The sequence below is a fragment of the Hordeum vulgare genome, chromosome 6H (genome assembly GCF_904849725.1).
Source record: "Hordeum vulgare subsp. vulgare chromosome 6H, MorexV3_pseudomolecules_assembly, whole genome shotgun sequence".
NCBI classification, from domain to species: domain Eukaryota; kingdom Viridiplantae; phylum Streptophyta; class Magnoliopsida; order Poales; family Poaceae; genus Hordeum; species Hordeum vulgare.
This window is the reverse complement of record NC_058523.1, coordinates 351,580,568-351,652,656: the sequence shown is the minus strand read 5'-3', so window position 1 is coordinate 351,652,656 and position 72,089 is coordinate 351,580,568.

Here is a 72,089-nt window from a genome sequence, read left to right as displayed (position 1 = left end):
CCCTATGCTAATCATATCAATTATATGATTCATGATCGAACTTTCGGTCTCATGTGTTCCAAGGCCATGTCTGCACATGCTAGGCTCGTCAAGCTTAACCCGAGTGTTTCGCGTGTGCAACTGTTTTGCACCCGTTGTATGTGAACGTTGAGTCTATCACACCCGATTATCACGTGGTGTCTCGAAATGACGAACCGTAGCAACGGTGCAGAGTCGGGGAGAACACAATTTCTTCTTGAAATTTTAGTGAGAGATCACCTCGTAATGCTACCGTCGTTCTAAGCAAAATAAGGTGCATAAAAGGATTAACATCACACACAATTCATAAGTGACATGATATGGCCATCATCACGTGCTTCTTGATTTCCATCACCAAAGCACCGGCACGATCTTCTTATCACTGGCGCCACACCATGATCTCCATCAACGTGTCGCCATCAGGGTTGTCGTGCTACTCATGCTATTACTACTAAAGCTACATCCTAGAAATATAGTAAACGCATCTGCAAGCACAAACATTAGTTTAAAGACATCCCTATGGCTCCTGCCGGTTGCCGTACCATCGACGTGCAAGTCGATATTAACTATTACAACATGATCATCTCATACATCCACTATATCACATCACATCGTCGGCCATATCACATCACAAGCATACCCTACAAAAACAAGTTAGACGTCCTCTAATTGTTGTTGCATGTTTTACGTGGTGACCATGGGTATCTAGTAGGATGGCATCTTTTTTACGCAAACACCACAACGGAGATATATGAATTGCTATTTAACCTCATCCAAGGACCTCCTCGGTCAAATCCGATTCAACTAAAGTTGGAGAAACCGACACTCGCCAGTCATCTTTGAGCAACGGAGTTGCTCGTAGCGATGAAACCAGTCTCTCGTAAGCGTACGAGTAATGTCGGTCCGAGCCGCTTCGATCCAACAATACCGGGGAATCAAGAAAAGACTAAGGAGGACAGCAAATCGCACATCACCGCACACAAAAACTTTTGTGTTCTACTCGAGATGACATCTACGCATGAACCTAGCTCATGATGCCACTTTTGGGGAATGTCGCATGGGAAACAAAAAATTTCCTACGCGCACAAAGACCTATCATGGTGATGTCCATCTACGAGAGGGGATTACCGATCTACGTACCCTTGTAGATCACATAGCAGAAGCGTTAATAAACGCGGTTGATGTAGTGGAACGTCCTCACGTCCCTCGATCCGCCGCGCGAACCGTCCCACGAACCGTCCCACGATCCGTCCCACGATCCGTCCCACGATCCGCTCCGATCTAGTGCCGAACAGACGGCACCTCCGCGTTCAGCACACGTACAACTCAACGATGATCTCGGGCTTCTTGATCCAGCAAGAGATACGAAGAGGTAGATGAGTTCTCTGGCAGCGTGACTGCGCTACGGAGGTTGGTGGTGATCTAATCTCAGCAGGGCTCCGCCCGAGCTCCGCAGAAACACGATCTAGAGGAAAAACCGTGGAGGTATGTGGTCGGGCTGCCGTGGCAAAGTTGTCTCAAATCAGCCCTAATACCTCCATATATATAGGAGGGAGGGGATGGGCCTTGCCTTGAGGCTCAAGGAGCCCCAAGGGGGTCGGCCGAAGGGGGGAGGAGGAATCCTCCTCCAATCCTAGTCCAACTAGGATTGGAAGGTGGAGTCCTTCTCTTCCTTCCCACTTCCCCTTTTTTTTTCTTTTCTCTTTGATATTTTCTTATCCTACGCAAGGGCCTTCTTGGGTTTGCCCACCAGCCCAATAGGGCTGGTGCAGCACCCCTAAGGCCTATGGGCTTCCCCGGGGTGGGCTGCCCCCCCCCCCCCCCCCGGTGAACATCCGGAACCCATTCGTCACTCCCCGTACATTCCCGGTAATTCCAAAAACTTTCCGATAATCAAATGAGGTCATCCTATATATCAATCTCCATCTCCGGACCATTCCGGAAACCCTCATGACGTCCGTGATCTCATCCAGGACTTCGAACAACATTCGGTAACCAACCAAATAACTCAAATACGCATAAAACAATGCCGAACCTTAAGTGTGCAGACCTTGCGAGTTCGAGAACTATGTAGACATGACACGAGGGGCTCCTCGATCAATATCCAATAGCGGGACCTGGATGCCCATATTGGATGCTACATATTCTACGAAGATCTTATCGTTTGAACCTCAGTGCCAAGGATTCATATAATCCCGTTTGTCATTCCCTTTGTCCTTTGGTATGTTACTGCTACTGCAACAAAAGACCTTCCAACGATGCTAGAAACAAGTGCTGACGGGAGACTATTCTTGTGTTGATACTCCTCAGCAACGGCACCAGGAATCCTTCTGCTACGGCTACCCCTTTAGGTACTTCCTAGGCAAATATGCAAAGGATTTCCCCCATGGCCTTGGAGCCTTGCGTTGGTGTTCCCTCGAAGAGGAAAGGGTAATGTAGCAAAGTGGTGGTAAGTATTTCCCTCGGTTTTGAAAACCAAGGTATCGATCGAGTGAAGGAGTATCACAAGTACCTGCACAAACACAAAAAGCTTGCTCCCAACGCTATGAAGGGGTTGTCAATCCCTTATAGATTGTTTGCCAAGTGAGAACTGAAAGCAACAAAGTAACAAAGCAAAGTAAAAGCGAAAGTGGAAACAATAGGTGTGAATAGACCCGGGGGCCGTAGTGTTCACTAGAGGCTTCTCTCATGAAAGCAAGTAGACGATGGGTGAACAAATTACTGTCGAGCAATTCATAGAACCGCGCAAAGTCGTGACGTCATCTATGGCCATGATTATATCTATAGGCATCACGTCCAAAACAAGTCGACCGATACTTTCTGCATCTACTACTATTAATCCACACGTCGACCGCTATCCAGCATGCATCTAGTGTATTAAGTCCAAAAGAACAGAGTAACGCCTTAAGCAAGATGACATGATGTAGATGGATAATCCCATATCTACGACAAAGCCCATCTTGTTACCCTTGATGGCAACTACACGATGTGTGCCTTGCTGCCCCTACTATCACTGGGAATGGTCACTGCATGTAAGAACCCAAAACCAAGCACTTCTCCCATTGCAAGAATCATAGATCTAGTTGGCCAAACAACACCCAAGACTCGGAGAGACTTACAAGGATATCAAATCATGCATATAAGAAATTAACAAAGACTCAAATATATATCATAGATAATCTGATCACAAATCCACAATTCATTGGATCTCGACAAACACACCGCCAAAAAGGATTACATCGGATAGATCTCCATGAAGATCATGGAGAACTTTGTATTGAAGATCCAAGAGAAAGAAGAAGCCATCTAGCTACTAACTACGGACCCGTAGGTCTGAAGTGAACTACTCACGAGTCATTGGAGGGGCGATGATGTTGATGTAGAAGCCCTCCAACTACAAAGTCCCCTCCTGCAGGGCACCGGGAAGGGTCTCCAGATGAGATCTCGCGGAAACGGAAGCTTGCGGCGGCGGCAAAGTGTTTTCGTGGATTCCCTGATTTGTTTCTGTATTTTAGGGAATATATAGGCGAAGGAGCTAGGTCAGGGGGCGCCAGGGAGACCACAAGCCTGCTAGCCGCCGCCCCCCTGGGGGCGGCTACAGGGCTTGTGCGCCCCGTGTAGCTCTCCTGGCTTGTCCCTCAAGCCCCCTGATCTTCTTCCGTTCGGGAAAAATTTATTTCGGGGATTTTATTCCGTTTGGACTCCGTTCCAAATCAGATCTGAAAAGAGCCAAAAACACAGAAAAAACAAGAACTGGCACTTGGCACTGAATTAATAAGTTAGTCCCAAAAAAGATATAAAAGGTACATAAAACATCCAAAGATGACAAGATAACAGCATGAAACCATCAAAAATTATAGATACGTTTGAGACGTATCAGTTACTTGCCCGAGATTCGATCGTCAGTATCCGCATACCTATTTCAATCTCGTTTACCGGCAAGTCTCTTTACTCGTTCCATAATATAAGATCACGTGACTTACACTAAGTCACATTACTTGCAAGGCTTGTGTGTGATGTTGTATTACCGAGTGGGCCCCGAGATACCTCTCCGTCACACGGAGTGACAAATCCCAGTCTTGATCCATACTAACTCAACGGACACCTTCGGAGATACCTGTAGAGCATCTTTATAGTCACCCAGTTACGTTGTGACGTTTGATACACACAAAGCATTCCTCCGGTGTCAGTGAGTTATATGATCTCATGGTCATAGGAATAAATACTTGACACGCAGAAAACAAAAGAAGCAAAATGACACGATCAACATGCTACGTCTATTAGTTTGGGTCTAGTCCATCACATGATTCACCTAATGATGTGATCCAGTTATCAAGCAAGAACACCTTGTACATAGTCAGAAGACCCTGACTATCCTTGATCAACTGGCTAGCCAACTAGAGCCTTGCTAGGGACAGTGTTTTGTCTATGTATCCACACATGTATCTAAGTCTTCATTCAATACAATTATAGCATGGATAATAAACGATTATCTTGATACAGGAATTATAATAATAACTTATTTATCATGGCCTCTAGTACATAATTCCAACATGAGCTACCAGTCGAGTACCAGACGCCAGTTTATTAGTGGGAGCCAGAGGAGCTCACACAGCAGTGGCATCCTCGGTACACTCCGGAGTACCCGGGAGACGGTTAGTTCCGGCCATGGGAGTAGACCAACTTAGGCCAAAAGCCTAAGCTTGGGGGAGATCGTGTTTCTCACCGACTTTATATTCATGCTCACACTTTCACTTTGATAGTCGGTGTTCACACTTTGCCACTGTATCATCCATGCTAGTTTATTTCTTTTTCTCGCTTTCTTCTCGTGTGTTTGTCTAGTTTGAGAAATAACCCAAAAAGATTTCCTTTTCTTCTTTTGCTTGTTGGGAGCTTTCCCGTGTAAATAGTTTTCTTTTTCTTTGGGTCAAGGTAGAAGACCATGGTTACAATGTTTAGTGGCTCTCGCATGCATATTTGTTTATCTGTCAAAGAGCTATATTACTTTGTCTTCTCCTTTGTGTTTTCTTGCAGATTCCAGCTTAGTCCAATGCACGAACAATCATATTATTGTTCACATCATTCGGTCGTGCAAGTGAAAGGCAATAATGACGATATATGATGAAGTGACTGAGCCTGGAAAAGCTGGTATGAACTCGATCTATTTTGTTTTTGTAAATATGACTAGCTCATCGTTCCTATTTCAGCTTTGCTGTGAGAGAAGCATGTTTTCAATGAGAACTTAGAGATCATAGTTTCTGATGCCATGCTTAATTAGCTAGGAGCTTATAATAGTTTGTCTTGGATGCCAAAATGAATTTCGAGATGATTATGATGTAGTATGATAGGATGGTATCCTCCTTTGAATGATTCAAGTGGCTTGACTTCGCGCATTTTTACGCATGTAGTTGAAACAAAATCAACATAGCCTCTATGATATTCATGTTCATGGTGATTTATGTCCTACTCATGCTTGCACTCAATTTTAGTTAATTTCAATGCATTTTGATGACTCTTGTCGCTCTCTAGTTGGTCGCTTCCCAGTCTTTTGCTAACCTTCACTTGTACTAAGCGGGAATACTGCTTGTGCATCCACTTCCATAAACCCAAAGGTGTTCCATATGAGTGCACCATACCTACCTATATGTGGTATCTACCTGTCGTTCCAAGTAAATTTGCATGTGCCACTCTTTAAACCTTCAAGAAATAATCTGTTTTGCATACCTGAACCGCTCATGTGGTGACAAGGGGCGATCAGTATCTTCCATGCTGGGCGTGTTATCCTCGATATGTGTTTATTCACTACCACTCACGAGAAAGGGGCCGGTAATTGGAATGCCTAGTTCCATGCTGAAATCAAACAGATAATTGCAAACAAAACTCCCCCTGGATTGTTGTTGGTATGGATGGCACCCGAGTTTTCGGCTAGTCGTGGAGTGTGATTGATCGGTGGTGGGGGAGTCAAAACTTTACTTTTCTGTTTGGGAACCACCTATAGTATGTGTAGCATGGAAGATGGTGAAAACTCTTGGTCATTGCATTGACAATGAAAGCATGCCACCCAAAATTATTTATCTCTGTCTTCAAAGCTTGAGCTCTGGCACCTCTGCAAATCAATGCTTCGCTCTACGAAGGGCCTATCTATTTATGTTTCTGTTGAGTAATCCTCTTCTTATAAAAGCACCAATTAGAGAGCACCTCTGTCATTTCTATGCTTTGCTTTTATTTGTTATTGAGTATGACTGTGCCTGGATCTTCTTTGCCATGAACTACAATGTTCAGTCAGCCCTTGGTCCTTGAAGGTGCTCTGCATTTAAGTTTTGCGATCTCAGAAAGAGCTAGCGAGATACCATCTGTTCATATTACTTCATGACTGTTTTGATTGAAGTGTTGACATTTGAAACTCATTATTATTGATCGCTAGTTGATTATGCCATTGATATGAGTTTGCCATGAGACCTAAATGTCATTGCTTTTTTGGTTAGCTTATGATCTTGCTGAAAATCTGAATATGAGTTAGACATAATTACAACAACAAGATCTAACAGAGTTCGTAAAAGTTTTCTTTTGTCTCTTTCAGTTTGTCAACTGAATTGCTTGCGGACAAGCAAGGCTTTGAGCTTGGGGGAGTTGATATGTCTCCGTCGTATCTAATTTTCCAAACTCTTTTGCCCTTGTTCTGGACTCTAATTTGCATGATTTGAATGGAACTGACCTGGACTAACATTTTTTTCAGCAGAATTGCCATGGTGTTGTTTTTGCACAGAAATAAAAGTTCTCGGAATGACCTGGAAATTTATGAGGATTTTTTGGCGCAAGAATCAACTAGAGGAGTGGAGCGAGGAGCCCACAAGCCCACTGGCGCGGGCCCCCCTGGCCGCGCCTAGCAGGCTTGTGGGGCCCTCAGAGCTCCACCGCCTCCAAATACTGCTCTATTTAGTCCTTTTCGTCCGGAAAAAAATCAGAGAGAAGAGTTCATCGTGCATTACGATACGGAGGCGCCGTCACCACCTGTTCTTCCTATGGAGGGCAGATATGGAGTCCGTTCTGGGCTCCGGAGAGGGGAGATCGTCGCCATCGTCATCACCAACCTTCCTTCATCGCCAATTCCATGATGCTCTTCACCGTTTGTGAGTAATCTCATCGTAGACTTGCCGGACGGTGATGGGTTGGATGAGATCTATCATGTAATCGAGTTAGTTTTGATGGGGATTGATCCCTAGTATCCACAATGTTCTGAGATTGATGTTGCTACTACTTTGCCATGCTTAATGCTTGTCACTAGGGCCCGAGTGCCATGATTTCAGATTTGAACCTATTATGTTCTCGTCAATATATGTGTGTTCTTGATCCTATCTTGCAAGTTGTTGTCACCTACTATGTGTTATGACCCGGCAAACCCGGAGTGACATTAGCCGGAACCACTCCCGAAGATGACCATAGTATGAGGAGTTCATGTATTCACTAAGTGCTAATGCGTTGTTCCGGTTCTCTATTGAAAGGAGAATCTTAATACCCCGTAGTTTCCATTAGAACCCCGCTGCCACGGAAGGGATGGACAATAGATGTCATGCAAGTTATTTTCCCTAAGCACGTACGACTACATACGGAATACATGCCTACGTTACATTGACGAACTGGAGCTAGTTACATATCTCTTCGTGTTATAACTGTTGCATGATGAATGTTATCCGGTATAATTATCCATCACAGATCCAATGCCTACGAGTTTTTCCTACTGTTTCTTGCTACGTTACTTTGCCGCTACTGCTGTCACTGCGGCTACTGTTCCTTTGCCGCTACTGCTGTCATTGCTGCTACTGTTACTCTGTCGCTAGTGCTGTCACTGTTGCTACTGTTACTGTTGCTACTATTGCTATCACACCACCTTGCTACTGATACTTTGCTGCAGATACTAAGTCTTTCAAGTGTGGTTGAATTGACAACTCAACTGCTAATACTCTAGAATATTCTTGGGCTTCCCCTTGTGTCGAATCAATAAATTTGGGTTGAATACTCTACCCTCGAAAATTTCTGCGATCCCCTATACTTGTGGGTTATCAAGCCCCGTGCTGAAACTGTCTCAGGCACTAGTCTTGAGAGGACCCCTTCTGACCCAGGTACTCCCAGCTCCCGTGGCATGCCCATGGAAGCTACCAGGTCTGTAAGGAAGCTAAATTCTGATGAAGAAGATGCTGACTTCATCCTTGAAGAATCTGCTCCCGAGAAGCAGAAGGAGATGACCACAGTCAGGAAGACTGTGAGGAAGGAGTATGCTAACCCTTCTGAGACTAGATCTCCAGAAGCAACGCTTGCAAACAAGCCATGTGTGAAGTGAGAAAGGAAGATAACTATCCATTTTATTGGAAAGCAAACCTCAATGTATGAAGATCCAGTAGAAGCTGATGAGGAGGAGGAGGAAGAAATTCCAGCTGAGGTCCCTCCTCCAAAGAAGTCAAAGCCGATGGTCGATGCTATGACGAAGAAGCCTTCTGCTCCCAAGAAGTTTTCAGCTCCTAAGAAGCCTATAGCTCCCAAGAGGACTACGAAGGATATTCCTGCAGCTGAGAAAAACAAAGGCTCTGCATCGAGATATTTTGCTATAGAGGAAGATGATGATGCCCCTGTGCTTATGAAGCTGAGACCTCATCTGCCAACCCATCATGCTTCTCACCCAGCTGCTGAGGACATGAAGAAGAGGAAAGATGCAGGTCTGAGGAAGTGGAGATCTATTTAGCCATATGCTGTGAGAGGGAGAACTGTTGTTGATCCCCACTTTCACACAAGGGAACAACAAGATTTCTGTGAGGCGGTTCCACTTGACAAGAGTCATGCAGTCAGCGACATGAGATATGTCTATTGGGAATACATAAAATTCAATGAAGACTATTTTCCTCATGTGAGAGAAATTTTTTAGGATCGTTGATATTTTAGAGTTTGTTGGCAAAGAGATGACTGCATGGAATTATGAGAGGATCATTTAATTTTGTTCCACCGCTCATTTTAATTCCGATGGAAGAATTGTTTGGATGACTGAGGGTCACCGGTAGGAAGCCACTGTTGAATGGGCCACTATCATTGGTGCTATTAAAGCACGAGAAGAAGACTTGGATGTGTATTCACAGCTCAAAGTGAATCACAACTCCATGGCCAACATGTACAAGCCAGTGCCCCATGATTTTCTACCATCTCACAAACTTGGCTACGTCTACTTTCTGCAAGCACACATACCCACTACAAACACTGTCATGAGACACAACCTGACGCCCAAACCAAGTGATGAAAAGATGATTAGAGGTTATTCCATCAACACATTGCATCATCTAGACACGCACACCCGGTTCCGAGTGATGGACTTGATAGTTGATACTATCAAAAAGACTGATGCAAATCAGAAGAGATCTTGTGGATATGCTCCATACATTCGAATGCTCATCAACGCCAAGATTGGCAAGCATGCATATCTACTTCATCCTCCTCACCTACCAGTTCAGCCTGATTTTGAAGACAATGAAGTTGTGATGGATGACACCCATCCCAGCTCAACTATTGCTAGAGAGGCATCAGAGGCAACAGCTGAAGAGGCTCCTAGGAATGCTCCAGCTCAAACCCTAGAGCTCAAAACTAGAGTTGAGCAGATATCCTTCTTAGTCAGCACCATCCAAGGGATGGAGAAGAAAGTTTCTGAGATCTTGCTAAACTAGAAGAGCCTAGAGAGCATTGTGGAGACCAAATTCCATGACCTGGATGTTAAGGTGACGGAGTTGACCAACACTGTTCAGCAACTGCACCATGAAGTTGACTCGATGAAGATTCCATGCTCTAGAAGAGATGATGATGATGAGTCGACTCTTCCTACTACCACTCAGTTAAGGACCGAGACTAGGTGAACAGCTGTGCCAGTTCTGGAAGCCATATCATCTTCGTCACCTCAAGCTTCACCTCACGCCCCTGCACCTCCAGTGTCTACACCTCCAGCTCCAGCGACATCCGCAGAAGCCTTCGTTGATCCCCTCTTGTCCATTCGATTGTCAGCTACCAGAGGAGATCGTGCCCAGAGAGACACTTAGTTCTAGACCTTTGAACTTTTTGGTAACTTGTTACCAAAGGGGGGGAAGTGTATTGATCAAATAGGGCTTCGAGAGGGAGAGCTTTGCATTTTATTTTCTCTTTTTTGGTTTTCAAAACTGTTGGTCTTTTGGATGACTTTATCCATTTAGAGGTGTGTTTGATCATACGCTATGGTTGTTTGATGCTACCACATTATTACCTTTGAGCGATCTACACGATGATCATTCACTTTCTTGTTTGGTGTTATGTTCCTTACTATTCATTCATATGATTTATGCGCACCACCAAGTTGTATGTCACATGGAAGAGTAACCCATGATCCTAATCGATTGTGCATTTTCATTCAAATGAAAATTTAAAATAATGCACAAATTTAGGGTGGATCTCTTGCTTTTCACATAATTTTCAAAGCATCGATGCTAATCATTGTTTACATCTTTTATCGAAGCTTTGATCTATATGTTGTCAATAATTACCAAAAAGGGGGAGACTGGAAGCACAATTTCTCCCTAAGGTGGTTTCGGTAATTAATCACAATATATGCATCACTGTGTTGGAAATATGCCCTAGAGGAAATAATAAATTAGTTATTATTATATTTCTTTGTTCATGATAATCGTTTATTATCCATGCTATAATTGTATTGATTGGAAACACAGTGCATGTGTGGATACATAGACAAAACACTGTCCCTAGTAAGCCTCTAGTTGACTAGCTCGTTGATCAAAGATGGTCAAAGTTTCCTGACCATAGGCAAGTGTTGTCTCTTGATAACGGGATCTCATCATTAGGAGAATCATGTGATGGACTAGACCCAAACTAATAAGACGTAGCATGTTGATCGTGTCATTTTGTTCCTACTGTTTTCTGCGTGTCAAGTATTTGTTCCTATGGCCATGAGATCATATAACTCACCGACACCGGAGGAATGCTTTGTGTGTATCAAACATCGCAACGTAACTGGGTGACTATCAAGATGCTCTACAGGTATCTCCGAAGGTGTTCGTTGAGTTAGTATGGATCCAGACTGGGATTTGTCACTCCGTGTGACGGAGAGGTATCTCGGGGCCCACTCGGTAAGACAACATCACACACAAGCCTTGCAAGCAATGTGACTTAGTGTAAGTTGCAGGATCTTGTATTACGGAACAAGTAAAGAGACTTGCCGGTAAACGAGATTGAAATAGGTATGCGGATACTGACGATCGAATCTCGGGCAAGTAACATACCGAAGGACAAAGGGAATGACATACGGGATTATATGAATCCTTGGCACTGAGGTTCAAACGATAAGATCTTCGTAGAATATGTGGGATCCAATATGGGCATCCAGGTCCCGCTATTGGATATTGATCAAGGAGTCACTTGGTTCATGTCTACATAGTTCTCGAACCCGCAGGTTCTCCACACTTAAGGTTCGACGTTGTTTTATGCGTATTTGAGTTATATGGTTGGTTACCGAATGTTGTTCGGAGTCCCGGATGAGATCACGGATGTTACGAGGGTTTCCGGAATGGTCTGGAAATGAAGATTGATATATAGGATGACCTCATTTGATTATCGGAAGGTTTTTCGGAGTTACCGGGAATGTACCAGGAATGACGAATGGGTTCCGGGTGTTCACCGGGGGGGCAGCACACCCCGGGGAAGCCCATAGGCCTTGGGGGTGGCGCACCAGCCCTTTGTGGGCTGGTGGGACAGCCCAAGAAGGCCCTATGCGCCATAGGAAGAAAATCAAAGAGAAAAGAAAAAAAAGGAGGTGGGAAAGGAGAGAAGGACTCCACCTTCCAATCCTAGTTGGACTAGGATTGGAGGAGGACTCCACCTCCCTTGGTGGCGCAGCCCTTGGGGCTTCTTGCGCCTCAAGGCAAGCCTCCCCTCCCTCCTCCTATATATATATGGAGCAATTAGGGCTGATTTGAGACAACTTTTCAAGGCAGCCCGACCACATACCTCCACGGTTTTACCTCTAGATCACGACTCTGCGGAGCTCGGGCGGAGCCCTGCCGAGATAAGATCATCACCAACCTCCGGAGCGCAGTCACGCTACCGGAGAACTCATCTACCTCTCCGTCTCTCTTGCTGGATCAAGAAGGCCGATATCATCGTCGAGCTGTACGTGTGCTGAACGCGGAGGTGCCGTCCGTTCGGCACTAGATCGTGGGACGGATCGCGGGACGGTTGGTGGGACGGTTCGCGGGGCGGATCGAGGGACGTGAGGACGTTCCACTACATCAACCGCGTTCACTAACGCTTTTGCTGTGCGATCTACAAGGGTACGTAGATCGGAAATCCCCTCTCGTAGATGGACATCACCATGATAGGTCTTCGTGCGCGTAGGAAATTTTTTGTTTCCCATGCGACGTTCCCCATCAGTGGCATCATGAGCTAGGTTCATGCGTACATGTCTTCTCGAGTAGAACACAAAAGTTTTTGTGGGTGGTGATGTGCGTTTTGCTACCCTCCGTAGGCTTTTCTTGATTCCGCGGTATTGTTGGATTGAAGCGGCTTGGACCGACATTACTCGTACGCTTACGAGAGACTGGTTTCATCGCTACGAGTAACCCCCTTGCTCAAAGATGACTGGCAAGTGTTGGTTTCTCCAACTTTAGTTGAATCGGATTTGACCGAGAAGGTCCTTGTATAAGGTTAAATAGCAATTCATATATCTCCGTTGTGGTGTTTGCGTAAGTAAGATGCGATCCTACTAGATACCCATGGTCACCACGTAAAACATGCAACAACAAAATTAGAGGATGTCTAACTTGTTTTCGCAGGGTATGCTTGTGATGTGATATGGCCAACGACGTGATGTGATATATTGGATGTATGAGATGATCATGTTGTAATAGATAATATTGACTTGCACGTCGATGGTACGGCAACCGGCAGGAGCCATAGGGTTGTCTTTAAACTAACGTTTGTGCTTGCAGATGTGTTTACTATATTGCTAGGACGTAGCTTTAGTAGTAATAGCATGAGTAGCACGACAACCCCGATGGCGACACGTTGATGGAGATCATGATGATGGAGATCATGGTGTGACGCCGGTGACAAGAAGATCGTGCCGGTGCTTTGGTGATGGAGATCAAGAAGCACATGATGATGGCCATATCATGTCACTTATGAATTGCATGTGATGTTAATCCTTTATGCACCTTATCTTGCTTAGAACGACGGTAGCATTATGAGGTGATCTCTCACTAAAATTTCAAGACAAAATTGTGTTCTCCCCGACTGTGCACCGTTGCGACAGTTCTTCGTTTCGAGACACCACGTGATGATCGGGTGTGATAGACTCAACGTTCACATACAACGGGTGCAAAACAGTTGCACACGCGGAACACTCGGGTTAAGCTTGACGAGCCTAGCATGTGCAGACATGGCCTCGAAACACATGAGACCGAAAGGTCGAGCATGAATCGTATAGTTGATATGATTAGCATAAAGATGCTTACCACTGAAAGTATTCTCGACTCACGTGATGATCATACTTGAGATAGTGGATTTGGATCATGTACCACTCAAATGACTAGAGAGATGTACTTTTTGAGTGGGAGTTCTTGAGTAATATGATTAATTGAACTAATTTTCATGAACATAGTCTAATGGTCTTTGCGAATTACGATGTAGCTTGCGCTATAGCTCTACTGTTTTTATATGTTCCTAGAGAAAATTTAGTTGAAAGTTGATAGTAGCAAACTTTGTAGAGGATTGTCCTCGTTGCTGCGCAGAAGGCTTATGTCCTTAATGCACCACTCAGTGTGCTGCACCTCGAGCGTCGTCTGTGGATGCTGTGAACATCCGACATACACGTTTCTGATGACTACACGGTAGTTCAGTGCAAAATACTTAATGGCTTAGAAGCAAGGCGCCGATGACGTTTTGAAACGTCATGGAACATAAGTGATGTTCTAAAGAGATGAAATTGTGATTTCATGCTTGTGCCCTTGTTAAGAGGTACGAGACCTCCGACAAGATTCTTTTTCCACAAAGTAAAGGAGAAAAGCTCAATCGTTGAGCGTGTGCTCAGATTGTCGGAGTACGACAATCGCTTGAATCAAGTGGGAGTTAATCTTCCAGATGAGATAGTGATGGTTCTCCAAAGTCACTGCCACCAAGCTGTGAGAGCTTCGTGATGAACTATAACATATCAAGGATAGATACAATGATCCTTGAGCAATTCGCGATGTTTGACACTGCGAAAGTAGAAATCAAGAAGGAGCATCAATAGTTGATGGTTAGTAAAACCACTAAGTTTCAAGAAAGGCAAGGGCTAGAAGGGATACTTCGTGAAACGGCAAAACAATTTCTGCACTAATGAAGAGACCCAAGATTAAACCCAAACCCGAGACTAAGTGCTTCTGTAATGAGGGGAACAGTCACTGAGGCGAAGAAACTCTAGATACTTGGTAGATAAGAAGGCTGGCAAAAGTCGAAACAAGTATATTTGATATACATGATGTTGATGCGTACTTTACTAGTACTCCTAGTAGCACAAGGGTACTGGATACTGGTTCGGTTGCTAAGTGATTAGTAACACGAAATGAAAGCTACGGCATAAACGGAGACTAGCTAAAGGCGAGGTGACGATACGTGTTGGAAGTGTTTCCAAGGTTGATATGATCAAACGTCGCACACTCCATCTACCATCGGGATTGGTGTTAAACCTAAATAATTGTTATTTGGTACTTGCGTTAAGCATGAACATGATTGGATCATGTTTATTGCAATGCAATTATTCATTTAAAGAGAATAATGGTTACTCTATTTGCTTGAATAAATCACCTTCAATGGTTTATTGAATCTCGATCGTAGCGTTACACATGTTCATAATATTGGTGCCAAAAGATACGAGGTAATAATGATAGTACCACTTACTTGTGGCAGTGTCGCTTGAGTCATGTTGGTGTAAATTGCATGAAGAGGCTCCATGCTGATGGATCTTTATACTCACTTGATTTTGAATCACTAGTGACATGCAAATCATACCACATGAGCAAGGCCTTGTTTTCATTGAGATGAAACAAGATAGTAAGTAGTTGGAAGTGATACATTTTGATGTATGCAGTCCAATGGGTGCTGAGGCACGCAGTGGATATCATTATGTTCTTACTTCAATGACAATTTGAGCAGATACAAGAGTATTTACTTAATGAATCACAACTGTGAAATATTGAAAGGTTCCATTCTGTTTCAGGAGTGAAGTTCATCGTAACAAGAGGATAAACTGTCTACGATATGATCATAGAAATGAATATCTGAGTTACGAGTTTTGGTACGCAGTTAAGACAATGTGGAAATTGTTTCGCAGTTCATGCCACCTCGAACATCATAGTGTGATGATGTGTCTAAACGTCATAGCCACGCACTATTTGGTATGGTGCATGCTATGATGTCTCTTATCGAATTACCACTATCGTTTATGGGTTATGCATTAGAGACAACCTCATTCACTTTAAATAGGGCACCGCGTATTTCCGTTGAGATGACACAGTATAGACTGAGGTTTAGAGAAATCTAAACTGTCGTTTCTTGAAAGTTTGGGGCTTCGACACTTGTGTGAAAAAGTTTCAGTCGAATAAGCTCAAACCCAAAGAGGATAAATGCATCTTCATAGGATATCCAAAACAGTTGGGTACATCTCCTATCTCAGATCCGAAAGCAAAGTGTTTGTTTCTAAAATGGATCCTTTCTCGAGGAAATGTTTCTCTCGAAAGATTTGAGTGGGAGGGTGGTAGAACTTGATGAGGTTATTGAACCATCACTTCAACCAGTGTGTAGCAGGGCGCAGGAAGTTGTTCCTGTGGCACCTATATCAATTGAAGTGAAAGCTGATGATGGTGATCATCGAGCATCGGATCAAGTTACTACAAGCCTCGTAGGTTGGCAAGGTCGCGTACTACTGCAGAGTGGTACGTTAACCGTGTGTTGGAGGTCATGTTGTTGAGCAACAGTGAACCTACGAGTTATGGAGAAAGCAATGGTGGGCCCGGATTCCGACAAATGGCTGGAAGCCATGAAATCCGAGAGAGGATCCATGTATGAAAACAAAGTGTAGACTTTGGAAGAACTACTTGATGGTCATAGGACTGTTGAGTAAAGATGGATCTTTAAAAGGAACACAGACGATGATGGTGATAAGTCACTATTAAGAAAAGCTCGACTTGTCGCAAAGATGTTTCCGACAAGATCAAACAGTTGACTATGATGAGACTTTCTCACTTGTAGCGATGCTAAAAGTCTGTTAGAATTATGTTAGTAGTTGTTGCATTATTTATGAAATATTGCACATAGGATCTCAAAACATTGTTTCCTCGACGGTTTCCTTGAGCAAACATTGTATGTGCTACAACCAGGAGGTTTTGTAGATCCTAAAGATACTAGCAAGTATGCAAGCTCCAGCGATCCTTCAATGGACTGGTGCAAGCATCTCGGAGTTGGAATATACACTTTGATGAGATGATCAAAGATTTTCGGTTTGTACAAGGTTTATGAGAAACTTGTATTTCCAAAATAGTGAGTGGGAGCACTATAGAATTTCTGATAAGTATACGTGGTTGACATATTGTGGATCAGAAGTGATATAGAATTTCTGTAAAGCATACAAGGTTGTTTGAAAGGAGTTTTCAAAGGAGTACCTGGATTGCGCTACTTGAAGTTGAGCATCAAAGATCTATGGAGATAGATCGAAAGCGCTTAATGGAAGTTTCAACAAGATCCATGCCTTGACAAGTTTTTGAAGGAGTTCAAAATAGATCAGCAAAGAAGGAGTTCTTGGTTGCGTTGTGAGGTGTGAATTTGAGTAAGACTCAAAACCCGACCACGACAGAATAAAGAGAATAGACAAAGGTCGTCTTCTATGCCTTGGCCGTAGAATATGAAGCATGCTATGCTGGGTACTGCACCTGATGTGTGCCTTGACTCAAAGTCTGTTGAGAGGTACAGAGAGTGATGCATGATTGAATCACTAGCAGCGGTCAAAATTTATCCTTAGTAACTGATGGACTAAGGAATTTTTCTCGATTATGGAGGTGGTTAAAGAGTTCGTCGTAAAGGGTTACGTCGATGCAAGCTTTGACACTAATCCGAATAACTATGAGTAGAGAAATAGATTCGTATAGTAGAGTAGATATTTGGAGTATTTCCGAATAGCACATAGTAGCAACATCTATAAGATGACATAAAGATTTGTAAAGAACACACGGGTCCGAAAGTTTCAGAACCGTTGACTAAAACCGCTCTCACGAGCAAGACGTGATCAGACCCCATGACTATATGGGTGTTGGATTCGTTGGAATCACATGGTGATGTGAACTAGATTATTGACTCTAGTGCAAGTGGGAGACTGTTGGAAATATGCCCTAGAGGCAATAATAACTTAGTTATTATTATATTTCTTTGTTCATGATAATCGTTTATTATCCATGATATAATTGTATTGATTGGAAACACAGTGCATGTGTGGATACATAGACAAAACACTGTCCCTAGTAAGCCTCAAGTTGACTAGCTCGTTGATCAAAGATGGTCAAAGTTTCCTAACCATAGGCAAGTGTTGTCACTTAATAACGGGATCACGTCATTAGAAGAATCATGTGATGGACTAGACCCAAACTAATAAGACGTAGCATGTTGATCGTGTCATCTTGTTGCTATTGTTTTCTGCGTGTCAAGTATTTGTTCCTATGACCTTGAGATCATATAACTCACGGACACAGGAGGACTGCTTTGTGTGTATCAAACGTCGCAACGTAACTGGGTGACTATAAAGATGCTCTACAGGTATCTCCGAAGGTGTTCGTTGAGTTAGTATGGATCAAGACTGGGATTTGTCACTCCCTGTGACGGAGAGGTATCTCGGGGCCCACTTGGTAATATAACATCACACACAAGCCTTGCAAGCAATGTGACTTAGTGTAAGTTGCAGGATCTTGTATTATGGAACGAGTAAAGAGACTTGCCGGTAAACGAGATTGAAATAGGTATGCGGATACTGACGATCGAATCTCGGGCAAGTAACATATCGAAGGACAAAGGGAATGACATAGGGGATTATATGAATCCTTGGCACTGAGGTTCAAACGATAAGATCTTCGTAAAATATGTGGGATCCAATATGGGCATCCAGGTCCCGCTATTGGATATTGACCGAGGAGTCACTCGGGTCATGTCTACATAGTTCTCGAACCTGCAGGGTCTGCACACTTAAGGTTCGACGTTGTTTTATCCGTATTTGAGTTATATGGTTGGTTACCGAATGTTGTTCAGAGTCCGGATGAGATCACGGATGTCACGAGGGTTTCCGGAATGGTCCGGAAACGAAGATTGATATATAGGATGACCTCATTTGATTACCGGAAGGTTTTTCAGAGTTACCGGGAATGACGAATGGGTTCCGGGTGTTCACCGGGGGGGGGGGGGGCAGCCCACCCCGGGGAAGCCCATAGGCCTTGTGGGTGGCGCACCAGCCCTTTGTGGGCTGGTGGGACAGCCCAAGAAGGCCCTATGCGCCATAGGAAGAAAATCAAAGAGAAAAAAAGGAGGTGGGAAAGGAGAGAAGGACTCCACCTTCCAATCCTAGTTGGACTACGATTGGAGGAGGACTCCTCCTACCTTGGTGGCGCAGCCCTTGGGGCTCCTTGAGCCTCAAGGCAAGCCTCCCCTCCCTCCTCCTATATATATATGGAGCAATTAGGGCTGATTTGAGACAACTTTTCAAGGCAGCCCGACCACATACCTCCACAGTTTTACCTCTAGATCGCGTCTCTGCGGAGCTCGGGCGGAGCCCTGCCGAGATAAGATCATCACCAACCTCCGGAGCGCCGTCATGCTGCCGGAGAACTCATCTACCTCTCCGTCTCTCTTGCTGGATCAAGAAGGCCGAGATCATCGTCGAGCTGTACGTGTGCTGAACGCTGAGGTGCCATCCGTTCGGCACTAGATCGTGGGACGGATCGCGGGACGGTTCGTGGGACGGTTCGCGGGGCGGATCGAGGGATGTGAGGCCGTTCCACTACATCAACCGCGTTCACTAACGCTTCTGCTGTGCGATCTACAAGGGTACGTAGATCGGAAATCCCCTCTCGTAGATGGACATCATCATGATAGGTCTTCGTGCGCGTAGGAAAATTTTTGTTTCCCATGCGACGTTCCCCATCACATTGGACTAATGAGTTTATTCAAGTATATTTTAGAAAAGTTCAAATATGCTTTGGATGTAGGATTGTGAGGATATGCCCCTTGATGCAAGGAAGGAAAAGGATTGGCTCAAGCTTCAAGCATGAAGACTCTTCATTTTATACTTTGTGAGGAATCACTTTGAGTACATAGGAAAGTCAATCCTATTAAAAATGGATGAGGTATTATGATGAATTGGTGCCTCAAGTGCTTAGAAGTAGCCACCAAAAATACTCATCCATTCTCCCACAAAATATATCAGTCCAAACTCAAACCGGCAAAATCGGTGCCACCAACAATTTCCATTCGGCCCTACTGATTTTACACTTGATAGAACCTATGACAAACCCTACCATCTCAGTACCACTAATATTTCTATCGTTGGCACCGAGATTTAGTGACCAACTTTTTGTTGAGAAGATTTCAAGAATCAGAATTTCCAAGTTTGAAATCGGTGTCACCTACATTTAAAAACTGGTCCAAGTCATTGTATTGGTACCACCGAGATTCCTATATCGCTCTCACCAAGATTTCAAAATTAGCCACATTAAGTGCAACTCGGTACCCCCGAGATTGTTTTCGGTGTCACCAGGTTGGGCAATAATGTTGTAACGGTTGGATTATGGGGGGTGCCATTATATACCCCTCCACCTACCTCTCATTCGTAGAGGAAGCACCCAGAACACACTTACACTTGCGCGATCCATTTTTCCGAGAGAGAGACACCAAGCCAACCATTTGAACCTTGATTTCTAGCCTCCCAAGTTGCTTTCCAAAAGATCAATCTCTCCTACCCCTGCCAAATCTAAGAGAGAGTGATTGAGATTTGAGTAGACTATCTTTTGAAGCACAAGAGCAAGGAGTTCATTGTTCTACCACATCTATTAACTTTTGGAGGGTGGTGCCTCCCAAATTGGTTAGGTGTCGTTTGAAAGCCTCCTACTTCATGTTGTGGAGTTGAACCAAGATGTTTGTAAGGGCAAGGAGATCGCCTACTTCGTGAAGATCTACCTGAGTGAGGCTACTCATGTGTGGATGGAAGTCGTGGTGGAATAGACAAGGCCGCTTCTTTGTGGACCCCTTGTGGGTCGAGCCCTCAGTAGACTATCGCATCCGTTACCCTCCGTGGGTTAAAGTCTCCACTAACATGGACGTACGATAGCGCCACCTATGGCAACCATGCAAAAAATCGTCATGTCAACCTTTGCATTTGATCTCCCTACTTTACCCTCTACTTTACACTTGCTTGTTTTACTTTCCGCTACTATACTCTTAGACGTGCATGTGTTGGGTGTACTTCACTAGTCATAGTTGCTAAAACTGGCCCACACTTAAAATTGGGAAAAGCCTAGGTTTTTATCTAATAGTCTAATCACCCCCCCCCTCTAGGCATACTTTAGATCCTACAAGGTTTAATTTTAGGATCAATATTATGGTGGTGCTTAGCAAGTTCTCTCGGCACTCCACACATGTCAGAAGGTTTACATGCAAATTTGCACCGATTCTCATGAATGCACTTGATGAGCATGCTTTCCTATTTGGGATCCATTCATGTCCCAATAGTGAACTATCGGGAAGAATCACCAGGAGTAAAATCGACCTTCTTAGTATCATCGTACGGCTTAAATTTGAGGGCAGGTTCAGAGTCTGCGGTGGGCTTCTTAAGGGAAATCATTTAGGCCACGTCAACATTGGTTGTGTAAAACTTTAACTCACCCGTTGGACAAGCTGACTCGACGTAAGGTGCATCGCCTTCCTCGCACTCTTGAGAAATTTTCTGATTCCCATCAACGGTGATTTTTCCGTGTGGCCCATGCATCTTGAGCTTGAGATATGCATAACAGGGTCGTGCCATAAAACGTGCATAATCCGGTCATCCGAAGAGGGCATGATAAGGGCTCTTAATTTTGACCACCTGAAAAGTAAGGGACTCACACCAATAGTTAAACTCTGTGCCGAAAGCGAGACTAAGCGTGATCCATCCAATCGGTATGCTTATCGGTCACAATTCTGTGAAAAACCGATGGTGAAGACTGCAGCTTACTATCAGAAAGGTTCATCCGTCAGAACATGTCATAATATAAGATATAGATGCTGCTACCCCCATCCATGAGTACCTTTGTAAGTGTATAACCCCCAACTTGAGGTGCCACTACCAGGGCAAGGCCACCTGGATTGTCAACCCGGGGAGGGTGATACTCTCCGCTCCAAGTGATTGGCTACTTGGACCACTTTAGGTATGTTGGGACACCCGATTCCACCACATTGATGGCTCTATGCTGAAGTTTTCGATCACCTCTACATGTACTGGTGGTAAACACACGATATTGACCCTCGTTCAGCTGCTTTAGATTGCTCTGAAATTCGGCTTGGTCATTCTGTTGGTGGTTACCCAACCTCGAGCATTGATGACCAGTATTATAGTTACAGTGACCGGGGAAATTGCCACCTGAGCCGCGTGAACTCTGAAACCCCTAACCTGCAAAACCACCAGATGAGCCTGCTCCTGACCTATCGGCTCCAATATGACCCAGGTTTCTATTGTTGCCACCTCCATGGTGACCCTCGAATGCTTGGTTGTGGAACTCCTGCATGATATAGTAGTTTTCCCACGAGTGAGTAGTCGGCTTATGTAGGAGGCTACATTTTGGAAAAGGAGCCATGAGTGCTTCCTCATAATTATGGGTTTTTTCCCACTATAAACCTTGCTAGAGTTATTATTCCACCGCTGATTCTTGAAACCAGTGCTCGTGTTAGCAACAAAATGTGACCCGCAATCAGGATGCTTCTGTTTTCGTCCGTTGCCATGATTGTTATGATTTCCGTTGTGCCTATAATTGTGTTGCTGATGACCCTTGTTATTTTCATGCTTCTTTCCCTTGACAGTTTTATCATCATCTGAACTGGGATCTTTTATGTTGTCCGACTCAGCATATCTGGTAAGGACCTCCATGAGGTCTCCAATATCTTGAAACTTCCGCTTGAGGCACTGATAACCCACAAGTATAGGGGATCGCAATAGTTTTCGAGGCTAGAGTATTCAACCCAAATTTATTGATTTGACTCAAGGGGAAGCCAAAGAATATTATCAAGAATTAGTAGTTGAGTTGTCAATTCAACCACACCTGAAAGATTTAGTATCTCCAGCAAAGTATCAGTAGCAAGGTAGTATGATAGCAGCAGTAGCAACAGTAACCAGTAACAGCAAAGTGACAGCACTAGCAGCAAAGTAACAGCACTAGCAACAGAGTAACAGTAGCAGCAGTGACAGCAGTAGTGACAAAGTAACATAGCAAGGACCAGTAGGAAAAGACTCGTATGAATTATGCCGGATGCTATTCATCATGCAACAGTTATAACACGGAGAGATATGTAACTACCTCTAGTTCGTCAATCTAATGTAGGCATGTAATCCGTATGTAGTCCTACGTGCTTAGGGAAAAAACTTGCATGACATATATTGTCCATCCCTCCCGTGGCAGCGGGGTCCTAATGCAAACTACGGGATATTAAGTTTCTCCTTTTAATAAAGAACTGGACCAACGCATTAACACTTGGTGAATACATGAACTCGTCATACTATGGTCATCTCCGGGAGTGGTTCCGGCTATTGTCACTCTGGGGTTGCCGGGTCATAACATATAGTGGGTGACTACAACATGCAAGGTAGGATCAAGAACACACATATATTGGCAACCACATAATAGGTTCAGATCTGAAATCATGGCACTCGGGCCCTAGTGACAAGCATTAAGCATGGCAAAGTAGTAGCAACATCAATCTCAGAACATAGTGGATACTAGGGATCAATCCCCATCAAAACTGACTCGATTACATGATAGATATCATCCAACCCATCACTGTCCAGCAAGCCTACGATGAGATTACTCACAAACGGTGAAGAGCATCATGGAATTGACGATGAAGGAAGGTTGGTGATGACGATGGCGACGATTTCTCCACTCCGTAGCCTAGAACAGACTCCAGATCTGCCCTCCAGAGGAAGAACATGAGGTGGCGGTGCCTCCGTATCGTAAAACGCGTTGAACTCTTCTCCTTGATTTTTTTCCGGACGAGACGGACTAAATAGAGCTGAGAATGGAGGCGGTGGAGCGTTGGGGGGGCCGCGCCAGGTGGGCTTGTGGGCTCACAGCTCCACTTCCTCCGTTGATTCTTGTGCCAGTATTTTTTATATATTCCGCAAAAATTCTCCGTCAATTTTCAGGTCATTCTGAGAACATTTATTTCTGCGCAAAAACAACACCATGGCAATTCTGCTGAAAACAACGTTAGTCCGGGTTAGTTCCATTCAAATCATGCAAATTAGAGTCCAAAACAAGGGAAAAAGTGTTCGGAAAAGTAGATACGACGAAGACGTATCAACTCCCCCAAGCTTAAAGCCTTGCTTGTCCTCAAGCAATTCAATTGGCAAACTGAAAGAGACAAAAGAGAAACTTTTATGAACTCTGTTTGATCTTGTTGTTGCAACTATGTCTAACTCATATCCAGAATTTCAGCAAGATCACAAGCAAACTACATAAGCAAATGACATCTAGGTCTCACGGTAAACTCATATCAATGGCATAATCAACTACCGAGCAAATAATAATAAGTCTCGAATGTCAACACTTCAATCAAAACAATCATGAAGCAATACGAACAGATGGTATCCCGCCAGCTCTTTCTGAGACCGCAATACATAAATGCAGAGCACCTTCAAAGACCAAGGGCTGACTAAACATTGCAATTCAAGGCAAAGAAGATCCAGTCACAGCCATACTCAATCACAGTTAAAAGCAAAGCATAAAAATGACCGAGGTGCTCTCTAATTGGTGCTTTTATAAGAGGAGGATGACTCAACAGGAACATAAATAGACAGGCCCTTCGCAGAGGGAAGCATTGACTTGCAGAGGTGCGAGAGCTCAAGCTTTGAAAACAGAGATAATAATTTTGGGTGGCATGCTTTCATTGTCAACGTAATGACTAGGAGTTTTCACCATCTTCCACGCTGCACATGCTATAGGTGGTTTCCAAACAGAAAAGTAAAGTTTTGACTCCCCCACCACCGATCAATCACACTCCACGACTAGCCAAATCCTCGGGTGTCGTCCATACCAACATCAATCCAGGGGGAGTTTTGTTTGCAATTATATTTTCGATTTAAGCATGGAACTGGGAATTCCAATTATCGGCCCCTTTCTCGTGAATGATAGTGAATAAACACATATCGAGGATAACACGCCTAGCACGGAAGATACTGATAGCCCCCTGTCACCACATGAGCGGTTCGGGCATGCAAAACAGATTATTTCCTAAAGGTTTAGAGAGTGGCACATGCAAATTTACTTGGAACGGTAGGTAGATACCGCATATAGGTAGGTATGGTGGACTCATATGGAACAACTTTGGGTTTATGGAAGTTGATGCACAAGCAGTATTCCCGCTTAGTACAAGTGAAGGGTAGCAAAAGACTGGGAAGCGACCAACTAGAGAGCGACAACTGTCATCAAAATGCATTGAGATTAATCAACATTGAGTGCAAGCATGAGTAGGACATAAATCACCATGAAAATGAATATCATAGAGGCTATGTTGATTTTGTTTCACCTACATGCGTGAACATGTGCCAAGTCAAGCCATTTGATACATTCAAAGGAGGATACCATCCTATCATACTACATCATAGTCATCTCGAAATTCATGTTGGCATCCAAGACAAACCATTATAAGCTCCTAGCTAATTCAGCATGGCATCAGAAACTATGATCTCTAAGTTGTCATTGCAAACATGTTTCTCTCACAACAAAGCTGAATCAGGAATGATGAGCTAGTCATATTTACAAAAAACAAAATAGATCGAGTTCATAGCAGCTTTTCCAGGCTCAGTCACTTCATAAAATATCGTCATTATTTCCTTTCACTTGCACGACCGAATGATGTGAACAATAATAAGAGTGCTCGTGCATTGGATTAAGCTGGAGTCTGCAGGAAAACACAAAGGAAAAAACAAAGTAATATGGTTCTTTAACAAATAAACAGGTATGCATGTGAGAGCCACTAAACATTGTAACCATGGTCTTCTACCTTGACCCAAAGAAAAAGAAAACTATTTACACGGGAAAGCTCCCAACAAGAAAAAGAATAAAAAGAAAATATTTTTGGGTTTTCTCAAACTAGACAGACATATGAAAGGAAAACGACAAAAAGAAAATAAACTAGCATGGATGATACAGTGGCAAAGTGTGAACACCGACGAACAAAGTGAAAGTATAAGCAAGAATTTAAAGTCGGTGAGAAACACGTACTCCCCCAAGCTTACGCTTTTGGCCTAAGTTGGTCTACTCCCAAGGAGGGAAATAACCAACTCCAGGGTACTCCGGAGTGGATTGAGGATGCCATTGCTGTGTGAGCTCCTCTGGCTCCCACTGATAAACTGGCGTCTGGTACTCGACTGGTGGCTCGGGCACGGGCACCTGTGGTTGGGCTAAGCCCCAATACGCGTAGATGTCCGAGGGCATAATAATGTACCTGCCTGCATGAAGATTGAACAAAGAAGGAGCAGGCAAAGTAATAGTCTCACGAGTACCCTGACTAAATACCAGGTTATAAATCATCCTTCTATTTATATCTCTATCAAGATAGTCATGGAAAACCATGCTATCGTAGTCTAGATATCTCTCAGGAAGAAGACTCTCTTCTTCCTCGTCGAGTCTAATAGGTATCTCAAGGTGTCTAGCAAGACGGGTAGCATAGATACCTCCATAGACAACGCCTTTAGAATGGTTCGTGTTCAACCGTTGAGCTACTATAGCGCCCAACCTATAAGTTTTGTCATTATAAAGGGCTTCGCGCAAGACCGCAAGATCTAGGGAGCTAAGGGACCCAGCTTTCCCACGGCCAATCAAACATTTTCCCACGAATAATGAGAAGTACCGAAGCACGGGAAAATGTATGCTAGCATCTCTAGCGCAAGACACTCCTCTCTCCTCTCCTACAGCAATAGTATCGATTAAAGCCTCCAAGTCCTGTGGACGAGGTTCATGAATATCCCCAACATAAGGTAATTTGCAAACATTGCAATAATCCTGGAGTGACATGCGCTGGGGGATATAATATAATTTGAACTCAACCATAGGAGGATTCTTCCTAGGGTAGAAGTTAAAGCTTTGTACGAAGATATTAGTGAGGAGGAGGTATTGCAGACACTTATCTTCAACGAAGGCGGAAAGGCCTGCGTTCTCCACCAAGTGATAAAAGTCCTCATAAAGTCCAGCGGCGCATAAGAACACATCTCTTGGCCATTCGCACGCTCGAACTTCCGCAACTCGAGGGACTGGGTACTTGGGTTTCTTCTTCTCATTCCCATCATCCTTGGGGTCACGGCTTGAAGAGCCTCTTAAGAACCTCCTCATCTTTTCCCTTTTCTATCTCTGAAAATTTCTGAACTTTTTAGTGACAATAAGGAAAAGTGAACAAGGCTCAACGAAACTCATAGCAACTACTCCCACAAGTGCCTAGAGGCCAGATTACGCATCAAAACTACTTGCGACTAGCTAAAATTAGCATGCAAAGCTCAAGAACAGGGTCACCAAGGCAGCAAAAATACGCGAAGTATAAGGCACTAGAGCAAAAACTAATTGGACCAATGGAGGAGTCACTTACCAAGGAGTAATTTCCCCAAAACAGTTTGGTGAATGGGTCCTTGCACAAGGAGATCGAAAATCCCAGCAAGAAGAGCAAGAACATGGGTTTGAGCTGCGAAACAATTTTTTTGGAGGTAGGAGAAGTAGATGGGAGCTAGAATGAGTGGAGGAGGTGCACTTGGGCCCCACAAGCCTGGTAGGCACGACCAGGGGGGTGCCCGCGCCTCCAGGTCTTGTGGCCCACTGGTGCAGCCCCCAGACTAGCTCTTCGTCTCAGTATTTTTCAAAAATTCCAGAAAAAATCATACTTGATTTTCAGGACGTTCGGAGAACTTTTATTTTCGGGGTACTTTTCTACGGGACGCTAAAAGCAGAAAGCAGGGAAAACTAAACTGAATCTATCATTTTTCTTCTAAGCAACCGAAGGTGAAAGCTCGAAACACAGGTTTGTGACTCCTCAATTCATCCATCTCATGGTCATCAAAAGAAATCCGTCAATGAGGTTGATCAAGTCTCCTTGACAAACCTTTTCGAATCGCAAAAGGAAACGGAGAATTTTAGTCACTAGGTTACCTCAATGGTGATGTGAATCTTCCCAACAAGCAAATCATACTTGATCTTAATAGGTGAAATAGGGCATTCAAAGCTCCCAATAAGAATCGATGAAGTTTTTTCGATAGCATTGATGCAATGTACTCGATATTGTTTCTTTGGAAAGTGCACCTTATGCTCATTACCGTTGACATGGAAAGTGACATTGTCTTTGTTGCAATCTATAACAGCCCCTGTAGTGTTTAAAAAGGGTCTTCCTAGGATGACCGCCATGGCATCGTCCTCGGGAATATCCAGAATAACAAAGTCTGTTAAGATAGTAACGTTTGCAACCACAACAGGCACATCCTCGTAAATGTCGATAGGGAAATCAGTTGATTTGTCGGCCATTTCCAGAGAGATTTCAGTGGGAGTCAACTTATCCAGTTCAAGTCTACGATAAAGAGAGAGAGGAATAACACTAACACCGGCTCCAAGATCGCATAAAGCAGTTCTAACGTAGTTGCCTGTAATGGAGCAAGGTATAGTGGGCACTCCGGGATCACCTAGTTTATTAGGAGTTCCACCCTTGAAGGTATAGTTAGCAAGCATGGTGGAAATCTCAACTTCCGGTATCCTCCTCTTATTAGTCACAATATCCTTCATGTACTTAGCATACGGAGACATTTTCAGCATATCTGTCAAACGCATTTGCAGAAAGACAGGTCTAATCATTTCAACAAAGCGCTCAAAATCCTCATCATCCTTTTTCTTGGATGGTTTGGGAGGAAAGGGCATGGGTTTCTGAACCCATGGTTCCCTTTCTTTACCATGCTTCCTAGCAACAAAGTCGTTCTTATCGTATCTCTTATTCTTAGGCTGTGGGTTATCAAGATCAACACTAGGTTCAATCTCCACATCCTTATCATTGCTAGGTTGACCATCTTCATGAACATCACTATTGATATCATAATTAGGCTCATGTTCATCACCAGATTGTGTTTCGGCATCAGAGACATCGTTTGGACTCTCAGGTGTAGCAGCAACAGGGTTGCTAGCGTGCAAGTTCCTATCATCTTTCTTCTTCTTTCTAGGATGAGTAGGTGCATCAGTGCTAACTCCTTGAGAATCTTGTTCAATTCTCTTCGGATGACCCTCAGGATACAAAGGTTCCTGGGTCATTCTACCGCCTCTAGTGACGACTCTGACAGAATTGTCATTCAACTCATTGAGCAAGTCATTCTGAGCTTGAAGTACTTGTTCTACTTGAGTAGTAACCATAGAGGCATGTTTACTCAATAGCTTAAGATCATTGACATTTCTGTCTACACAAGCACTTAAATGACTAAGCATACGAGCATTCTGTTCCAATTGTCTGCTAACATAACCATTGAAACTCTGTTGTTTGGCAACAAAGTTATCAAATTCATCCAGGCATAAGCTAGCAAGTTTATTAAAAGGAATATCACTCTCATCGAATCTACTAAGAGAATTTACTTCTACTACCTGTATCGGGTTATCAAGACCATGGATCTCTTCGATAGGTGGTAGCTTTTTGACATCTTCAGATTCAATGCCTTCCTCTTTCATAGATTTCTTAGCTTCTTGCATATCTTCAGGACTGAGGAATAGAATACCTCTTTTCTTCGGAGTTGGCTTAGGAGGTGGTTTAGGAATAGTCCAAGCATTGTCATTGCACAAGATATTATTCAATAGAATCTCAACTCGTTCTACAGTTCGTTCCCCAAAAACACAACCGGCACAACTATCTAGGTGGTCCTTAGAAGCATCGGTAAGTCCATTATAGAAGATATCAAGTATTTCATTCTTCTCAAGAGGGTGATCAGGCAAAGCATTCAGTAGCTGGATGAGCCTCCCCCAAGCTTGTGGGAGACTCTCTTCTTCAACTTGTGCAAAGTTGTATATTTCCTGTAAGGCAGCTTGCTTCTTATGGGCAGGGAAATATTTTTCAGAGAAGTAGTAGACCATATCCTGGGGGCTATGCACACAACCAGGAGCAAGAGAAGTGAACCAGGTCTTAGCATCATCCTTTAGCGAGAAAGGAAACAACTTGAGGATATAGTAGTGGCGGATCTTTTCCTCACTAGTGAATAGGGTGGCTATATCGTGCAGTTTGGTAAGATGGGCTTCAACCGTTTCAGACTCATAACCGTGAAAAGGATCAGATTCGACCAGATCGATTAACTCAGGGTTGACACAGAATTCATAATCCTTATCGGTCACAAAGATAGGCGAAGTAGCAAACTTCGGGTTGTATTTCATCCTAGCGTTTACAGATTTTTCTTTCCACTTGTGCAGTAAGTTCTCAACATCATAGCTATCCTTACACGCAAGAAAATCCTCAGCTATCTCTCCCTCCATAACATAATACTCAGGCATAGCTGGCAATTCATATCTAGGAGAGCTAGTTCTAGCAGGCAGAATAGCAGGTTCTACTTCAATAGTATCAGCAGTTTCAGAAGTATCATCACATCTAGCAGCAACTCTAGCAATTTGTGCATCAAGGAATGCACCAAGTGGCAAAGCAGTATCAAACATAGCATCATCAGGCAAAGCAGTATCAAGCATAGCATCATCATAAGCATCATGGGCAGCAGAAGTAGCATCATCAAGCACAGGCGACATATCAAAATTTCTAGCAGGAGGTGGTGTCGCAAACTTACTCATAACTGAAGGTGAATCAAGTGCAGAGCTAGATAGCAGTTCCTTAACTGTCCTCATAGTTGAGGGCAAGACTTTAGTTCTTGGATCTATCGGATTCCTCATAGTGATCAGCACACATAAATCCCAAGTGACTCAGAGAATATAGTTGTGCTTCCCCGGAAACGGCGCCCGAAAAAGGTCTTGATAACCCACAAGTATAGGGGATCGCAACAGTTTTCAAGGGTAGAGTATTCAACCCAAATTTATTGATTCGACTCAAGGGGAAGCCAAAGAATATTCTCAAGTATTAGCAGTTGAGTTGTCAATTCAACCACACCTGAAAGATTTAGTATCTGTAGCAAAGTATCAGTAGAAAGGTAGTATGATAGCAGCAGTAGCTACAGTAACCAGTAACAGCAAAGTGACAGCAGTAGCAGCAGAGTAACAGCAGTAGAGACAGAGTAACAGTAGCAGCAGTGACAGCAGTAGCGGCAAAGTAACATAGCAAGGACCAGTAGGAAAAGACTCGTAGGCATTGGATCGGTGATGGATGATTATGCCAGATTCTATTCATCATGCAGCAGTTATAACACGGAGAGATATGTAACTAGCTCCAGTTCGTCAATCTAATGTAGGCATGTATTCCGTATGTAGTCATACGTGCATAGGGAAAAGAACTTGCATGACATCTATTGTCCATCCCTCCCGTGGCAGCGGGGTCCTAATGGAAACGACGGGATATTAAGGTTCTCCTTATAATAAAGAACCGGACCAACGCATTAACACATGGTGATTACATGAACTCCTCATACTATGGTCATCTCCGGGAGTGGTTCCGACTATTGTCACTCGGGGGTTGCCGGGTCATAACATATAGTAGGTGACTACAACTTGCAAGATAGGATCAAGAACACACATATATTGGCGACAACATAATAGGTTCAGATCTGAAATCATGGCACCCGGGCCCTAGTGACAAGCATTAAGCATGGCAAAGTAGTAGCAACATCAATCTCAGAACATAGTGGATACTAGGGATCAATCCCCATCAAAACTAACTCGATTACATGATAGATCTCATCCAACCCATCACCGTCCAGCAAGCCTACGATGAGATTACTCACGAACGGTGAAGAGCATCATGGAATTGGCGATGAAGGAAGGTTGGTGATGACGATGGCGACGATTTCCCCTCTCCGGAGCCCAGAATGGACTCCAGATCTGCCCTCCAGAGGAAGAACAGGAGGTGGCGGCGCCTCCGTATCGTAAAACGCGATGAACTCTTCTCCTTGATTTTTTTCCGGGTGAGATGGACTAAATAGAGCTGAGATTGGAGGCGATGGAGCATTGTGGGCCCCACAAGCCTACCAGGCGCGACGAGGAGGGGCCCGCGCCTGGTGGGCTTGTGGGCTCACAGCTCCACTTCCTCTGTTGATTCTTGCGCCAGTATTTTTTATATATTCCACAAAAATTCTCCTTAAATTTTCAGGTCATTCCGAGAACTATTATTTCTACGCAAAAACAACACCATGGCAATTCTGCTGAAAACAACGTTAGTCGGGGTTAGTTCCATTCAAATCATACAAATTAGAGTCCAAAACAAGGGCAAAAGAGTTCAGAAAAGTAGATACGATGAAGACGTATCACGCACCCAAGTTTCTGAACAAATGGTTGGAAGTGGAATTTTTTTCTCCAAAATTAGAACGGCTTGGGTAGTCGTGATGTTGTCCGAAGAGTGAATGCTCTAGGCGAGTCGGCGAGTCCAATGATGGGCATATTCGTCCGTCCTTTGAATACAATGCTACAGATCAACAATCGTCATTGGGCGCTTTCATGTGCCTTGAAATGTTTTTATGATTCGCTCCTTCAATTTTGCACAAGTGTTATTGAATTAGGGGGTAGGTTTTTCAACCATGTGCTAGCCGGACTTTCTAACATCATCATTAGGTACTTGGGACAAACTGCATCGCTGACATCCAGCATGTCCATAGCTATCCCATAACTCTCAGTCCAAGCAGCCGGCTCAATATCGGCCGTGTAGTTTGGAACCTTTCAAGGGAATTTAAAATACTAGGGGATACGCTCATTCCATAGACCCGGTGCGAGGCAAGGTATGCCAATCGTTCTGCTTCATAGACCCACCACTGAGGAGAAAGGTTGGGTTATCGAAGGCGGCACATGACCTACCGCAGCCACTCGATGTGCTTCTCTTAAAGCACGAGCCACATTCATAATCGCTTGGGCATCTAAGACCGCAGGCCGGGTTGGAGGGTTGTTGCCTACGACCACTGCTAGAGACTGATGGTGAATCATGTTGGCTCTTACTATGAAATGCGTAAGGAGTAGAGTGAACCCAGTCTCGGCTATAAGAAATGTTGTGCTTGTTGGGTGATCGCTGTTTTTATAACCTCAATGGCGTTCTTGGCTTCAACTTCAATCGAGGTGTTTCCTCTCATCGGGAGTGCCTCCTGATTATAGGTCGCCGCCAGCATGTTATCCACTGGATTTGAAAAATGACCCACCGACGTATGGAAGCATCGAGGTGGTGAGTGAGCCGCTAACGACTGGTCTGTTTGGCACTGCTGAGTCGGCTGACGAGGTTGATTCTCCTGAGGTTGTCCAGTCAATAGGGTGCGTTGCGGAATGTCGAAATGTCGTGTTGGCTCGGGATTAGGGGTATGCGGCTTTCATGCCTCATGCTATAAACTTCCTCCGAGGTGTCTCGATGAAGAGCAAGCTGCCAGGCTTCTGCCTTCGATCGTTCGGCCTAGCGATGGATATGCACCCATAGACCCATCATGTGAGCATTCTCGACATCAATCTCCTCCATAATCTTGGTCATCCATGCACAAAGATTTGTCAGGTCTATATTATGCTCCTCCTGATTTTGTGTGGTCACTAGTGACTCGAGGAGTTTTGTGATCTCTGCCATCAAGTCGTCCAGAGCCTGAGACGACGTCTTCCTCCACCTAGGGACATCTGAAGCTGGTGTCGAGCCGCTAGGGCCATTAGCTTCTCCTGCTGGGGTGGAATTGTGAGCCGCCATGGTCCCTGCCATGTAAACAACGTCTTGATGTGGTGGTTCGAGGAACTCCAAATCATCGGGGTAACCCCCAAGCCTGCCACCGAAAAACGTACAGATCGACTCGGTGTCTCCAACCAACAAATTTCCATCAGAGTTAACGAGTGTATCGTTGTTGGTCATAGAATAATCAGCAAGCTCAACTCACTGAGTGAATCCAACAAAGACGTGCTTCCGGTCGGCTTGAGCACGATTGGGTTGCTTGTGCCGAGCTGGCTTGACAATGTCGGTGCATATGTCCGGCTCGGGTCTTCACACGCCAATCTTGCCAATGAACATGCGGATCTTGCCGAAGGGGACCCGGTGCCCGTACTCGATTGATCCATCCTCGGGGCCCCAGTATGAGTCATCCATGTAAAGCTTATGACAACAACTCTTGGTCATATGGCCGATCGTGTATCCCTTGATCCCTGGGAGAGCTCCCTCCAAGAACTCAACATCACCGTGCACTGGCCCCATGGTGGGCGCCAACTGTGATGGTTTTGTCATGGCACATGTCCTCGTGAAAGAACTTAGGTGTAAGACCATCGCAACTAGGTGGTGGCTAGAACGGTGTTGATTGGAATCGAGAAATGTGAGTTTACCTAGGTTCGGTCCCTCCAATAGAGATTAAAGCCTACGTCATGCTTTTGGTGTTATTGATGATGATCTTAATTACAAGGGTGCGCAATAGCTAACCTACATCTCTAGGATTTCTATCTTGTCCTTTTTACCTCACAGGATCCCCTTTATATATTGGTTGAGGCCCTAAGATTACAACAGAGTCCAGACGTATTACAACCTGTGACTTATTACACTTCTTACTATCTTAGGCGAGCGAGAACCTTGACGTCTTCCTTCATTGAGTCGACCCGCCATGCGATGGTCCATGAGTCAGCCTCCTCAACAAGCCGCCTCCGGGTCCTTTGTGTCTAAGGTCCTCCAGCCCAAATGATAGCCCAACTGGGTTACTCCCTGGGCGGGTCAACCCGTAGGGTATATCCCTAACCGTCGACACTGGTCATGCCAACCCAAGCATGAGAAGGGCACGTGCTTTCGCAACGATGGATTCCTTCTTGTTGAGGTCAACAAGATGTCGTGCTTGACGATGGTCTTCGTCCTCGGCGACATAGGCCGCATCCGCCTTCATCTTCGCGGCCTTTTCCTGCTGGGCCTTACTCTTCGTCGCGTCAGCATTGACCTTGGCGATCTCCACCAGCATGCACTCGGACCAAGTCTTCCTAGGCCCTTGGGACCCTTCTTCTTCATCGTAGGTGCAGGAATGGATTAAAAGCGAAGCGAAAATGGAGATTTGTCCGGTTGTTCCGTGCGTTGGGAAGCGGTTTGTGTCCGTTTACCCTCAAACGGACGCGAGCCGATGATTTGGGGTCGTGCGTTGGAGTTGCCCTTAGTTTGTGAAGTTTTGGACATTCGAACCGGTCTGGACATTTTTTATGATCCTCTTGGATGTCAAAAAATGTTCGTTGTGGCATTTTTGATGATTTGATGATGGGAACCACTAGCCACCAGACTGCTGATAGTTAGTGTTTAATCAGGCTAGTTTCCCACTGTATGAATGAAATCTTTGAAAGCATCAAATTGATCCACAAATACGTGCATCCATAAACGTTTTTAGTTAGCCACGATTTTCTTCCACCAAATAAATATAGAAATTAATGATTCCTAGAAATTACATTGAAATTTCCATTTTCGTTTTCCTTTTTTTGGTTGGTCGTGATTGCTTCCATACAAACCAACACATAAATTAATATTGTCTAGAAACTAGAGATTTGCTTACATCTAACAAATAAAAGTTTTTGCAGATCTTTGTTCTATAGCACAAAGATGACATGGAAACTTTATTTTTCATCGATAGAAGCATCTTGTGACGGAAACGTATTATTCGATAATATGATAGAAATATTTTATTCGATGAAGCATTATTTAAACGTTGTGATACCATTTTTTAGAAGCCTTAGAAACTTGTTATTTGTAACAGACACTATATATTCATGTTTGATGAACCATTTACTTTGCAATGGAAATTCTATGGATCAACGCCATGAATATACACGGATGCAAATTCATTTGATATGAAAACTTTATGATACGTGCACTAAACTGGCATCATCAAAAAGACTGGTCTCAGCTTCATCCGCTCAATATCTTGGCAAGAATATTTGCTTCCAAGACAAAATAATTGCTTCCAAGCATATTTGTTTACTAGCAGAATTATTTACCATTGAACAGTTGTATTGGTTAGAAAAAATTAGACATATTGCTTCCAAAGAAACTAAAAAGTAAATCCAAAAAATTAGAATTTGCTTCCATCAAGCTTGGCATCTAGGCATGGTTCAAACACCACCATGCGAATGGAAACCATGCTTCCTTTTGATGGTTGTTATGCTTCGTTGCGATGGGAATCATGCTTTAATTGATGGCGGACGTGTGTCCTTCTAATGCTGGCCATGCATGGTAGTCGTGCTTCGTTTCGATGTTGGATGTGGTTCCTTGTACTGGTAGTCATGCTTCCTTCCGATGCTGGCCATGCTTCCTTGAGATGCTTGATACGTCTCCAACATATCTATAATTTTTGAAGGTTCCATGCTATTATCTTGTCAAACTTTGGATGTTTTGTATGCCTTTTATATCTTTTTTGGGACTAACTTATTAACTCAGTGCCAAGTGCCAGTTCCTGTTTTTCCGTGTTTTTGACCCTTTTCAGAGGAGAATATTAAACGGAGTCCAAACGGAATAAATCCTCCGAAAAGATTTTTTCCGGAACAGAAGATACGCAGGGAGCTTGAGAACCAAGGCAGGGGCCACCAGGGGAGGCCACAAGCCCCCTAGGCGCGGCGAGGGGGGGCGCGCCAAGAAGGCTTGTGGGGCCCCTGTGGCTCATCTTCTCTACTTCTTCTGCCTATAAATCCCTGAAAAATCCAAAACCACGAGAGAGATCCACGAAAATACTTTTCCGCCGCCGCAAGCTTCTGTCTCTGCAAGATCCATCTGGGGCACGTTCTAGTGCCCTACCGGACGGGGGGTTCGTACACGGAGGGCTTCTTCATCAACACCATTGCCTCTCCGATGATGCGTGATTAGTTCACCATTGACCTTCGGGTCCATAGCTAGTAGCTGGATGGCTTCTTCTCTCTCTTGGATCTTCAACACAAAGTTCTCCATGATCTTCATGGAGATCTATCCATTGTAATCTTATTTTGTAGTGTGTTTGTCGAGATCCGATGAATTGTGGATTTATGATCAGATTATCTATGAATCTTATTTGAGTTTCTTCTGATCTCTTATATGCATGATTTCATATCCTTGTAATTCTCTTCGAGTTATGGGTTTTGTTTGGCCAACTTGATCTATGATTATTGCAATGGGCGAAGTGCTTGGTTTTGGGTTCATACCGTGTAGTGACCTCACCCAGTGATAGAAGGGGTATCGAGGCACGCATTGTGTTGTTGCCATCAAGGGTAAAAAGATGGGGTTTATATCTATTGAATGAATTTATCCCTCTACATCATGTCATATTGCTTAAGGCGTTACTATGTTTGTCATGAACTCAATACACTAGATGCATGCTGGATAGCGGTCGATGTGTGGAGTAATAGTAGTAGATGCAGAAAGTATCGGTCTACTTGTCTCAGACGTGATGCCTATATGTATGATCATTGCCTTAGATATCGTCATGACTTTGCGCGGTTCTATCAATTGCTCGACAGTAATTCGTTCACCCACCGTCATATTTGCTATTTCGAGAGAAGCCTCTAGTGAACACTATGGCCCCCGGGTCTACTTCACATCATATTTTCAGTCCTACACTTTTTACTTTGTTGCACTTTCCACCTTCAGATCTCACCTTGCAATCAATCGTGAAGGGATTGAGAACCCCTTTGTAGCGTTGGGTGCAAGTTTGCTGTTTTTGCGCAGGTACATCGGTCCTTCATCTTGATACTCCTACTGGATTGATACCTTGGTTCTCAAACTGAGGAAAATACTTACTGCTATTGTGCTGCATCACCCTTTCCTCTTCAAGGGAAAAAACCAACGCAAGCTCAAGAGGTAGCAATGGTAGTCGTACTTCCTTGTGATGGAAGCCTTGATTCATTGTATGTTGGCAATACCTACCAATGGTAGCATCGCGTGTTGAACAAACTGATCATGGACATTCTCACGTGCACACTATGAGCTCCACATCATCAATGAGACAACTGAATCTTGGCCTTAGTGCACTCAACAACATTGCACCATTGTCCGCATTGTGCTTGTTACATAGAAGCATGCCTTGAAACAGATGCACCCAATACAACACAAGTAATTAACTTATGGAAACAACATCATCAATGGTTGAATCTCGCATATGTAATAAAATGTAGAAGCACAAAAAGTATGAAGCATGACAAGGGTGATCTTGGTACATATGTAGTGTTAAGTGGAAATATGGATAATTGGATAGATTGAAGTGGAATACGAACTAGTATTGCTGCCTATATGTGAAGCATATTTGGTTCATACAAATACCAAATTCACATATATTCATTCGTGATTTTGTGACATGATTTAGTACATCATGGATAGAGCAAATCCATGACGAACAAACCAATATATGCACATATAGATATCAAACAATTGCCAGATAACAAAATTGTTACAAATCAAGTAGCATGGTACCAAGATGATACTGGAGTCGGGTGGGCGATTCATGTGTTGGCTTTGTTCCTGGTGGATACAGCATGATGGGTAGGAAGAAGTTGTGCTTCATGCCATTGAGAGGACGGAGCGACCAAATCAGAGAGGACGGGGCAGCCGGTGTGGTTGACTACGAGGTCGGTGGAGGTGCAGGTGAGGCCACGGGAGAAGGGGATCTGGGGGGTGAGATGGTTGTGATGCTTGATGATGAGGTGAGAGGGAGGTAAGAGGTCAGCAACGATGTTAGATAGGATGGGGCGCGGTGATACGTCTCCTACGTATCTATAGTTTTTTATTGTTCCATGCTATTATATTATGTGTTTTGGATGTTTTATATGCATTAATATGATGTTTTATGTTATTTTTGGGACTAACCTATTAATCTAGAGCCTAGTGCTAGTTTCTATTTTTCCATGTTATTGAGTATTGCAGATAAGGAATATTAAATGGGGTCCAAACGGAATAAAATCTTCGGAATGATTTTTCTTGGACCAGAAGAAACCCAGAAGACTTGGAGTAGGGGGCACGACACGTATCGGCAGGCCACAATCCTGCAGGGTGGGCCCTAGGGGGGTCGCGCCTCCATTGCTCGTGGGTTCCCTACAGGTCTCCTAATCCTATTCTTCGGCCTATACATTCCCAAATTTTCCCCCATCGCTAAAGGGAGCCACGAAAATACTTTTCCGCTGCCGAGAGCCTCTGTTCCCGTGAGATCCAATCCGGGAGCCTTTTCCGGTAATTTGCCACAAGGGGAATTGATCACGGAGGGCATCTACATCAACTTCATTGCCCCTCCGATGATGCGTGAGTAGTTCACCACAGACCTATGGATCCATTGCTAGTAGCTATATGGCTCTTTCTCTCTCTTTGATCTTTAATACCATGTTTTTCATGATCTTCATGGAGATCAATCCGATGTAGTACTCTTTTGTGGTGTGTTTGTCGAGATCCGATGAATTGTGAGTTTATGTTCAAATTATCTATGAATATTATTTGAATCTCTTCTGAATTCTTATATGCATGAATTCATATCTTAGCAAGTCTCTTCGAGTTATTGGTTTGGTTTGGTTAACTAGATTGGTAATTCTTGCAATGGGAGAAGTGCTTAGTTTTGGGTTCAATCTTGCAGTGTCCACACCGAGTGACATAGTAGGGGTAGCGAGGCAAGTATTGTATTGTTGCCATCGAGGATAAAAAGATGGGGTTTTCATCATATTGCTTGAGTTTATTCTTCTACATCATGTCATCATACTTAATGTGTTACTCTCTTTTTCATGAACTTAATACTCTAGATGCACGCAGGAGTCGGTCGATGTGTGGAGTAACAGTAGTAGATGCAAAATCGTTTCGGTCTACTTGACACGGACGTGATGCCTATATGCATAATCATTGCCTTGGATATCTTCATAATTATTAGCTTTTATATTAATTGCTCGACAGTAATTTGTTCACCCACCGTAATATTTTCCTTTATGAGAGAAGCCTCTAGTGAAACCTATGGCCCGCGGGTCTATTTTCCTTATTATACTTTCAGATCTATAAACCAAAAATACCAAAAATATCTTGGTGCAATTTATTTACTTTTGTCTCCGCATCTTTTATATCTATCTCTGTCAGATCTCATCCTTGCAAATAAGTCTAAAGGAATTGACAACCCCTTTTTAGCGTTGGGTTCAAGTGTTTGATTGTTTGTATAGGTACTACAATTGGGGCCATGCTTGTTCCTCCTAGTGGATTGATACCTTGGTTCTTAATAAACTGAGGGAAATACTTATATACTTTGCTACATCACCCTTTCCTCTTCAATGGAAAACCAATGCATGCTCAAGAAGTAGCAAGAAGGATTTCTAGCGCCTTTCCTAGGGAGGATACGTAGCAAGATCAAGCATACCAAGTACCCATCAGAAACTCATATCTTGCATTTACTTTATTTGCCAATTGCCTCTTGTTTTCCTCTCCCCCACTTCAAAAACGATTTTCAAAAAATACCAATTTTTTTGCCTTTTTTATTCACCCTTTCTCCGTTCGTCTTTTTGTTTGCTTGCTTGTGGGCTAGACTGCTTGCTTTGTCATGATGACTCATGAGAATACCAAGTTATGTAATTTTTCCACTACGAATAATAATGATTTTATTAGTACTCTGATTTCTCCTGCCACTAGTGCGGAATCTTGTGAAATTAATGCCGCTTTGCTCAATCTTGTTATGAAAGAACAATTTTCTAGCCTTCCTAGTGAAGAGGATGCATCCTATATAAATACTTTCATTGAGTTGTGTGATATGCAAAAGAATAAATATGTGGGTAATGAAATTGTTAAAGTGAAGCTATTTCCTTTCTCACTAAGAGATCGTGCCAAAACTTGGTTTTCATCTTTACCTAAAAATAGTATTTATTCATGGAATAAGTGTAAAGGTGCTTTTATTTTCAAGTACTTTCCACCCACTATGATTATCTCCCTTAGGAACGATATAATGAATTTGAAGCAACTTGATCATGAGCATGTTGCACAATCTCGGGAGAGGATGAAACTATGATTAGGAATTGCCCCGCGCATGGTTTGAATTTATGGATGATTATACAATTTTTTAATGTGGGATTGAATTTTCCTTCTAGAAATCTTTTAGATTCCTCCACGGGTGGTACCTTTATGGAAATCACATTAGGATAAGGTACTAAACTCCTAGACAATATTATGGCAAATTACTCTCAATGGCATACCAAAAGACTCCTACTAGTAAAAAAGTGCATGTTATTGAAGAAATAAACACTTTGAGTGGAAAGATGGATGAATTAATGAAATTGTTTTCTAGTAAGAGTGCTCCTATTGATCCTAATTATATTCCTTTGTCTTCTTTGATTGAAATAATAATTAATATATGTATGTGAATTTTGTTGGTAGGAACAATTTTGGCGATAACGTGTATAGAGGTAATTTCAATACTAGGCCATTTCCTAGTAATTATTCTGACAATTATGGTAATTCCTACAATAATTCTTATGGAAATTATAATAACATGCCCTCTTATCTTAAGAATAATATTAAAGAATTCATTAGCTCGCAAAAGGGTTTCAATGCTATTATTGAAGAAAAATTGCTCAAGATTGATGATTTGGCTAGGAACGTTGATAAAATTTCTCTTGAGATTGACTCTTTGAAAATTAGATCTATTCCACCCAAGCATGATATTAATGAGTCATTAAAATCTATGAGAATTTCTATTGATGAGTGTAAGGAAAGAACAGCTAGAATACGTGCTAAGCGTGAGTGGCTTCAAAAGGTGTTTTCTCGTGATAATAGTGATGAAGATCTTAAAGTGATTTATGTGACACCTACTGAATCTTTGTTTTATATTATAAATCCTGAAAAGGATGGGACTGGAGATGAGTCAACTTTCGTTAAAAGGAGTCCCAATGATTCGGAGTTTATAAATCTTAATGAAAAGATTTATAAAAGTGGGATGGAAGAGGTAAAAACTTTGAATAGCAATGAGCCCACTCTTTTGGATTTCAAGGGATTTAATTATGATAGTTGATCTTTGATTGATTGTGTTTCCTTGTTGCAATCCATGTTGAATTCTCTACATGCTTATAATCAAAAGAAAGCTTTTACTAAACATATTGTGGATGCTATGATGAAATCTTTTGAAGAAAAACTTGTGCTGGAAGTTTCTATACCTAGAAAGCTTCATGATGAGTGGGAACCTACTATTAATATTAAAATTAAAGATTATGAATGCCATGCTTTGTGTGATTTGGGTGCTAGCGTTTCCACGATTCCAAAAACTTCAGGTAATGTGCTAGGATTCCGTGAATTTCATGACTGCTCTTTAAATTTGCATCTAGCAAATTATACAATTAATAAACCTATGGGAAGGATTAATGATGTTCTTGGTGTTGCAAATGGGAATTATATGCCCGTAGATTCCATTGTTGTTGATATAGATCGCAATCCTACATGTCCTATTATTCTTGGTAGAACTTTCCTTAGAACGATTGGTGCAATTATTGATATGAAAGAAGGAAATATTAGATTCCAATTTCCATTAAGGAAAGGCATGGAGAACATTCCTAGAAATGAAATAATATTACCTTATGAATCTATTATGAGAGTGACTTATGGATTGCATACCAAAGATGACAATACCCAGATCTATTCAATTATGCCTAGCTAGGGGCGTTAAACAATAGTGCTTGTTGGGAGGCAACCCAATTTTATTTTTATGCTTTGTTTTTGCTTCTGATTTTGAGTTCTGCACACATTATTCCATTGTAATAATTGTGTTTTCTTGTTTTAATTAGTGTTTGAGCTAAGTAAGACCTTTGGGATGGTCTACGGTGTTTGCAAGTTGATTTTGCTGAAAAACACAAACTTTCGCTCTCCGTCCAGGAATTTTTAAAATTCACGGGACAGTGATTTTGATCTAATTTTTTTACAGAATATTTATTTTCATATTTTTCAGATAGTCCTAAGTTTTCAGAATTTTTGTAATTACATAAGTATTCAAAGTAAACATATTGCTATAGACTGTTCTGTATTTGACAGATTCTGTTTTCTTTGTGTTGTTTGCTTATTTTGATGAATCTATGGGTTGTATCGGGGGGTGTGAACCAGGGAGAAGTTGGAATATAGTAAATATTACATCAATATAAATAAATAATGAGTTTGCAATAGTACCTAAATTGGTGATTTATTTTTCTTATACTAACGGATCTCATGAGTTTTCTATTGACTTTTGTGTTGTGAAGTTTTCAAGTGTTGGGTAAAGATTTGATGGACTATGGAATAAGGAGTAGCAAGAGCCTAACCTTGGGGATGCCCAAGGCACCCCAATACATATTCAAGGATACCAAAGAGCCTAAACTTGGGGATGCCCCGGAAGGCATCCCCTCTTTCGTCTTCAATCCATCGGTAAATTTACTTGAGGCTATATTTTATTCACCACATGATATGTGTTTTGCTTGGAGCGTCTTGTATGATATGAGTCTTTACTTTTTAGTTTGACACAATCATCCTTTATGCACACATCTTTTGAGAGAGACACTCTGAATCGCGAATTTATTACAATACTCTTTGTGCTTCACTTATATCTTTTGAGCTAGGCAATGTTGCTCTAGTGCTTCACTTATATCTTTTAGAGCACGACGGTGTTTTGTTTTATAGAAATTATTAAAGTCCCGTACCTCACTTATATTATTTTTATAGTTATTTTAATAGCATGGTAATTGGTTTAGGTTATGAATTTAGTCCTAATATAACGGGCATTCAAGAGGGATATAATAAAAACTTTCATATTAAGTGCATTGAATATGATGAGAAGTTTGATTCCTTGCATATAGTTTAGAGATATGAAGATGGTAATATGAGAGTCATGCTAGTAAGTAATTGTGAATTAGAAGAAATACTTGTGTTAAAGCGTGTGATTCTCGTAGCTTGCACGTATGGTGAACCGTTATGTGATGAAGTCAGAGCATGATTTGTTTAATGATTGTCAACCTTCGTGTGCAGGTCGGGATCGCGCCAAGGTTAACTCCTACCAACCCTTCCCCTAGGAGCATGCGTCTAATACTTTGCTTCGATAACTAACAGGCTTTTGCAACAAGTATGTGAGTTCTTTATGGCTAATGTTGAGTTCATGGATTATACACACTCTCACCCGTCCACCTTTGCCAGCCTCTCTAGTACCGCGCAACTTTCGCTGGTACATTAAACCCACCTTCCTCAAAACAGCCACCATATATTTTCCTTAAAACAGCCACCATATCTACCTATTATGGCATTTTCATAGCCATTCCGAGATATATTGATATGCAACACCATCGTCCCGTTTTTAGGACATGCACCATCACTTCCATATTGCTTATAGAGTCATATTTTGTTCTAGATATCGATTTGTAATCTTTGAGTTGTAAGTAAATAAAAGTGTGATGATTTGCATTATTAGAGCATTGTCCCGTGCGAGAAAAAGATGATGGAAACTATGATTCCCTCACAATTTGGAATGAGTCTCCGGACTTTACAAAAAATAAAAGAGGCCAGTGAAGCCCATCAAAAATAAAAGATGCCAAACAAGCCCACCAAAAAATGAGAGAAAGAGATAAGGGACAATGCTACTATATTTTTCCACACTTGTGCTTCAAAGTAGCACCATGTTCTTCATAGAGAGTCTCCTATTTTGTCACTTTCATATAACTAGTGGAATTACATCTTTTGCACAACCACTTAGTTTCATTTTTGAGCTTTCATACACTTATAGCTCTAGTGCATTTGTTGCATGGCATCCCTACTCACTCACATTGATATCTATTGATGGGCATCTCCATAGCCCGTTGATATGCCTAGTTGATGTGATACTATCTTCTCCTTTTTTTGCAACCTCCACCATACTCTATTCCACCTATAGTGATATATCCATGGCTCACGCTCATGTATTGCGTGAGAGTTGAAAAGGTTTGAGAACATAAAAAGTGCGCAACAATTGCTTGATTTTCATCGGGGTTGTGCATGATATAGGTACTTTGTGTGGTGAAGATGGAGCATAGCCAGACCATATGATTTTGTAGGGATAACTTTCTAAGACCATGTTATTTCGAAAGGAAGCAATTGTATTATTAGTATGCTTGAAGTATTGTTGTTTTTTTGTCAATATTAGACTTTTGTTCTGAATCTTATGGATCTGAATATCCATGCCACAATAGAGAATATTACATGGATAAATATGTTAGATAGCATTCCACATCAAAAATTCAGTTTTTATCATTTACCTACTCGAGGACGAGCAGGAATTAAGCTTGGGGATGCTTGATACGTCTACAACTTATGTATAATTTTTGATTGTTCCATGCTATTATATTATCTGTTTTGGTTGTTTTATATGCATTAATATGTTGTTTTATGTTATTTTTGGGACTAACCTATTAATCTAGAGCCTAGTGCCAGTTTCTGTTTTCCATATTTTTGAGTATTGCAGATAAGGAATATTAAACGGAGTCCAAACGGAATAAAATCTCCTGAATGATTTTTGTTGGACCAGAAGAAACCCAGAAGACTTGGACTAGTGGGCAGGACACCTACCGGGAGGCCACATGCCTACATGGCGCGCCCTAGGGGCGCCTGTGGCTTGTGAGTCCCCTGCAGGTCTCCTAACCCTATTCTTCGACCTATAAATTCCCAAATATTCCCCCATCGCTAAAGGGAGTCACGAAAATACTTTTCCGCCGCCGAGAGCCTCTGTTCTCGTGAGATCCAATCTGGGAGCCTTTTCCGGTAATCTGCCGGAGAGGGAATTGATCACGGAGGGCATCTACATCAACTCCATTGCCCCTCCGATGATGTGTGAGTAGTTCAGCACACACCTACGGGTCCATAGCTAGTAGCTAGATGGCTTCTTCTCTCCCTTTGATCTTCAATACCATGTTCTTCATGATCTTCATGGAGATCTATCCGATGTAATACTCTTTTGTGGTGTGTTTGTCGAGATCCGATGACTTGTGAATTTATGTTCAGATTATATGTGAATATTATTTGAATCTCTTTTGAATTATTATATGCATGATTTCATATCTTAGCAAGTCTCAGCGAGTTATTGGTTTGGTTTTGGCCAACTAGATTGGTAATTCTTGCAATGGGAGAAGTGCTTAGTTTTGGGTTCAATCTTGCGGTGTCCTCACCCAGTGACATAGTAGGGGTAGCGAGGCACGTATGGTATTGTTGCCATCGAGGATAAATAGATGGGGTTTTCATCATATTGCTTGAGTTTATACCTGTACATCATGTCATCTTACTTAATGTGTTACTCTGTTCTTCATGAACTTAATACTCTAGATGCAGGCAGGAGTCGGTCGATGTGTGGAGTAATAGTAGTAGATGCAGAATCATTTCGGTCTACTTGACACGGACGTGATGCCCATATGCATAATCATTTCCTTGGATATCTTCATAATTATTCATTTTTCTATCAATTGCTCGACACTAATTTGTTCACCCACCGTATTATTTTCGTTTATGAGGAAAGCCTCTATTGAAATCTATGGCCCCTGGTCTATTTTCCATATTATACTTTCAAATCTATAAACCAAAAATACCAAAAATATCTTGCTGCAATTTATTTACTTTTGTTTCCGCAATCTTTTATATCTATCTCTATCACATCTAATCCTTGCAAATAACTCTGAGGGGATTGACAACCCCTTTTTAGCGTTGGGTGCAAGTGTTTGATTGTTTTGTAGGTACTACGATTGGGGCCTTACTTGTTCCTCATGTTGGATTGATACCTTGGTTCTCAACAAACTGAGGGAAATACTTGTCTACTTTGTTGCATCACCCTTTCCTCTTCAAGGGAAAACCAACGCAAGCTCAAGAATTAGCATGTAGTAGTTGGCGACGAGGTCGGGAAGGCTGCCTTCTAGGCGAGTGAGAAGGAGGGATGCGAGCGAGTTATTGGTGAAGGATGCGGGTAGTTTTCTCTAGATTGATGGATTTTTTGTCTTCATATATGGCGCAAAATTTGTGATAGTGGGATTCCTATAGAATCCATGGCAGTTGACAGGTCTGGCGATGGCCTTGTACGAGTCTATAGATGGGAAGTGTTTTCCTTTGATAACCCGCGCGGAGTTGCCCTTCGCACTTGCAGATACAATTATTTAGACGAAAGGGAGGAGCTCCCCGGCTCCCATTTTATAGAAAACAGAAGCCAAAACCCAAGTACCACAATAGCCTAAGGCTGCAGTCCAGCATGCTCCAAACATAAATCGAAAAGAGTTTTCTATTTATTACATCCTTTTCCTCTTTTTCAGAGAAATTGCTCGAAACTAGGAAGAAAATTTTGGCAAATTTATAGCTAGCGGATGAGGACTTTTTCTACAGTCAGCTTGCTTCTTCAGTCTTCCACCCCTTCATGTCCCTCCATGTTCAAGTTCAAATAGGGGATTGCTGGTTTCGAAGTCCAGGGTGGAGGTAGGGTTGGGAATCAGCTGGGGCCTTGGAGTCGCGATCAGCACAAACGTCTTGACAAGAGCCAGTTCCTCTGTCATCTCCAACTAAGTGCGAGGGGGCTTCCGATCTTTTGCATCATGTAGTTTTCGAACTCCTCCAAACAAGGTTGTATGTGCTCCTTGAATATCACCTTCCATTTCCCGACAAGCTTTAAGATGGGTGATCAAATCTGTTTAATATTAACCCAAAGCACTCCATTAAAGACCATGTTATTCCTAAACTTCCCTATGCCCCATAGGACTGCACAACACACAGTGTTAACATGATCAAGTTGCTTTCCAGCAACGCATAAGGAAGCAATAGATTCTATATTGGCTACAAGGGGTCTACCAAGCACTTGGCTGATCGTGGACCAAATTTCTTTAGCAATGGAACAATAAAAAAAGGTGGTTTGCAGTTTCTTTACAAGTGACGAACACACAGTCTTCAGGTTTCCTATGATTTCTCTTAAGCAGGTTATCTCTAGTCATCATTTTATTACAGAACATCAGCGAGAGAAAAACATGCACTCGAGAAGGAACTATGATCTTCCAGGCTGCAGGAAGAAACACAAGAGTTACACCCCTAAAATTAATGAAGGTGTATAGAGAACTAGACGAGTACTGTCCAGAGGACTCATATTGCCACACCAAGGAATCACATTCACGAGATAGATTTATACTCTTAGCAATTTCCTCTAGTTCATACCATGTGAGCATCATCTAATCATTAAAACCCTCCTAAAAGTGATTTTAAGATCCTGCCCACGATTGACTAATAGTATTGCACTGCTCTCTACAAATGCAGTAGAGGTTCCAGAATTGAAAGGCTAGTGGGGATGTACCAAACCAAGAGTATTCCAAGAACCTGATGTTAGTACCATCACCAATTACCCATCTAGATTCCACCTTTACAACTTTAGCTGCCCACATTACCCCTTTCCAGTACTAGGAAGCCCCCTGGGTTTCCCCTCAAAGATGCTAGGTACATTTTGGAGATATTGTTGGGGAACGTTGCATGGGAAACAAAAAAAAATCTACGGTTCACCAAGATCAATCTAGGAGATGACCATCTACGAGGGAAGAGATTGCATCTACATACCCTTGTAGATTGCTAAGCCAAATCGTTAAAGAAGGCAGATAATGTAGTGGAACGTCTTTGCAATCCAATCATGATCCTTCCAGCGAACTCCTCATCAAGCACCGAACGGACGATACCTCCGCGTTCAACACATGTACAGCTCGATGACGCCTTCACCTACTCGATCCAGTGAGTGATGATGAAGTAGAGGTTGAGTACTCCGGCAGCACGACGATGTGGTGGCGGTGGTGGTGGTGCAATTTCAACAGGGCTTTGCCAAGTGCTGACGTGATCGCTATGGTGGAGAATTACTACGAGAGAGAGAGGTAGGGAGCCACCAAGCAATTGTGTGTTGGCTGCCTCCCTCTCCCTCTCTATTTATAGGAGGAAGGGGTAGGTAGGGCTCAGCCTTGGCCCTCATCCGGGGAGGGTGGGTCGGCCAAACTAGGGAGGAGTCCACCTCCCACAAGGGAGTTGGACACCCTAGGGAAGACTTCTCCTCCACCAAGGCACCTGCTCCACCTACCCTTGGGCGAATGGGCCCTATTAGGCTCGGCTATCCAGCCCAGCAAGGGCTGGTGCGCAACCTCTTAGGCCCATGTGCCCCTCGGGGTGGGTGGGACCCTCCTGGTGGACCCCCAGAACCCTTTCGGCACTCCCGGTACAATACTGGAAAACGCTGAAACTATTCCGGAACCCGAATACCACTTTCGTATATATAAATGTTTACCTTCGGACCATTATGGAGCTCCTCGTGACGTCCGGTTCTCATCCTAGACTCCGAACAATCTTCGGTCACGAGCAGAATAACCCAACTATATATATATATCGTCACTGAACGTTAAGTGTGCAAACCTTGCGGGTTCGAGAACTATGCACACATGACCGAGACACCTCTACGGTCAATAACTAATAGCGGGACCTGGATATCCATATTGATTCCCACATGTTCTACAAAGATCTTTGTCGGTTGAACCTCGATCTCAAGGATTCAGTTAATCCCGTACAAAGTTCCCTCTGTTCATCGGTATGTTTCTTGCCCGAGATTCGATCATCGTTATCTCCATACCTACTTTAATCTCGTTACCGACAAGTCTCCTTACTCCTTTAGTAATTTTATATCTCGTGGACAACTCTTTAGTCACATTCTTGCATGCTCATTGTGATATGGTATTACCGAGTGGGCCCTGCGATAACTCTCCGTCACACGGCGTAACAAATCCCAATATTGATCCATGCAAACTCAACAAACACCCTCGAAGATACCCGTAGAGCATCTTTATAGTCACCTAGTTACGTTGCAACGTTTGATACACACAAGGTACTCCTGTGGTGTTAGGGAGTTGCATGATCACATGGTCATAGGAAGAGATACTTGACATGCAGAAAACAATAGCAATAAACCGACAGGATCATATGTTGTATTCATAGTTTGGGTCACATCATTCTCCTAATGATGTGATCCCGTTATCAAATGACAAGTCATGTCTATGGCCAGGAAACCTTGACCATCTTTTGATCAACGAGCTAGTCCATTAGAGGCTCACTAGGGACACAGTGTTGTCTATGCACCCACACATGTATTTGAGTTTCCAATCAATAAAATTCTAGCATGGATAATAAACGATTATCATAAACAAGGAAATATAATAATAACCACTTTATTATTGCCTCTAGGGCATATTTCCAACAGTCTCCCATTTGCATTAGAGTTAATAATCTAGTTCACATCACTATGTGATTTACATTGTAACGTATCTAACACCCATACAGTTTTGGTGTTGATCATGTTTCGCTCACGGAAGAGGCTTAGTCAATAGGTCTACGAGATGCACATCCGTGTGCATTTTGCATATATTTATGTCATCTTCCTTCATGTAATAGCGGATGGAATTAAAATGTCGCTTTATGTATCTGGTCATCTTGTGAAGCCTTGGTTCCTTGGCAAGAGTAATGGCACCAGTGTTGTCACAAAGAAGTGTCACTGGATCTAATGCACTAGGCACGACTCCAAGATCCTTCATGAACTCCTTCATCCACATACCTTCCTTAGCCGCCTCCGAGGTAACTATGTACTCTGCTTCGCATGTAGAATCAGCTACCACGCTTTGCTTGGAACTACACCAGCTTACCGCTCCTCGATTGATAATATATACGTATCAGGTTTGAGACTTTGAATCATCCGCATCAGTGTCAAAGCTTGCATCAATGTAACCCATTACGTTGAGCTATTAATAACGTCCATAAACGAGAAACATTTCCTTAGTCCTTTTCGGGTACTTAAGGATATTCTTGACCGTTGTCCAGTGTTCCATTCCTGGATCACTTTAAAACCTTGTGGCCATACTTATGGCAATGTTGACATTTGATCTTGTGCACAACAGTGCATACATGATAGAGCCTATGGTAGAAGCATAGGGGACGACACTCATGTTTTCTCTATCTTCTATAGTCAATCAACATTGAGTCTTACTCAACCTCACACCTTGCAATACAGGCAAGAACCCTTTCTTCGACTGATCCATTTTGAACTTCTTCAAAACTTTGTCAAGGTATATTCTTTGCGAAAGTCCTATTAAGCTTCTCAATCTATCTCTATAGATTTTGATGCCTAATATGAAAGTAGCTTCTCCCAGGTACTTCATTGAAAAACTCTTGTTCAAATATTCCTTTACACTTCCCAAATCTTCTATATTGTTTCCAATCAGCAATATGTCATCCACATATAATATTAGAAATGCTATAGAGCTCCCACTCATTTCTTGTAAATACAAGCTTCTCCATAAACTTGTATAAACCCAAATGCTTTGATCACCTCATCAAAGCGTTGATTCCAACTCTGAGATGCTTGCACCAGTCCATAAATGGATCGCTCGAGCTTTCATACTTTGTGAGCATTCTATGGACCGAAAAAACCTTTCGGTTGCATAATATACAACTCTTCCTTAAGGAAACCGTTAAGGAATGCTATTTTAACATCCATGTGCCAAATTTCATAATCGAAAAATGCAGCTATTGCTAACATGATTTTGACAGACTTAAGCATCGCTACGAGTGAGAAAGTCTCATTGTAGTCAACTCCATGAACTTGTGAAAAATCTTTTGCCACAAGTCGAGCTTTACAAACGTTGACATTACCGTCTGCATCCGCCTTCTTCTTAAAAAACCATTTATTCTGAATGGCCTTTCTCCCTTCAGGTAATACTTCCAAAGTCCATACTTTGTTTTCATACATGGATCCTATCTTGGTTTTCATGGCCTCTAACCATTTGTTGGAATCCAGGTCCACCATCGCTTCTCCATAGCTCGTAGGTTCATCGTCGTCTAATAACATGACCGTTAAGACAAGGTTACCGTAACACTCAGGAGCAGTGCATGCCCTTGTCAACCTATGAGGTTCAATAGTAACTTGATCTGAAGCTCCATGATTATCATCATTAGCTTCCTCTTCAACTGATGTAGGCTCCACAAAAACATCTTTCTGCGTTGCGCCACTCTCTGGTTGAAGCAAAGGTTCAAGAACCTCATCAAGTTCTATCTTCCTCCCACTCAGTTCTTTCGAGAGAAACTCTTTCTCGAGAAACGTACCATTTTTAGTGATAAACAGTTTGCCTTTGGATCTGAGATAGAAGGTATACCCAACCGTTAGACGCATTTCTCTGCTTTGGGTTCGAGCTTTTCTGGCTAAATCTTTTTGACATAAGCGTCGCATCTCCAAACTTTAAGAAATAACAACTTTGGTTTCTTCCCAAACCATAGTTCATACGGCGTCGTCTCAACAGATTTAGATGGTGCCCTACTTAAAGTGAATGCAGTTGTCTCTAACGCGTAACCCCAAAACAATAGTGGCAAATCAGCAAGAGACATCATGGAACGCACCATATCCAATAAGGTCTGATTACTACGTCCGTACACACCATTACGTTGTGGTGTTCCAGGTGGCATAAACTGTGAAACAATTCCACATTGTCTTCCGTGATTGCCAAACTCATAACTTCTCAGACGTTTAATATTCTTGTGACGATGATTCTCAACTTCACTCTAAAATTTCTTGAAATTTTCAAACGTTTCATATTTTTGTTTCATTAAGTAAATATACCCATATCTACTTAAGTCATAGGTGAAGGTGAGAAAATAATGATATCCACCGCGCACCTCAATGCTCATCGGACTGCACACATCAATATGTATGATTTCCAATAAGTCACTTGCCCACTCCATTGTTCCGGAGAACCGAGTCTTAGTCATCTTGCCCATGAGGCATGGTTCACATGTGTAAAGTGATTCAAAATCAAGTGATTCCAAAAGTCCATTGGCATGGAGTTTCTTCATGCGTTTTACACCAATATTCGTTAAGAGGCAGTGCCACAAGAAAGTGGTACTATCATCAACTCTACATATTTTGGCATCAGTGTTATGAACACGTGTGTCATCATTATCGAGATTCAATTAGAATAAACCCCTCACATTTGGTGCGTGACCATAAAAGATATTGCTCATATAAATAGAACAACCATTCTTCTCTGATTTAAACGAGTAACCGTCTCGCAAAAAACACGATCCAGATATAATGTTCATGCTTAGCGCGAGCACTAAATAACAATTATTCAGGTTCATCACTAATCCTGATGGTAATAGAAGATCGAGTGTGCCGACGGTGGTCACATCAACCTTGAAACCATTTCCCACGCGCATTGTCACTTTGTCCTTCGCCAACCTCCATCTATTTCGTAGTTCCTGCTTTGAGTTGCACTACAAAGAGAGTTGGTAATGTACACATCAATAACATGTATATTATATATACCTTGTTTGGTGTTGGCCGCCTCCTTGCCGGCTAGACACTTGGGGCAGTTCCGCTTCCAATGGCCAGTCCCCTTGCAATGAACGCACTTAGATTCTCGCTTGGGTCCAGCCTTGGGTTTCTTCACAAGAGTAACAACTGCTTTGCTACTCTTTTTAGAGTTACCCTTCTTTCCCTTGGCATTCCTCTTGAAACTAGTGGTTTTATTGACCATCAACACTTGATGCTCCTTTTGTGGCTTTCAGCATCGCAAACAGCTCGTCGGCTGATTTGTTCAATCCATGCATGTTATAGTTCATTACAAAGCTTTTGTAGAGAGGTGGCAGTGATTGAAGAGCTATGTGAGTCATCGCCTCTTGTGAGAGAGCAATTCCCAACTCAGCCAGACAGTTGGAATACCCAGATATTTTGAGAATGTGCTCACTGACAGACCCGTTCTCCTCCTTCTTGCAAGCATAGAACTTATCACAGCTCATACCTCTCGTACCGGGCATTCTTTTCAAAATAAACTTCAACTCCTTGAACATCTCATATGCTCTATGATGTTCAAAACGTCTTTGAAGTCCCGGTTCTAAGTCATAAAGATAGCACACTAAAATATTGAGTAGTCATCACAACACGCGTGCCAAACGTTCATAATGTCTTCAGGCGATTCTGGAGGGGGTGCTGCACCAAGCGGTGCATCAAGCACATAAGACTTTTGAGAAACCGTGAGGACAATCCACAGATTACAAGCCCTATCTACAAAGTTACTTCCATCATCTTTTAGCTTCGCTTTCTCTAGGAATGCATTGAAATTCAGGGGTGCTACTACGTGAACCATTTATCTACAACATAATTGTGCAAAGATTACATAGACTATTGTAGAAGATAATGATTTTAGTTAATCATGTTACAGAAAAACTCCCACTCAAATTGACATCCCTCTATTCGTTCGAGTGCTACATGATCCAAATTCACCAACCCCTAAATTCTTGTCTCATTCACACCAACTGCCGGTGGGCTAGATGAAGTTTCGTGCGTCCTTCATAATCATTCCAAACAAAATTATCCATTTGGGAATTGATCATATCTAGAGCCCATTCTGGGAGTTCAAAAAAAAGACAAAAATATATTGGAACACTAGCTAGACAGGTATTGATCGGGGTAAGTCTCTATTTGTACGATACCTTCCCCCTCCAGTGAGCAATCCTTTTAAGAATTTTATCTAAAATATGTTGGAGGTCTTCCCTGGATAGTTTACCTATATGTAGGGGAATTCCTAGATATTTAATTGGGAATTTCCCAATTGGGCATCCCATGATCTCATCCACGAAGTTAGTTTCCACTCCATGCAGGTTCATGGGGATCAACTCACATTTATAATAGTTTATTGTCATTCCTGAAACCTTCTCAAAGCAAGTAAGAACCCATTTCAAGTTAGTGGACATAGTAGGATTACTATCCACAAACTTAATGGTATCATATGCATATTCGAGGCTAATCACCCCTCCAGGGCATTCCTCATAGCACACACCTTTTATCAAGTTAGCCTCGACATTTTTTGATAGCATTTTTGTTATAACAACCACTACTAGATTAAGTAAAAGAGGTGACAAAGGATCCTTTTGCTTCGGACCTTTCCCAGTAGTGAAGAAATTACTTTCCAGGTTTTTCATTTTCACACCAATGGATCCACCATGAGTGATATGATGGATCCATTCAATCCATTTGGCACATAAACCCATTTTGGTAAGTAATTCTTCTAAAAATCTAGATTCACTTTATCAAAGGCTTTCTCATAGTCTAGTTTTAGGATATCCCCTTTACTCCGTGATTTACAAGTGAGTGGATAGCCTCATGAGAAACCACCACGCTTTCAAGGATGTATCTGCATTTAATACATGCAGACTGGTTACTAGAGATCAGCTTGTCCATGATCCTAGACAGCCTATTAGTGAGGACTTTAGTGAAAACTTTAAAAATGCACTTAAGAATGCTGATAGGTCTAATTTTCTTTGGGGATAAGGGTAAGCATGGCAAAGTTGAGTCTTAAAATGTCCAGTTTCCCCTCATGGAAATCTTTAAACATGTTCAAAATGTCCTAGTTAACTAAATCCCAAAACTTTTGGTAAAATAAGAAAGAGATGTCATCTGAGCCACGGGCACCATCTGCATAAGAATCAAACACAAAAATTTTATTTCCTCCATAGAAAAGGGAAGGTTAAGCATCACATTATCTTCTGCACACATCCTTGATTGCTCAGTGTAAAAATCATTTCTTGTCAGAATCCTCTTGTCCTCTTTAGCAAACATTTTTTTATTAACTAGCAGCTAGATCTAGCATCTCTTTGTGATCATAGGTAGGTCCCTCTGGTCCATCAAGAGAATGGACCATAGTTTTCCTTCTTCTCTGATTAGCTACTGCCTGAAAATAAGTTGTATTCCTATCTCCTTTAATAAATCTATCTCTAGATCTTTGTCTAGCTTTCGTTTCTTCTTGTAGCCAGATATTTGACATATCCTTCCTAATACTATGTAATCTATTCATTTCCTCTCTAGTGAGATCACATGTTTCATCTTTCATGTCTAAATCATCATACTCTAGTATGAGCTGATTTTTATGTTTCCTAAGGGCAGCCTTAGAGTTGGAACTCCAACCTTTAGTAGTTTTCCTTAGATTCATCATATTTTTTGCCAGGTGTCAACATACACTACAGGAATCAACTTCTTTGTCGTCTGCCATCACAGATGGCAAAGACTAAATCCCGGACGGCAAAGAAAATACCATAGACGGCAAAGAATCTCATGACTGGCAAAATTTTTGCGTCAGCCTACGACGACATCGTACCTTCTTTGCCGTCTGTCCCCCCAAAGCGGACGGCAATGCTCTTTGCCATCAGCTTTCCATAGGAGCAGTCGGCAAAGTGCTCGAGAAGGCGGCCGACACGCGTTGCCTCCGTTAGGGGTTAACGGAGGCTTTGCTGTCTGCCTCCCCTTATTCTTTGCTGTCTGCCTCCCCCTTATTCTTTGCCGTCTGCCTCCCCCTTATTCTTTGTCGTCTGCCTCCTCCTCCTCCCCCCACACTTTGTTGTCTGCCTCCTCCTCCCCCCCCCCCTCCTCTGTGCCCTCTTCTTTGCCGTCTGCCCACCCTGGAGGCAGAAGGCAAAGAGCCTATATAGACACCCCCAGGATGCACAGCTGGGTGCCATGTGGCACCTTTGCCATCTGCCAGCTGATGGCACAGGTCTTTGCCATCAGCTGGCAGACGGCAAAGAGACCATATAGTACCTGTTTTTTTGTTTTATGTTATTTCGCAGCACATATATATATATATATATATATATATATATTTGACTGCACATTTATATAATTCACCACACATATATGATATATAGTTCACCACACATATACTTGCCAACACATATATATAATGCACCACACATATATGATATACATATAACTCAATGTACATCCCCATATATCGAAAGAACCAACATACAAAGTATTGCACTATTTATCCATATATACATATACATATAGTTCGACATTGTTCATCAACTCAAATGAAAACTAGATGATATACATATAAAGTTCATCCATCGACATTGTTCAACTCCATGAATGCCACCTTCCATGCATGTAGTATATCCAATCTGCAAATATGTGAATAAGAAAGTCAGAAGAAGAACAAAATATGATGTTTTTGAGCTAGTTATGTCATTTTAGCGGAAAACAAGCTAAGAATATAATATTCATGAGCTAACCAAGGTTCTTATGCCATTTTTAGCTTATTATGGCATTTTGGAGCTAAATGGGTTAATTATGTCATTGTTGGGGAAATGAAAGCAAGGATAATATGAAAGAGGAGAAGAAAGATGAGGAGGAGGAGAAGAAGAAGAAATCAAGAAGACGGAGGAGAAGGAGGAGAAGGAGGAGGAGGAGGAGGACTAGAAGGTCCTTGGCCTTCTCCTCCTCCTCCTCCTCCTTCTCCATCTTCTCTTCTTCTTCTTCTTCTTTCTTTTCATTTTTCCTATTTCTTCTCCACTTCTCCTCTTGTTGGAGCTAAATTACCTAATTATGTCTTTTTGGAGCTATATGGGCTAATTATCCCATTTTAGAGGAAAACAAGCTAAGAATATAATATTCACGAGCTAACCAAGGTTCTTATGCTATTTTGAGCTTATTATGGCATTTTGGAGCTAAATGGGCTAATTATGTCATTTTTGGGGAAATTAAAGCAAGGATAATATGAAAGAGGAGAAGAAAGAGGAGGAGGAGGAGAAGAATAAGAAATGAAGAAGGAGGAGAAGGAGCAGGAGGAGAAGGACTAGAAGGTCCTTGGCCTTCTCTTCCTCCTCCTCCTCCTCCTTCTTCTTCTCTTCTTCTTCTTCTTCTTCTTCTTTCTTTTCATTTTTCCTATTTCTTCTCCTCTTCTCCTCTTGTTGGAGCTAAATTACCTAATTATGTCTTTTTGGAGCTAAATGGCTTAATTATCCCATTTTAGAGGAAAACAAGCTAAGTATATAATATTCATGAGCTAACCAAGGTTCTTATGCCATTTTGAGGTTATTATGGTATTTTGAAGCTAAATGGGCTAATTATGTCATTGTTGGGGAAACTAAAGCAAGGATAATATAAAAGAGGAGAAGAAAGAGGAGGAGAAGAAGCAGAAATCAAGAAGAAGGAGGAGAAGGAGGAGAAGGAGGAGGAGGAGAAGGACTAGAAGGTCCTTGGCTTTCTCCTTCTCCTCCTCCTCCTCCTCCTTCTCCTTCTTCTCTTCTTCTTCTTCTTCTTCTTCTTCTTCTTCTTTCTTTTCATTTTTCCTATTTCTTCTCCTCTTCTCCTCTTGTTGGAGCTAAATTACCTAATTATGTCTTTTTGGAGCTAAATGGGCTAATTATCCCATTTTAGAGGAAAACAAGCTAAGTATATAATATTCATGAGCTAACCAAGGTTCTTATGCCATTTTGAGCTTATTATGGTATTTTGGAGCTAAATGGGCTAATTATGTCATTGTTGGGGAAATTAAAGAAAGGATAATATGAAAGAGGAGAAGAAAGAGCAGGAGGAGGAGGAGAAGAAGAAATCAAGAAGAAGGAGGAGAAGGAGGAGGAGGAGAAGGACTAGAAGGTCCTTGGCCTTCTCCTCCTCCTCCTCCTCCTTCTCCTTCTCTTCTTCTTCTTCTTCTTCTTCTTCTTTCTTTTCATTTTTCCTATTTCTTCTCCTCTTCTCCTCTTGTTGGAGCTAAATTACCTAATTATGTCTTTTTGGAGCTAAATGGGCTAATTATCCCATTTTAGAGGAAAACAAGCTAAGTATATAATATACCGTAGCTAACCAAGGTTCTTATGCCATTTTGAGCTTATTATGGCATTTTGGAGCTAAATGGGCTAATTATGTCATTGTTGGGGAAATTAAAGCATGTATAATATGAAAGAGGACAAGAAAGAGGAGTCAGAGGAGAAGAAGAAGGAGGAGAACGAGGACGAGGAGAAGGACTAGAAGGTCCTTGGCCTTCTCCTCCTCCTCCTCCACCTTCTCCTTCTTCTCTTCTTCTTCTTCTTCTTCTTCTTCTTCTTGCTTTTAATTTTTCCTATTTCTTCTCCTCTTCTCCTCTTTTTGGAGCTAAATGGGCTAATTATCCCATTTTAGAGGAAAACAAGCTAAGTATATAATATTCATGAGCTAACCAAGGTTCTTATGCCATTTTGAGCTTATTATGGCATTTTGGAGCTAAATGGGCTAATTATGTCATTGTTGGGGAAATTAAAGCATGTATAATATGAAAGAGGACAAGAAAGAGGAGTCAGTGGAGAAGAAGAAGGAGGAGAACGAGGACGAGGAGAAGGACTAGAAGGTCCTTGGCCTTCTCCTCCTCCTCCTCCTCCTTCTCCTTCTTCTCTTCTTCTTCTACTTGCTTTTAATTTTTCCTATTTCTTCTCCTCTTCTCCTCTTTTTGGAGCTAAATGGGCTAATTATCCCATTTTAGAGGAAAACAAGCTAAGTATATAATATTCATGAGCTAACCAAGGTTCTTATGCCATTTTGAGCTTATTATGGCATTTTGGAGCTAAATGGGCTAATTATGTCATTGTTGGGAAAATTAAAGCAAGGATAATATGAAAGAGGAGAAGAAAGAGGAGGAGGAGGAGAAGAAGAAGAAATCAAGAAGAAGGAGGAGAAGGACTAGAAGGTCCTTGGCCTTCTCCTCCTTCTCCTCCTCCTCCTCCTCCTCCTTCTCCTTCTTCTCTTCTTCTTCTTTTTCTTTCTTTTCATTTTTCCTATTTCTTCTCCTCTTCTCCTCTTCTTGGAGCTAAATTAGCTAACTATGTCTTTTTGGAGCTAAATGGGCTAATTATCTCATTTAGAGGAAAACAAGCTAAGTATATAATATTAATGAGCTAACCACGGTTCTTATGCCATTTTGAGGTTATTATGGCATTTTGGAGCTAAATGGGCTAATTATGTCTTTTTGGAGCTAAATGGGCTAACTATGTCATTGTTAGGGAAATTTAGGCAAGTGAGTATATGAAAGAGGAGAAGAGAAACTTACCGTAGTGGTCATCAAGGAGGAGAAACACCTGGAGAAGGGTCGTGCGATGTCGCTCGGGAATTATTCTGCAGAATTGATATTTAGCATTGTCTCAGTTAGCATGATGACACTGAATTATTAATACTAGTTTATAATGAAACTCACCGTGCCAATCGAAGAGAAGATGGGCATTGGCGGAGGGACTTGACCGCTCTTCTCGCACAGACCCTGAAGAGTGGGTCGTATTAGTTAGTAATGAAACAGACATTACACACATGATTTGGCTAATGTGAAAAAAAACTTACCACAAAAAGCTCGTACAGGGCCCGTTGACCCGCCTCTTTCCAGGACCTCTCCTCCTCAATTAATCGTGCCGTGGTCTGGTCCCTCTCATCAAGAGCAGCCTGACTTGCCAATCTCTCTTTCTCAAGAGCAGCCTCAAGAGTAGCCTGGCTTGCCAATCTCTCTTTCTCAAGAGCAGCCTGGTTTGCCAATCTCTCTTTCCGAAGAGCAGCCTGAAACACCATTCCTCGTTACCACAGTAATGATCTATGGTGACACACATAATGAAATGGATGAAAGTGTTCTTAGTCTGTACAACTAACCTCGATGGCAAGTTCGACCGGCCGTGGACGACGTATTATCTCAGGACAGTTGCTCGACTGGCACGCCTTGATCTCCGGGAGAGTGAGTGGACAACGTATTATCCCATCTACAATGGTTATCGAGCCATGGGGCCTCCCGCCACTAGATATCATCACCAGCTCTGGATCCAAAGGTTCGTGGCTAGGGATAAAGTCATACCCTTTCGTAGCCTTCCCCGCGTCCCTGTATGCCACGAGCTTCTGGTGGGATGATATGTTGGTGAAGTTATTGGGATCATCCAGGTCGGACTCAGAGAATACCTTCACCTTCTTGTACAAGGCAGTATGGGCCATGCCATAAAGGTCGTACAAGTGTGGCATCTCCGTCGTATTGTGATGCGCCTAAAAGAGAGGAACAAAATATTAGCATCAAGAATGAATTGCATGAATCATGAAGCAAATCACATACCCAGTTTCGTCCAAACTGAAGTAAGTTGGCGCTGCCTTGATGGTGTGGCACACCAACCATTTGGCTACGCCGATCCTTCGCATTCTCGTGGACGGCTCGCCAGCTGCCTATGCACCACTCATCAACCAACGCCTCCCAACAAACCATCTTATCCGCACACCATCTCGGGGGCACCTGTAAGTTATTAGAAAGAATTTTCAGCGCTACGCCTATGAATGAAATCAAGAAAACTACGTAGAAGGACTTAAGAATAGGTAATTACCTTCATGTATTGCTCCTTCTTCAGAAACTTTCCGCGGCAATCCTTCTTCTGCTTCTTAATACCACGCGTGACGTAGTAATCTCGAATAGCCTGCGGCTGAGCCTCGTGGCGCAAGTTCTATAGTAACCGCCTACACTCGGCCTCGAGAACCCTGGCCGCCTCCTCCTCATATCCATCCTCACACCTATAGAAGGTCTGCAATCAAACGTGAAAACACCGATTAGTACAATAATTAGCTATACTGTTAATTTTAGATTCTGTAAAAGGATAATTTACCCAAAAGCTCTTGATCAAAATCTCGGCCCTCGTGTGGCACAAGACACCATCTATAATCTCCTCCGGCAGGGCCTGCGCAGCCTGGTAGTGCTCCCAGGAAAATCCTAGTGTAGGAACCTGACCCTCACCAGGCAACGTGACAAACCCCAGGAAATTTGTCCGGAAAAGCACACCAAGGACGGAGTTCGGCCTCCAGACTCCAAGAGGGTGAACCCATCCCCTACAGTATGATAAGGTCAACGCGTTAGATATTTGAACAAACTTGAAGGAAAAGCTAAAAAAAGAGTAAATGTACTTACCTATCTCCTTCAGGTTTAATCACCGACCTCTGCTCGCGGGTAGCCGGCGCGACCGGGAGACGCGTACTACCACGGTTCTACACGGTGGCCCCGTCCACCTGCACATCACCCTCACTATCCATAAGCTCATCCCCGCCATCCCCGCCCCCTGAGCCACCCGGACCCTCGGTCCAATCCGGCAACTCGGTACGATCCGGCCAGGTCTCCCATCCGGGCCTCTCCACGTCAGGTGAAGCCTCCGGAACCGTAGTCTCCTCCGGCTGCTCCTGGGCCGAATGCACCTCGACCCGAGGCTCCTCCTAGACCGGAGTCTCATGGGATGAATGCCCGTCAACAACAAGCTCCTGGAACGGAGTCCTCGTAGCCTCCTCCGCAAACGGGTCGACCATAGTAGTCCTATGCTCGGGTGAATGAGCTGGTGGTGGTGGCGAGGACGGCTCAACAGTCCTCCTGGATCTTCCGCGGCCACCACCTCTCCCTGTACCCTTCCCCTTCTTCCCTACCCGACCAGCACCTCTCCCAGTGGGCAATGCCACCGACGAAGAACCCACGGGTGGTGTCGATAGACTGTCTGCCAAGGCTCTACAAAGAGATAGGGGTGGAAGGGAAGTACCACCCCTCGTGCGGGGCGCCTGGGAAGAACCCGTTGAGCGATCTGGACTAGCGCCCACCATCTTTCCACACATGGTGACCTGCCATGATAAAGATTAAAAGAAATTAGTACAACATAAAAAAAATTGAATAACTGACATGAATAATAATATGTACATTAATAATAAAGATTAATATATATATAATTTAAGTTGTGAATCTTACAAACTAATAATCATCATCAATAAATGCATCATCATCATCACTATCATGCATGTCTTCATGAATGACGTGCTCGTCGGGTTCAACGGCGTGAAGTTCTGAAAGGCCTTCCTTTAATCGTTGAAGCATTGAGAGGTCAACCGCATCAGTAACCTCTACGAGTTCCAGGTCTTCTGGTTCCGGCTCAGGGCTGGAGTCGGATTCATTGTCGCTGTCTACTTCCATGTTCTTGGGTGAAGCACGGCGGTTCTTGAAACGTTTCTTGGAAATACATGTTTCTTGGAAGAATTCTCCATCATATGTGTCTGGGTTAATGTGAGGTTCATAATCCTGTTCATTTGGGAGAGGTGGTCTGACATGTGGCGGCACTTCATAAACAACATACCAACCTTCCAGATTCTTATCCGTTTGGCATGCCCACGGTAGATAGAAAAGTTCGGTCGCCTGTTGAGCCATAATATAGACATCGGGAACATCCAAATGGGTGTTTGGATTGATTTCGACTAGTCCTATATGTTCATGAGTCCTTCTAGTTTTCTTCGGCTGGAACCAATAACATTTGAAGACTACGACGTTCGGTGGGTTTTCACCATAGAATTGAAGTTCAGAAATTGCTTCAACTCTTCCATAATACTCGATAACACCTTCGCCGATAGCAGAGACACCACGATTTGTAGATTTCCGGTCGGGCATAGATAGCTCTTTTCCAAAGGTACGAAAGAGATACCCGTTGATGTTGTATTTCTCAAATGAACGGACCTTATAGTCAAAACCATTAGCGACTTGTCTCAATTCAGCGTCCATAGACTCTGAATTAGCCTACAAGTTTAATGTGAAACGATTGTTCCATTAGCCGCAAGTTAGACCAAGAATGAAATGGTCCATTATTGATAATTACCGCTTGTTTGAACCAAGAGATGAAACCGGGATAGCCGCCTCCTGTCTTTGACAGAAGCTCATACTCTTCGACGGTATCATTTTCGATCACCGCTCCATCCGAGAATTTGGCGACGTAACGGCTGTTTGAAATATTCGAGAATAAGAGCAGTTCAAATGAATTACAAGTTACGGGAAAATGTGCCAAGAACTCACTCGATGTACGGCCGCACTTCTGTTAGGTTGTTGAAGATATGCAACGAAATGTTCCGCCATTCTTCGACATCCAACGTTATTGGTTTCGAAGCACCGGCTGGTGCGAGCTTCCCTTTGAATAGGCTAAGGTTGGACCGACCTTTTTTAGGTTCTGCATCATTGTGCCGAGGCTTCGGATTATGCAAAAGATGATTTTTGGCTTCGTAGTGTGCTGTCACAAAGTTTGCCACCTCCTCAGTAATGAATGCCCCAGCCATCGATGCTTCAATTCTACACTTATTTTTACATTTAGCTCGAAGGGTCTTCTGCATCCTCTCAGTTGCATAGCACCAATGATCTTGCACGGGCCCACCCAATCTTGCCTCGGTCGGTAGATGTAAAATCAAATGCTGCATTGGATTAAAGAAGCCTGATGGAAAGATCTTCTCTAACTCGCTCAACAACTCCGGTGCAAACTCCTCCATGTCTTCTACCACGCCAGGCGACAATTCTTTCGCACAAAGAACATGGAAGAAATAACTCAGCTCCGCCAGTACTAGCCATTCATCCTCAGGAATAAAGCCATGTAACATCACCGGCATTACCCGCTCTAGCCATATGTGCCAATCATGACTCTTGAGACCAAAGATTTTTATTTTTTCAAGACTCGCTCCCCTCTTTAGATTCGTTGCATACCCATCGGGGAACATCAAGTGCATTTTGACCCACAAGATAATTTCCCTCATAGCTGGCCTTCCAAGATTGAACCAGGCCTTTGGCTTCGACCACTTCTGCTTTCCTTTGCCTTCTCGCATGTTTTGTAACGGTCTATGACATAGTATCTCTTGATCGACTCTAGCCTTAATATTATCCTTTGTCTTCCCATCTATGTCGAACAATGTACCAAAAATAGCCTCTCTGATATTGTTTTCAGTGTGCATCATGTCGATATTGTGTGGAAGAAGGAGGTCTTTGAAGTAAGGCAGATCCCAGAAGCATGGCTTGTGAGTCCAGGCGTGTTTTGAATTATACCCCTTGAAATACCCTGGACGCTCTGGATCAGGCTCGAGGGCGTTTAACTGATCCAGGATCTGTTGGCCTGTGAACGCAGGTGGTGCCAAGTTTTTGACAACTTTACCTTTGGTAAAGTTCTTCTTGTCTTTTCTAAACTGATGGTCAGGATCCAGGAACTGTCTATGCAAGTCAAAGCAAGAATACTTCCGACCCTCCTACAACCAATGAAACTGAAGAGCTGCCTTGCATTGGGGGCACGGGAACCTTCCATGCACACACCATCCAGAGAATAGCAAATACGCTGGCAAGTCATGCACAGAGTACATGTACCACACATGCATTTTGAAGTCTTCTTTTCTAGCGGCATCGTATGTCTTGACCCCATTATCCCAAGCTTCTTCCAATTCATGCTTAAGCTGTTGCAGGTACACATTCATATTCTTCCCCGGATAATTGGGCCCTGGAATTATCAACGTCAGAAATATGTTCTTTCTTTGCATAATCTGCCCGGGGGGGAGATTGAGTGGAATGACAAATACAGGCCAACAACTGTATTGGGTTGCCGTAATGCCGAAGGGATTAAAACCATCCGTGGCGGCACAGACTCGAGGATTCCTTGGATCTGCTGCTTTATCCTGATGCAATCCATCGAAATGTTTCCACGCTTCCCCATCCGATGTGTGTACCATCATCTTATTCCCATCCGCATCTAGTTCGGTTCCTTTGCCCAATTTGTGCCATGTCATCTGTCTGGCTGTCTCTTCGACCATGAAAAGATGTTGAAGTCTTGGTACGATTGGCATATACCGAAGAACACTAACTGTGATTTTGGTCTGCCTCTTCTCACCCATACCGTTGTCTACCACAAGATACCTGCAAGACTCGCAATTGGGACAATAGTCCAAGTGTGCATACTCCTTCCTAAATAAGACACATCCTTTCTCACATGCATCTATCTTCTCATAGGGCATCTTAAGTACACGAAGTATTTTGTCCGACTGGTACAGGCTTGAAGGCATGACATGGCCTTTGGGTAGGAAGCGTCAAAATAGTGTCATCATCGCGTCGTAGCATTCTCTTCCCAAGTTGAACTGAGCCTTCAGAGCCATTACTTGTGCAATTGCATCCAGCTGACAGAGCTCAGTGTGCTCATGGAGACGACGTTTTGAAGACTCCAACATTTCATAAAAGGCCTTTGCAGATTCCTCCATCTCATCTTCCGAATCCCGAGCATCATCAAAGTCTTGCACCATGTCTTCGATCCCGGTACCATGCTCGTCCGTGCGACGACAGACCACCTCAGCTCTCGTGCTTTGTATAGACTCACCATCAAATGTCCACACCGTATAATTAGGCTTCAAACCCCTACTCTGCAGGTGTTTAATCATTACAGCCTCTGTCGTCTTTTTATAGTTGTCACATCCAGGACAGGGGCAATAGTTTCTTTCCTGGCCATTTGCGAATGCGGCTTTCACAATTCCTCTGTTTTTACAAACCATTCTTTCGTCATCTCTTTCTGACTAGGGTGACAGGTATACATCCACGCACGATCACTCATCTTGCGTAGCTACTAAAGACAGAAGAAATATATTTATATATAATTTAGCATTTACATTCATCGCTTAATCAGGTTCGCCATTTTTATTACGTCCACGCAACCTACACGCTAATAGGTAAAGATAGGTCCTAATCCCACCCGAGTATGTGTAGATTGGGTTCGTTTTCCCATGCTCTGCTCCAGATCCAACGCAAAATTTCGGCAGCACCTCCCCGCTGTTCTCTTGATACACGTCCCCGCAATAAACAGAGAGGATGTGCATCCGGAGAACAACAGGGAGGCACTAACGAAATTCCGCATCGGATCCAGAGCACAGCATACGGGAAAACGAACCCAATCTACACATACTCGGGCTGTCCATGGATAATGTTGGACAATTCGAAAGGATGGCGGTTATAAATATTCAAAGACATGCATATTTATAGATGTCGCCCTTCCGAATGGGAGACGCATACTGGTCACGCATACTCATGATTGAAGAAACCTATATATAGCTAGCAAGTTTCATCGGCACGAAGACCGGGATAGAGCAAATTAAGGGGGTAGGAGGAGAAGTCATTTGTTCTCACCAACAAACGTAGGGGCGGAGCTCGTCCAACGCACGTGGAGGTCGTCGAATAGCTGCACATTGAAATTCACCCGATCAACACAAATATGATGTTTTTATAAGATAATATAAAAATATGTGACCTAACTCTTATTTTCTTTTTCTTTTTTCCTCTTATTCTTCTTCTTATTATCTTTTTTCTTTTTTCCTCTTAGTCTTCTTCTCCTTCTTCTTCTTTTCTTCTCTTCTTCTTCTTCTTCTTCTTCTTCTTCTTCTTCTTCTTCTTCTCCTTATTCTTATTTTCTTTTTTATTTTTTCCTCTTATTCTTCTTCTCCTTCTTCTTCTTTTATTCTCTTCTTCTTCTTATTCTTATTATTATTATTATTATTATTATTATTTTCTTTTTTCTTTTTTCCTCTTATTCTTATTCTCCTTCTTCTTGTTTTCTTCTTCTCTTCTTCTTCTTCTTCTTCTTCTTCTTCTTATTTTCTTTTTTCCTCTTATTCTTCTCTTCCTCTCCTATTTTTCTACTTCTTCTTCTTCTTCTTTTTTCTCCTTCCCTTCCTTTTCCTTCTACTTCTTTTCCTTCTTCTTCTTATTTTTTTCTTCTCCTTTCTCCTTCTTTTTCTTCTCCTTTCTCCTTCTTTTTCTTCTTCTCCTTTCTCCTTCTTCTTCTCCTTTCTCCTTCTTCTTCTTCTCCTTTTCTCCTTTACTAAACAGGAAACTAACCTAACTAAACCTAAACTAAAACTGAACCTAAACTAAACTAAAACTAAGCCAAAACCTCACTAAAACATATAAGTAATTAAACAAAAACTATTATAAAAAGAAGAAAAAAACTAACCGAAGGAGGGCCGCAGGGGGAGGAGGGCCGCAGGGGGAGGAGGGGAATGGTGAGGGGCGCAAGGAGGGCGGCGGCGGTGGGGTGGGGCGCTGGGGTGGGGGTGGCATCGGCGGCAACGGCGGTGGGGCAGGGAGGCCGGAGGAGGGCACGACGGCGGCGGTAGTGTCGGGGGTGAGAGAGAGGGGTGTCGGGGTGGAGGAGGGGGCGCAGGGCGGCGGTGGAGGAGGGTGCAGGGCGGCCGGGGAGGAGGAGGGGGCGCAGGGCGGCGGTGGACGAGGGTGCAGGGCGGCCGGGGTGGAGGAGGGGACGCAGGGCGGCGGTGGAGGAGGAGGGCGCAGGGTGGCGCAGGGAGGAGGAGGGCGCAGGGCGGCGCAGGGAGGCCGGAGGAGGGTGAGGTGGCGGTTATGGTGTCAGGGGTGAGAGAAAAGGGGTGTCGGGGTGGCCGTTAGGGGGAGAGAGGCGCGTGGGGGTGGGTCTAACGGCCATTAGGGGGCACCCTCTTTGCCGTCCGCCTCCCGACGGCACAGAGGACAAAAGCGGACGGCAAATAAAGAGGTCGTTAGGGGGGAGAGAGGGGCTGCGGGGTGGGCCGCCCACCCTCTTTGCCGTCTGCCTGCATTCTCTTTGCCGTGAGCTGGCAGACGGCAAAGAGCTGGCTGATGGCAAATAGTACCTTTGGCATCAGCCTGCTCTTTGCCGTCTGGTTTCTCGTAGCTGATGGCAAAGAGGGTCTTTGCCATGAGACAGCAGACGGCAAAGAAGCAGCAGATAGCAAATAACTGTTTTCCAGTAGTGATAGCTGTCTCCAACCACATGTTGGTTCTAGGTTTTGTTGACAAGATTAGCAAACTCCTCTTTTAGTAGCCACCACTTTTCAAATTTATATAACGACTGCTTAAGTCTAACACCAAGACCTATATCTGACTACATTGTACCATTATAATTCCCATTGCTCTTGTTAGTACTATATCTGACTAGATTCTAATCCCCCCTATCAGAGTAGGGATAATGCAATCCACAAATAGAGAATGTAGCTTAGAGAGGAATTCCCCCTTTTCTTGCACTTCTGTAGTTCTTGAGCAATTTCCACCATAGTTCTTCCTTTTGAGTCCACTTTGGTACTTTCCCTCATTCCTTGAGCAGGGCCTAGTGCTTCTTCTTTTTATCTTCACTTCTATGTGTTGCCAGCGGAATCGATTTGTATGATGTTTACTTATCTTCATTGGTCCCCTCCATCTCCATATCTCTAGAGAAATCCGGGTCATATCCAGCTTCTTCGTCCTCATCATTGAGTTCCATCCCTCTCATAAGATCAAAGCAGTGCTCTTCATATCCCTCTTCAGTGTTGATTTAGGGCAAGAGGTCTTTCCTGAGATCCCCCACTATAGTTCCAATGTTCCCCTGTAGCACATCCACCTCCTCTTGTGGATCTGAAGCTCCCACACAAACAGTTTTCCCTGCAGGTGTTTTCCTGGCACATGTTTGTGACTTAGCCCCAACATTTCCATTAGCAGTATCTGGGGCTGTAACATTCCCTCCCCCTCCCGTTGTTGGTGGATTGCATTGTTAGAAGTTGTAGTAGAGCTCAGCCCGTTATCATTGATGGGTTTCTCACTATCTTGTATTGTGTCCTCTTACACTTCAATCTTTATTTCGTACAAGATGCAGATTATACCAAACATCTTTTTAGCTCGGGTTTTTGAGACATCTCTACATCTGATCTTGATTCTAACTACTTCATATAGGTTCTAGAACATTCCCATCCAATCCACATCAAGGAGAAGCCCTAGTGGTGATGCAAATTGATCTAGAATATTCCATTCTCACCAGTCTGGCTGAAGCCCTCACAGTTGCAACCTAACATCCGTGAGTGATGATGCGGCTTCGAGTTTCTCATCCGACACTTCTACATTAACATAAGGTTAGCAACTTTGTCCTTTCATCTCTCATTGCTAGATCGCTCGTGCAGTGCTCTATAAGTATAGTGATTTGTGGATTTTAGTTTGGGAGTAATTATGTGGGAGTTTATTCGAGTTATATGCAATTTAGGCTCAAGTTAACTTCTTAGTTTGCATATTTGTAGGTGTGGTTTACTTAGTGCCTTCCCGTCTCCGTCCTAACCACCGTCGATCGCCCGCACCGTCCTGTCGTCGGCACCACCTTGGTGATCCTCTTGTTCTTATCCTTTTTATTCCAAAAAATCTTATTTTTGTATGATTTATATAGTTTTCTTACCTGTATGATTTTGTTATACATAGTGTCATGGTCTTGATATCCATCCTTGTCGACCCTCGTCCGGTTTATGATTCAGATGTGGTATATTCACTTTTATAACTATTTGTTCCATGTCTCGTTTATATGACCATTATGCCCATCAAGTTGACATAGATATTTTTATCTATGAGCTGTGTGAAGCGGAAATTGCATTCGACCCTCTTGCCGAGAAGTTAAATTTAGTTGAAAATGAAAATGAGTATTTGAAAGAAAAATTGAAAATAATTGAAGAAGAGAAGATGAAATTGGAGTTGTATGTTGCCGAAGTCGTTGATGGTCACAAGATCAAGACGGATGCAATGCGCTTCAAGATTAGAAGGATTAGAAATTATGCCCTGAATAAAGAGGCTTGGTTTCACTATGTTGGTGGATCAATTGCTACCCTAGTTGTGATCTTGATCGCATTTGTTGTTCCATTTAAATGCTTTATCTAGAAACTCGTGTATGATGTTTTATGAGAATAAGTGTGTATGAACCTTATGTGTGAACTTGTATTAATTTGGTCTTTTCGGTCTTGTGTAATGAAGATGAAGCGGCAATGGAAGTACGAAGACCGACGCTCTCCCGAGTTCATTAATGGTTTGCAGAGTTTTCTGTGTACGGCTGAGGCAAACAAACGGGATGGTTTATGTGTTGTCCATGTGCTGTCTGTAAGAATGATAAAACTTACTCTAAGTCAAAAGCCATTCACGTCCACCTGTTTACGTCCGGTTTCATGTATGGCTATAACTAATGGACCAAGGACAGAGAAAGAGGGGCTCTAATGGAAGAGAATGAAGAAGAAGAGGATGATGACGACTATCCTTCGTTCCCTGAATACGATGGTACTACGATGGGGGAAGAAGCTGAAGTAGAGGCACCAGATGAGTCCGCTGATGATCTTGGTCGGGCCATTGCTGATGCAAAGAGAAACTGCGCAAGTGAACAGGCGAAGCTGAAGTTGCAGCGCATGTTAGAGGATCACAAGAAATTGTTGTACCAAAATTGCGAAGATGACAAGAAGAAGCTGGGTACCACACTGGAATTTTTGCAATGGAAGGCAGGGAATGGTGTATCTGACAAGGGTTTTGAAATGTTGCTGAAATTGTTAAAGAAGATGCTTCCAAAGGACAACGAATTGCCCGACAGTACGTACGAAGCAAAGAAGACTATCTGCCTGCTAGGATTAGAGGTGCAGAAGATACATGAATGCCCTAATGACTGCATCCTATACCACCATGAGGAGTACGAGAATTTGAATGCATGCCCGGTATGTGGTGCCAAGCACTATAAGATCGGGCGCGATGACCCTGGTGACGATGTTGAGGTCGAGCGCCCCAGGAAGAGGATTCCTGCCAAGGTGATGTGGTATGCTCCTATAACACCACGGTTGAAATGTTTGTTCCAAAACAAAGAGCATGCAGATGGCTCACAGTGGATGAAAATCAAGAGAGAGTGGCCGGACTTTGCAGATGACCCAAGCAATTGTTGGTCTGGATTAAGTGCAGATGGCATTCATCCTTTTTGGGAGAAAACCAGCAATCATAGCACCTACCCATGACTCTATGTATCTATAACCTTCCTCCTTTGTTGTGCATGAGGCGGAAGTTCATTATGATGCCAGTGCTCATCCAAGGCCCCAAGCAACCGGGCAATGACATTGATGTGTACATGAGGCCATTAGTTGAAGAACTTTTATAGTTGGGGGCTATCAAAGGTGTACGTGTGTGGGATGAGCACAAACAGGAGGAATTTTACCTATGAGCGTTGTGGTTTGTAACCATCAGTGATTAGCCTCCTCTTAGTAACCTTTCACGACAGACATTGTCTAGATGATACTGAAAGTATATACTTGGATAAATGTATGAATAATGTGTACCTAGGACATCGTCAATTTCTTCCAATCAAGCATCTCTTAATAAAAGAAGTTTTGGAAATATGCCCTAGAGGCAATAAGAAATTGGTTATTATTATATTTCCTTGTTCATGATAATCATTTATTACCCATGCTGGAATTGTATTGATTGGAAACTCAAATACATATGTGGATACATAGACAACACACTGTCCCTAGTGAGCCTCTAGTTGACTAGCTCGTTGATCAAAGATGGTCGAGGTTTCCTGGCCATAGACAAGTGTTGTCACTTGATAACGGGATCACATCATTAGGAGAATGATGTGATGGACAAGACCCAAACTATAAACGTAGCATATGACCGTGTCAGTTTATTGCTGCTGTTTTTCTGCATCTCAATGTATATGTTCCTATGACCATGAGATCATGGAACTCCCGAACACCGGAGGAATACCTTATGTGTATCAAATGTCGCAACGTTACAGGATGACTATAAAGGTGCTCTACAGGTATCTCCAAAGGTGTTTGTTGGGTTGGCATGGATCAAGACAGGGATTTGTCACTCCGTGTGACGGAGAGGTATCTCGGGGCCCACTCGGTAATACAACATCACAACAAGCCTTGCAAGAAATGTGACTAAGGAGTTAGTTACGGGATCTTGTATTACGGAACAAGTAAAGAGACTTGCCGGTAACGAGATTGAACTAGGTATGGAGATACCGACGATCGAATCTCGGGCAAGTAACATACCGAAGGACAAAGGGAACAACATATGGGATTAACTGAATCCTTGACATAGAGGTTCAACCAATAAAGATCTTCGTAGAATATGTTGGAGCCAATATGGGAATCCAGGTCCCGCTATTGGTTATTGACCGTAGAGGTGTCTCGATCATGTCCGCATAGTTCTCGAACCCGCACAGTCTGCACACTTAAGGTCCAGTGACGTTTCGGTATAGTTGAGTTATAGGAGTTGGTAACTGAAAGTTTTTTGAAGTCCTAGATGAGATCCCGG